At 62.1% G+C, this 68,530-nt stretch overlaps 2 protein-coding genes across 2 annotated transcripts; one reads left to right on the top strand and one right to left on the bottom strand.

The window, feature by feature from the left end:
• Positions 1-18,627: 18,627 nt before the first annotated feature.
• On the top strand, positions 18,628-50,442 carry LOC121161903 (maestro heat-like repeat family member 5). The gene is made up of 31 exons (XM_040988573.1): positions 18,628-18,783; positions 19,462-19,604; positions 26,210-26,379; positions 27,994-28,139; positions 28,660-28,788; positions 29,865-30,024; positions 30,718-30,770; positions 32,871-32,978; positions 33,176-33,292; positions 33,930-34,049; positions 34,399-34,545; positions 34,766-34,888; positions 35,119-35,198; positions 35,702-35,837; positions 36,746-36,841; positions 37,284-37,388; positions 37,785-37,920; positions 38,034-38,209; positions 39,049-39,204; positions 39,957-40,111; positions 44,762-44,915; positions 45,415-45,596; positions 46,692-46,847; positions 47,088-47,202; positions 47,605-47,748; positions 48,544-48,720; positions 49,007-49,162; positions 49,647-49,769; positions 49,846-49,948; positions 50,045-50,119; positions 50,342-50,442. The coding sequence occupies exons 1-31, from the start codon at positions 18,628-18,630 to the stop codon at positions 50,440-50,442; spliced, it is 4,098 nt and encodes a 1,365-aa protein (XP_040844507.1).
• A 1,493-nt stretch (positions 50,443-51,935) lies between these two features.
• PTP4A3 (protein tyrosine phosphatase 4A3) lies at positions 51,936-58,433 on the bottom strand. The gene is made up of 6 exons (XM_040988570.1): positions 58,366-58,433; positions 55,501-56,310; positions 53,994-54,086; positions 52,853-52,983; positions 52,424-52,498; positions 51,936-52,332 (listed from the first exon to the last, which is right to left on the bottom strand). The coding sequence occupies exons 2-6, from the start codon at positions 55,603-55,605 to the stop codon at positions 52,215-52,217; spliced, it is 522 nt and encodes a 173-aa protein (XP_040844504.1). The 5' UTR covers positions 55,606-56,310; positions 58,366-58,433; the 3' UTR covers positions 51,936-52,214.
• Positions 58,434-68,530: the final 10,097 nt, after the last annotated feature.

The following is a 68,530-nucleotide window of genomic DNA, read 5'->3' as shown; positions in this document are numbered from 1 at the left end:
CTTGGGCCTGGATGGAAATGAGCAACTTCTGCCAACCTCCTCGCCTGCCCAGGGGGCGCTGGGCACCCCTCTCCATCTGCATGCCAGGAGAGCGCAAGGTGTCCGGCAGCGCCAGGAGGGAGGCCAGTAACGGGGACTTTCCAGAAGAGAGGCGTGAGGCTGTCGGGGAAGGGGGGAGGGGAGGGCGGCACCAGACCTCAGGCCGGGCTGAACAGGATTGGGCCAGCCTCACGCTGCGGCAGAAGGTGCCAGGAGATGATTGCTTACAAAATGTACCAATTACCTCTGCGCCTTCCCGCCCACCCCCGCCGCCAGGCAAATAAACACATCGGCTGCCAGCCTGCTCCAGCCTGGGCTTGGCAAGCATGCGGCAGCAGCCGGGGGAGGGGGAGCGCAACGGAGGCGCTGGGAGCACCATCCTGTCTCCGCTCCCCGAGCACGGGTCCTCAGCAGCCAAGGGGCTGCTCAGCCAGTGCAGAAAGTGGCTTTTTTCCCCAAGGACATGTCGACTGAGCAAGACAAATGCCAAAGGCCCCAAGAAGGTCGCAGGCAGAGATCAGAACTCAAAGCAGCTCACATGAAACTGTCAAGCTCGGGGCCTTGGGTTGCCTCCCAGGCATTCTCCAGAGGCAGCCAGGCATGTGTGTCTGCTTACACGTGTGTGTCTGTGTATGTACTTGTGTGTGTTCCTATGTGTGCATGTTGCATTGCATGTATCACGATGTAGTTGGGATGTGTGTACCTGCACAGCACATTATCAGGCCACCAGCACAGACCAGCAAGAAGCATCTGGCTGCCTCTGACCCTGCCTGAAGGAAGGTGGTCAGATCAGATTGAGAAGTCATCTGCAGAGAACTGTGTGAGCAGAAAGGATGTCTGGGTCTTTCTAGAGCAGAACACAGCGTGACATGGACAGGCAGCTTGCTGGCTGGCTGGCTGGCTGGCTGGCTGGCTGGCTGGAAGGATGGATGGATGGATGGATGGAAGGATGGAAGGATAGAAGGATGGATGGAAGGATGGATGGATAGAAGGATGGATGGATAGAAGGATGGAAGGATGGAAGGATGGATGGATGGATGGAAGGATGGAAGGATAGAAGGATGGGTGGATGGATGGATGAAAGGATAGATGGATGGATGGATGCATGGATGGATGGATGGATGCATGGATGGATGGATGGAAGGATAGAAGGATGGATGGATGATGGAAGGATGGATGCATGGATGGAAGGAAGGATGGATGGATGGATGGATGCATGGATGGATGGATGATGGAAGAATAGAAGGATGGATGGATGGAAGGATGGATGGAAGGATGGATGGGTGGATGGATGGATAGAAGGATGGATGGATAGAAGGATGGAAGGATGGATGGATGGATGGATGGATAGAAGGATGGATGGATAGAAGGATGGAAGGATGGATGGATGGATGGATGGATAGAAGGATGGATGGATAGAAGGATGGGTGGAAGGATGGATGGGTGGATGGATGGATGGATAGAAGGATGGGTGGAAGGATGGGTGGATGGATGGATGGATAGAAGGATAGAAGGATAGAAGGATGGGTGGAAGGATGGATGGATGGATGGAAGGAAGGATGGATGGATGCATGCATGGATGGATGGATGATGGAAGAATAGAAGGATGGATGGATGGAAGGATGGATGGACGGATAGAAGGATAGAAGGATGGGTGGAAGGATGGGTGGATGGAAGGATGGATGGGTGGATGGATGGATAAAAGGATAGATGGATGGATGCATGGATGGATGGATGATGGAAGGATGGATGGAAGGAAGGATGGATGGAAGGATGGATGGATGGATCGATCAATCGATGCAGAGATGAATGGATGGATGGATGCAGAGACGGATTGATTCGTGAAAAGGTAGATGGATGAACTGCAAGACTGAGCCCCTAGAAGCTGGTCATTTTGACCACAGGGACCTTCAGTGGCAGACACAGGTCAGAACAACAGAAGAAGCTGAGGGAGGAGAGCTGGAGGGATGGGGCAACAATCAGACACATGTCATGCAGCCACCTGCATGCACAGTAGTGCACACACGTGTCTCACTCTGTGAGCCCAGTGTGTCCAGGAGCCAGCACACACCCAGAGCAGCCCTGGCATCCTGCAAGGATAGGGTTCCCCCATCACTGAGGAGGAAATGGCCCCAGCACACACAACTGACCGTGACCCTGAGCTGCCACTCACTGCTATGAGTGTCAGCTTCCTCCCTTGGTAAGAGAGCTGGCAGTGTTTGCCCTGCTAGCTACAAGGACAGCCAGAGAAGGCCTCCCTCTGTGTTCTCTGTCTCCTGTGGAAGATGCTCTCCTTTCTCGCCTCCCAGACCAGGGTAGCTCCTCTCCTCCTCTCCTGACCCTGTCCTGACATGTCCCCAGCCAGGTGGAGACAGGGGCCCAGGTGGCCACAGCAGGGCTCCCTGGCCAGGCAGACAGCCCAGGAGACTCACGCTGGCGCTGACGGACACGGCCCCTGATCTGCCACGTGACAGGGCTACTCTTCACTCTCAGGTGTCAGGTGCATTCAGTGCTTGGCCATGCTGTAAAACACGCCGGCACACATCAGGCTGGTGTGCTGACCCCGCATCCTGCTCCACCACCCAGGAGCCACCAGGAGACGGTGTGCTCCCCGCACTGCCAGTGCTGACCCTGCATCCTGCTCCACCACCCAGGTGCCACCTGGAGACGGTGTGCTCCCCGCACAGCCAGTGCTGACCCTGCATCCGACTCCACCGCCCAGGAGCCACCAGGAGACGGTGTGCTCCCCGCACAGCCAGTGCTGGCTGTTGCTGGTTCTGTTCAGCTCCCACAAACCAACCTGGGCCTCCTGGACTTTCTCTAACTCATGGCTCCAGAAGAGCCTCTTGGGGCACCTGGGGCAGTGTAGCCCCATCTCACTCCCTCAATAATCCCCCACCAAGCTCCTGTATAGGAACTGGGGCCCTGCCCAGCCAACCAGCCACTTGGTGGCTGCCAGGGGGAGTGGCCCCCAGTCCTGCCAAGTGACTGGCCTCCCCCTTCCCCCTCCCCATGTGGACAGGGCAGATGGAGACAGAGCCCTAGGGACCGTCTCAGTGACTCAGGGTCAGGGAGGGAAGACAGTGCCCCTTAGGAAGGGAGCATAGAGCGAGGGGCGAGGCAGCCCCAACACCCTGTGATGACACCCCAGATCAGACCCAGGTGGTAGAGAGGGCTGTGCACAGAGAAGGCAGCCTGGGGTCCAGGCGTGCAGCCGGCAGTAGTGGCAGATCAGCTTCATGGGAATCCAGAAGAAGATCAGGTCCAAGGGTCCTAGCATAGGTGGCAGATGGCCAAGAGGTCAGACCCTGGCCCCACAGGGCCTCCCTGGGCCACAGGGACTCAGCTCTGGTTGCTGAGCTCCGAGCTGTGCCCACACACACTCATCCGTGGCTACCTCAGCCTGCAGCATCTGCAGATGCTCCGGGCCCCGGGGAGTACTCCCCAGCACCACACTCAAATGTTAAGTGAGCCCCAGGCCCCCTCCTTTCAAATGTCACCTTCTGGAGATGAGCAGGGAGCCCGCTGGCGCCCTACTCCCCCAGTGGCAGAGCGACAGCTGCCCCTGGCGGCCCCTCCCAGCCAGAATCCCACCTCTCAATCCTCGCTCTCAAGCCCCTCCCAAGAGCAGTCCCCCCGCCTCCCCCGCCCCCGGGCCTGCACCCACCAACAAACACGCGTGGTTCTCACAATCTTCCCATGGTGCACCCAACTCCAAGAGGCAGCAGGCACCATGGCCACTATGACAAGGACAGCGATGTCCCCAAAAGTGGACAGTAAGGACAGAGGGTCAGCAAGGGGCAAGAGCCGACCATGAGGAGACAGACACTCCAGGCTCTGCAGCTGGGCCGAGGCTGGCTGCTCCATGGGGACCCACCTCCCGTCCTGACCACACAGGCTGCAGGGCTGCAGCACCGGGCTCCCGTGGAAGCTGCAATGCATGTCCCTCGGCCACCCGTGCCAGGCCAGCAGTCCCCAGGGGCCTGTCCCTTGATCAGGGGCCTGGGATCTCAAGTGTGCCCCGAAGTATGGAGAGACAGGGGCTTGGATAAAAACTTGGCTTTAAAAAATGTAGGCACTGTGGCCTCACAAGCAAAGCTGCTGCCTCCAGGTTGGCATCCCACAAGGGCGCCAGTCTCAGTCCTGCTTCACTGCTGATCCAGTTCCCTGCTGGTGTGCTTGGGCCCATGTCGGGGACCCAGATGAAGCTCCAGGCTCCTGGCTTCGGCCAATCATGGCTTCTGCATCCATTTGGGGAGGGGACCTAGCAATTGGAAGACCTCTCTGCTTTTCTTTCTCTGTATCTGTCTTTCAAATAATGAAATCTTTACAAATAAATAAATCGGTGAACTTGCTCTCTCCCAAGGTCTCTGGCTTACCCCCTCCAAGGTGTTCTGAGGCACTCTCAGGCTGACTTTGACCCTGGGCCTCTCTCATCATTTGACCTTGACTTCCTGCTCTGACTGCTCCCAGGACTCAGCCCAGGGTCCGCTGCGGGGGGTGGGGGATGGAGGGGCACAGCCCTCAGGGACCTTCCTGGAGGTGGCTCCTGGCCACTGTTTGCTACTCTTCCGAGGACAGGTCCAGATCAGCCACCTCTAGGGCTCTGGGCAGATACAAGGCACCCAGGGCCGCGTGCAGCCTCAGAGCTGGGCCCTTACTTCTTGGACCCAGACTTGGGCAGAGCTGCTGCTAGGCGAGGACTGCAGAGTCCTGGCCCACGGGGAGGGGGAAGGGTACTTCCTGCCCACCCTCCTCATTTCCCTCCTTTCAAGGCGGTTTCCGCCGCGGTGGCGGTAATTACCCACCACTCAGCCTCCTTCGGGGAGGGCGGGGGACGGGGCTTGCAGACTGAGCAGCTGTTCCAGCATCCGGGAGGGACCGCAGCCCTCTCAGCCAAGCAAGCATCCTTCTGGCCTCCCTCTGCAGCAGGCCAGGCTGGGGTCTTCAGAACACTCCCGGGCACTCTGCCACCAGGTGCACTTTGGAGGGCGCTGGCCAGTGGGAGGGTGGTCACCACGGGGACGTGGGCACAGTGGCCGGTGCCACCTTATCTCACCCTGGGGCACAAAGACAGCCCAGCACTGCCTCCCGCTAACAGCTGGGGCCCAAGAGTCAGAGGTCAGTCCCCCAGGCTGGCCAGGCTCAAGGGATGCACATAGAACAAGGCCGACAAGGCTGTCCCCAGTTGCTCGAGAAGAGAACAGAATCCACAGCTGGGTCACCAGGGAGGCAGCCAGGAGGAGGTGGCGGCGGCCACCATGGTGAGCCGGGGTCTCCAAGGGGGCCTGCGTGGGGCGGCTCAGGACAGGTGCGGGGCAGACAGGGGCTGAATCAGGCCAGGAGCCCCAGCTGGCTGGAGCCCTGGGCATGATGCTGCAGCCTCCTGGGCAGCTGGACTTCCTCTTGGCTCTGGAGGTCAGAGGTGAGACATTAAACACCAAACCCTGTTGTATGCCCCGCCCCCAAGGGAAAGGACCTCCTGGGTCTGTGGTCTCCGTGGTCCAAGGTCACCCCCAGCGCAGACCCCACAGGGAAGCAACCCAGGCCCTCTACCCCACCAAACAGGTTTGACCCTCCCGGAAAACAGCCAATGTGATGGCGTCTGTGGGGACTGTCCACCATCTAGTGCTGAATTCTGTGTCTGTTTAACAGGAGGACTGGAGGGGGATTGAAAGGACTCCACAGGGCATTCCGCCTGAGTACTCGCTCAAGTCCTGGCTGTCCTGCTTCCCATCCAGCTCCCTGCTAATGCATCTGCAAGCATCGTAAAGCGGCCCAGGTGCTTGGACCTCTGCACCCACGTGGGGGACCAGGAGGAAGTTCCAGGCTCCCAGCTTCCACTTGGCCCAACCCTGATCCCTGTGGCCACTTGGGGAGATGGACAATCTTGCTCAACCCCTTCCTCCTCTCTCTGTAACACTGCCTTTCAAATAAATGCACACATCTTAAACTAGTAACAATAAATACTTACCTGAGCAGCAAAAGCACCCAATGCCAGGACCAGCAAGTGGTCCCCAGGGCCGGGGCCTCTACCCACCACGTCCCTCCAGCACCATGAAGCCATGATGGTCTCCATGGGGGCCCAGCAAGTGCCCACCTCATCTAAGGAAAAGCACCAACTGTGAGTTTCAGGGACCTCCACAAGGGACCCCCACAAGCCTGTGTTTAGCACACAAGGGGTGATCACAGTAATTAATTGTGGTGTGTGTGGTGTGTCCACTCAGCTCCCACCAAGCCCCTCAATAACACAAGTGGGCGATAACATTAATTAGCACGGAGACAGTTCCCTCATCCGGCTGCAGACAGTAGGTAGCTGGGAGAGATTAATCCTTGTTTTAATTACAGGCTTGGCCTTCAGAAGCGGGCAGCACCAGTGCCCAGCACAGGGGTCCAGATCTCCCAAGCACAGCTACATCACAAGGAGCTTGGCCGATGGGAAGCTGGGTAATGGGAGGGCAAACGGCCTCGGGGCTGTGGCTCCAGCCTGAGCAGTCCTGCCTGGGTCAGCCTTCCCGCTTTCCAGGGAGGGAGCTGTGCTGACAGCTCGACCCTTGCCCCGTGCCTCTGACGGGGCTGTACCGGCCACAGAGGTAAATGGGATCCTCAGTCGGGGCAGGGGGTGGGCTCTGAGAGGACACAGGTAGGACACCAGCCTTGTCCATCCTCAGCTCTGGGACTCACATCCTGCGCCTTGGGAGATGGGTGAGGCTCCCAGCAGGCTTCCAGCCCAGACAGGAAGTCCCCTCGTAGTCCCCAGTGAGAGGCCAGTCAACAACGTAGTCCATGGGGCAGAGCAAGACTGTCCCCAGGTGCTCGGCACCTCGTGTGTTCATGTGAGTGTCCGAGGGAGCAGGCACACGTGTGACTGTGTGCCAGGACGGGTTCCCGGGGTGCGAGCAGCTTGCTGGAAGAGGCCAAGGCAGGAGACGTGTGCTCTGTGGGTCTGTGTGCCAGGATGGGTTCCCGGGGTGCGAGCAGCTTGCTGCAAGAGGCCAAGGCAGGAGAGGTCCCCTGTTCCCAAGCCGAAATCTCACACACAGCTCCACTCAGCCTGGGGGATAGTCCTGACCCCTTCCACTGCCACTGTCCTACCCCAGGCCTGCTCTCCTGGTCACTCTCCACTGTCTGGTCCCAGGTCTTCCCAGCTTCCCACATCCGACTCCAGCAACCCAGGCCTCGGGCTGCTGGAGGGGACTGGATGGCTTCTCCGAGCCTGGAGTGACCACCACTGCAGCACCCAAGCCAGGGACAGGCCCCAGGGCGGTGGGCAGGAAGGCACAGGCAGCGGTTTGCCGTCGGCCAGAGGAAGTAAGAATTCTCTCTGAGAGCCTTGCCAGGGGCCCCTGTCTGTCACCTGCTCTAGGGGACAGAGCCAGGTATGCAGCATGACACCACCCAGAAGCCCTTCCTGGGGAGCAGAGAGATCCACGGAACAGTTAGGGTCTCGGCCCACAGAGCAGAAGGGCCCAGGGGTTCAGCTGGGGCTCGCAGTGGGCAAGCTTGGGAGAGAAGCCCCCGAGCATTCGCCTTCTCTGTAACCCCCCTCCAGGGCTCCACGGGGCGTCGGGGAGCAGGTGCTTGTGACTGACAGGGACAGGTGGGCCCAGGGTCTCCACCTGGGTCCGGGATGGCTCTCTTCCCAGTCACACCTGTGGCCTCCGTCCTGGAAACAGGATCCAGGAGCTGCAGCCCAGGAGGATTCTGTGAGGCCCCCAGCAGGAAGGCAGGAGCCGCTCCCCCAGGGCTGGCATCCCTGGCTTCCTCGCTCCGAGGAAGGGCCTGAGCAGCCATGAGAAAGGGTACAAAGTTGAGAGGGGGGTCAGGCACAGCAGATACCAAGCGAAGAAGACAGCTAGTATTCCAAGTGCTCCTGGGACACTGGTCCCAGCTCGGGGCATTGGAGAGTGATGAGGGGTGCAGAAGCAAGCCCCAACCTCCTCCCCAACACAGCAGGCAGGAGGACTACCACTGCCGGCTCCATGTTCCCAGCACAGCTCGAGCCTCTGGCGGATGCACAGCTCTCAGGGGGCCTGTAACTAGACCTCGGGGCTCACAGCATCACCGACTAGTCCCCAGTTCAGCCGAGCCCAGGGCTCAGCCTCTGCCTGGGATCTGAGGGCTGGCATGCATGGAGCCACCTGCACCCCAAGGGCTCTCATGGGCACCAGGCGAGCACAGGGAGCGAGGGGGAACTAGGCCCCATGCCTGGGAGGAGCCACAGCAGTGTAATCAGTATTTCCTCCCTCCCCTGTAGGCAGCCAGGTGGCAGGGGAAGCTGTCATTGAAACTCAGGTCTGTTCGTTCAAACACAGCGTCCGTCGACCCACGTGCCGCCAATCACGTGCTCATCGGGCAGGCGCTGGTTTCTGGCAGCGACGCGCTGCTCGGAACGCCAGCCTGTGCTTACCAACTGGTGGTCCAGGGCCCGTGACACCCTTGCCCCCCTGGGCTCTCTGCATCTCTTGGTGCAGCAAGACCAGCAGCCCAGGCACTCAGGCCAGTGTGGGCCGTGGCCTCTCCTGCATGGCCCACCTCTCTTCCCTGTCTCATGACCACAAGGAAGGAGTGGGCAAACAGGGCAAGTTGTCCAGCACAGGGATCCGCCCGCCCCAGAGGGCTGCTTCCCAGGGCTGCCTGACCCCCACTTTCACGTGTTTCTAAAACAGGAAGCACTCCTCCGTTGGTTGCAGCATATGCCAACGAGGTAGTCCCCAGGAACCATTGCAGAAGCCCGGTCCGCACAGAAGTGGCCACTGAGGCCCCATCAGCAAGGGCATGGTCTCTGCTTCCCCCTCCCCCTCCACCCAGGGCTCCATGGACTGAGAAGGAAGCCCACACTCCAGGTGTTAACAGCACCCGGGCAGGCAGTGTGGTCAGCAGACCCAAGACGCAGCAAGGCGAGGGCAAGTGGGCAGGCACTCGGGCCGGCGGCAGGGGGAAAGGGAAGGGTCAGAGACCCCAAAGTCTGCAGCACCAACAGCAGGGCCACCGCGAGCCACCCCAGCGTGAGGGGCTTGGAAGGCTGTGGCAGGGGAGCCTGGCCCCAGCACTGCACCCCATCACCTGTTCGTGAGCCCTGTGCACTGAACAGCTTGCACTCTGTGCCCATGTGTGCACGCGTGTGCAGGATACAAGCCAACACAAGCACACACACTGGATGCACACACATGCATTGTCCAGCACAGACCTGGTGCCCTAACAGAAAATGACAGCAACCCTGCAGCTGCCGGCCAAGTCCGGGCCGCTCTGTTGACAGGAGCGCTTGGAATCTACTGGATGGGGGGAGCAGAGTTCTTGGCCTCGGGCCCCACAGCCGCCCCACTACCACCCATCAACACCCATGATGCCCAAAACAGACAGCAGCCCAGAGCTGGGCCTTGGCAAGCGTGGGCTCCCCAGGTCCCTTCCCCCAGGGAGAAATAGTGGCTTCACAAACTGCAGATCCCATCCTCCCCAGCTGCTGTTGCCAAAAAAAAAAAAAAAAAAAAAAAAAAGGAAGAAAAAGAAGAAGGAAAACAAAAGCCCTGTGGGTTCCGAGGAGGCTGACGCGACGCTGGGAAGGCGTGAGCAAGCAGACGCCTCCTCTCTGTGCCTGCAGCGCAGCCCACGGCCCGGATCTGTCACCCCCGTGGACGTGAGAGCCCAGCTTCCGGGCCTGGCGCTGCTGCCCAGCCTGCCCGCCAACCTCTGGAGGGAAGTCCCCTTCCATGGCGCCGGGAGGCAGTGACACAGAGGTTGCTGCAGGCATGGGGGAGCTGGCAGGAGGGTGGCAACACTCAGGAGCAGAGAAGGGCATGCCACTCACCCCCTCCCCCCGGGGACCCTCAGGGCCCTGGGCAGGGCTGGCCGTGACAGAGGGGCCTGGGACTGAAGCCCACCCTGCAGTAGCCCCTTGCACACTCCTGGCAAACCAAGGGGACTCCAGGGCGCCCAGAGCAGCAGACCGTGCCCAAAGACATCAGGACTCCGGCCAGAGCCGGGTGGCCCTCAGGGGGGATCCTGGGCCTGCTGCCCTGCCTGCTGCCCTGCCCACTTCCTGCCGCCAGTCTGTTGCCTCCGTTCCCCAGCTGGAACACAGCAACATGAGGAGACCCACTCGGCATGGGGCTGGCATGTGCTCACCACCCTGCCAGCCTGGGACCAGCTGACTCACCCCAAGCCAGAGGACAAAGCAACATCACTGCATGTCCTGTCCTGGTGGCACCGTGGACCACCCCGCCAGCCCTTATCTGTCCCCAAGAACCCTGTTCGCTCCCCAAGGCACAGGGCCAGGGTTGGGGGGTGGGGCTTCCAGCCTCTCAATTCTTTTTTTTTTTTTTTTTTTTTAAATTGGAAAGGCGGATATACAGAGAGGAGAGCCAGAGAGGAAGATCTTCCGTCCAATGATTCACTCCCCAAGTGAGCGCAACGGCCGATGCTATGCCGATCCGAAGCCAGGGGACTCTTTCGGGTCTCCCGCATGGGTGCAGGGTCCCAAGGCTTTGGGCCGTCCTCGACTGCTTTCCCGGGCCACAGGCAGGGAGCTGGAAGGGAAGCGGGGCTGCCGGGATTAGAACCGGCGCCCATATGGGATCCTGGGCGTGCAAGGCGAGGACCTTAACCACTTGCGCCACCGCGCCAGGCCCCCAGCCTCTCAATTCTATTGGCACTGAGTCCTCATGCCCATGGCACCCCAACAGCACTCAGCAATGCAAGAGCCAAGAAGGCACGAGGCGGCAGCCCGGTCACTGGAGCCTAGAACAGGCCTTGGAGACTCCTCTCGGGTCAGTGCAGGCCAGCAGGATCTGCAGGACCCCGCTCCAACACACAGCTCCTGGCTTCACCAGCCTGCCATGTGACACCTGGCTCAAGGCACCCCCATCTGGGGCTGCACTCTACCGCCCAGGAGCCCAGCCCAGGGCCAGCAGCACCTACTGTTCCCTCCTCAGGCTATAGGACTCAGCCTGGTTGCCAGGACTATGACCACCGAGGAGCCACTGCTGGCCACAGAGGGCTCTCCAGGTGGCCCCCTCTGGCTACTGCACTTTGGATTGGAAGTGACAGGTGGATCTGAGACTCACCGGCCAGCACTGGACACCTGTTACCCCCTTAGGAAATGCCAAGCAGACAGAGCAGGGACATGGAGTCAAGTGCATCGGTGACCATGCCTGGCCCTTTGCCCAGGGCCTCTGCCATGACACTGAGTCCTCATGCCCATGGCACCCCCACCTCATGGTCCTTCCAGCTAAACTTGGGCATCGGCAGGAGGTCAGGTGCCTGAAGCAGCCCCATTAATCCTCCATCAGAAACTCCAGCAAGATCAATTTGGGGAGTAGGCCGAAAGCATAACACGGTAATTAAAAACAACTTTCAACTCCGGGCCTGCCTTTGAAGGTGGAGATTGCAATTAATTAAACATCCACACTCCCCCCAAGAAATGAGAGCAGAGGCGGCAGGCTGTGGACCTGGGTTGGGGGAGAAGACGCTGCCCCCTGCTCCCTGCGGTCCAGGAACTAAAACGAGGGGCAGCTTTGCTGAAGGGCGTGAAGTTGCCAGGGGTACTCTGAATGGGAGGAGCCAGCTCCACCCCACCCAGGAGCCTCTGGCTGCCCAGGCACAGGGCCTTAGCAGCCGTGGGCTCAGCAGCGGCCATGCCCTCTGGGGCTGCTGCCCCAACACCCACCAACTGCAGTCCCCTGCAGAGCAGTGCACCCTGGGCTCAGGGGCCACAGGCAGCTCAGGAGAAAGTGGGGGGCCCATGCAGCAGCCAAGAGCAGGTGCCAGGACGCTGGGGTGCTTCCGACTTCAGCACCCTCGGCTGCCCAGCCACTCCTTCCCCCAGCATACCCACAGCTTCCGCTGTGGCCCCCTGGGTACCCCAAGGGCTCCAGGGCCTGATGTCACAGCTGCAGAGCCTCCTCCTGCCCCATCAACAGCCATGGCACTTTTGTGCAGGCCGCAGGTCTCTGTCATAGAGCCAGCAGACATTTCGTCGACACAACAGGGCAGGGAGACGTGGCCACTCAGAGCTCCAACCTCCCCAGCTGGGCAGGGCATGGAGGTCCCTGGGCCTTGGGGGCTGACTTGGAAACCAGCTGGGGACCCACAGGTTCCTCCAGGAAGGCTTCCCCACCCTTCCCTACTTGCTCGGCCGGCCCAGGCCTTGCTCAGCCTTGGGGGTCTGCAGTGGCCCGGCTGGGCCTGGAGCCCCTCCCCCATGGCCAGCGTCCACCCTTCCACCCCTGGCTTTGTCCCAGCTTCTCCTCTGAGCCCTGGCCAGCCGCTCCGCTTCCTTCCCTCTGCTCGCTTCAGGGTGCTGGAGCACCCCTTTCCATGTGGGGGTGACGGCCACACCCTCTGCCTCTCATCTCCCACAGGAAGAAAACGAGATACCAAAACCGCCAATGTGTGCCGTGCTTCTCTGCGACCTTAAGATGACTCCGTCCGAGTGTCACAAAGCTGCCCGGAGGTCACCCTCACCGGCCACCGGGTCTGGCATGGTCACGCCTCCTACTCTGCCTGAGAATGCAGCTCCAGGTGGCCCCGCCCCAAGCTCAGGTGGCTAGCCCTGCAGCCTGCCTGGCTGTGCCCAGGGGGCCCTAGCCAGCCGGCCACCTGCTGCCCACAGTGCCAGGCGGGAGGTCACTTTATGCCCTCCCTGATGCTGCCCCACATTCTCAGCCCCTGCCTGAATGACAAGGACCACCCTCCCCCATCCACAGACATTCTGGGGGCTCCAGCAGCGCACCCCCACGGCCTTGTCCCCCATGAGGTCACCGCGGCAACACCCGCAGAACTCAACAAGACAGCCATGGAAGGGACCGGGCAGGGGCCGACCCTCTCAGGAGACCTGGCGGCAACGGATGGCGCAGGGGAGGTTGCCCCCCTCCGTGCCAGCGCCCCTCACACGGCGCGCTCTTCAGCAGAGCCAAGGAGGGTTCGGGAAAACCCTTTCTCCCAGCCTGGGAAGCTATAAATAACTCGCGGATTAAAGGAATAAGAAGCTGCCGCCATCTGTACTTGAGCAAGCTGCAGGCAGCCTCCCAGCCCCCCAGCCCCCTGCACACCTGGAACCCAAATCAGCAAGCAGGAGAGAGCCCACGCCCCCACAGACATCCCGACACGTGTCTGGGGCTGGAGCAGGAAGTCCAGGGTCCCCAGGGTCGCCTGGCCGCCACAGGCCTCTATGGAGAGGCCTGTCAGCAGTGGCCAGCCCGGGCTCAGGCCAGTGGGGAGAGCAGCAGGCACCCCAGGCCCCCTGCTGTCCATCATCCTTGTCCCACCCTCCCCTTCTCGGGCCTCGCCACGCCCCCCTGCAGCCCCCATCCCAGGCCCCTTCGCCTCACAGGAAACAACTGAGCTTGGGCTGGGGGCACTGGTACCCACCATGGGCCTCTGAGGGCACAAGGCCACGCCACCCCGGCCTGGCCAGCCAGACGCTTGCCGTTTCCATCCACTACACACCCAGGGTCCACACGGCCAGGTCACCCCGCGGTCCTTGGCACCGGATTTCCACCGGGGGCACACAGGGAAATAAAACGGGCAGGCAGTAAAAGACACTTTAGTTGCTGGGTCCGCTCTGGCGCTAGCCCAGCCCGGGGGCGCCCGGCGCGCAGGCCTCCGGCCCGGCGGGCCCCGGGAAGGCGGCAGCGCCGGGCCCGGGCGGCAGCAGCACCAGGCCGGGCCGCGGGCCGCCGGCGCCCGCGTAGCTCAGCGCCATCTGCTCCAGGCGCCGCTTGCGCACGGCCGCCTGCGCCGTGGCGTGCAGGGGCCGCAGCAGCGCGGGCGGCGCGGCGCCCGGGCCCCGCAGCAGGAAGTCGAAGCCGGTGCGGTCGTGCGGGTCGTAGAAGAGAGGCCCGCGGGCCGGGTCAGGTCCCGGAGGCCAGGCGAACGGGAAGGGCAGCGTGAAGTCTTCGGTGAGCACGCGGATGGCCAAGTCCTCCTCCTTGCCCAGCACGCGGTAGGCGCGCCCGATGCCGCGGAAGTGCGCCTCCCACAGCCCCGCGTCGCCTCCGTAGATGTCCGGGAAGGGTGGCTCCTGCGGGGCCCCGGCACCTGCGGGATTGCGGAGGAGCGGGTGCTGGGTGAGCCCGCGGGCAGGGCGCGCCGGGGACCGCGGCCAGCCCAAGCAGGCCCCAGAGCAGGGAGGGCGCGGGTAGGAGCCTCGTGCCGGCTCAGGGAGGGCCTGGGCCTGCCTCCCAGCTCTGGGCAGAAAATTCTAGAAGGCACAGGTCCCATGGCAGGTCATATCCTAGTGGCGGTGAGGTCGGGGGAGGGGTGGGGAAGTGGTCCCTGTCTTGTAGCTGGAGGTGGGGAGGGGCGCAGCTAGAGGGGGCCATGGTTTGGCTACCATCAGGACACCCCAGACGTCCATCACTGCCCCTGGAGGCAGAGCCAGCTGCTGCCTGGACGGGAGCCACTGCCTCATCCTTCCTCCCGTTCCTCGCTGGGGGAGCTCACAGACGTGAGCCAGCTGCGTCTGAACGAAGACTTGGCGGCTGGTGGGTGAGCTGCCTGCAGGGCCTGGGGGAGGACGAGGCTTCCACACTGTGACCTTGGACTCTGCCCTCCCACCGGGACCCTGGCTCCAGCTCCCCCTGCTTGTGGCCCTCCGTCCTCCCCACCACCCACCTGTTGCCCTGGCACTTGCTTTCCTGGGTCAGCTCCGCACGCAGCATCCTGCCCCCAGGAGGCCCTGCTGGCCTCAGGAGTGGCTCCAGGCCAAGCCAGCAGCGCTGCTAAGGACCCCTGGTGCTGAACAGCTGCCCTGGCATCTCGCTGAGCCCCTGACCACAAAGGCACGCTACCACCCCGAGTGATGGCTCTAAGGCCGGAGCCACTGGCCTGCTCTCGCACTGTGCCAGCTCATGGAGTGGGTGGGAGGAGGTGGGTGGTGGGAGTCGGGGGACAGTTTGGGAGGACGGTGTGGCGGTTCGAGAAGCCACTGTAACCTTCACTCTCCCACAGCCCCGGGACAGCGGAGCAGCAGCCCTGCCTGGTCAGCCGCGGTCCAGCTCTGGCCATGCGCTTACAGATTGCCAGCAGGGGTGAGGGCAGTGAGGTGGCCAGCTCTGCTAGCCAAGACAGGGTGTGCAGGGAGACCCCGAGGGCTTGGGCCTGGGCAGTGGCAATGGGGGCAGCGGGAGCGGGCAGTTGGCCTGGAAGATGGAAGGTGTAACTATGACGGCTTGATGTCTGTAGGTAGGGGAGGAAGGGCAGTGGCCAGAGGGCCCTGACGCTCTGGGCAGGCGCACGTGGGGAGAAGGCTTCGAGAGCCACCATGGGGATGCTGTCCCCAAGTGAGCGAGGACAGAGGGAGAAGAGGCCAGAGCCCAGGCCCTCCTTCCAGAGTAGAGCAGCAATGTATGGGCAGGTGGAGGAGGCCCAGGACTGTGGGACACGCGGAGGGGTCCTGAGTGGGCAAGGCAGGAAGGTTGTCCAGGACCTTGTCCCGCTCGCCGTGTGGAGTGGTGACCACGGAAGCTTCATCTGTGTGGAGGGGCTGGGGCGGTGAGACAAGGCGGGTGTGTGTGTGCGCAGAATGTTCCGGAAAAGAGAGCAAGAGGTGAGGCAAGGGGACCCAGGAGCAGGCAAGGTCCGATGGAGCCCACCACAGCAGCGGGCAGCTCCTCCCAGATGACTTGCTGCGTCCAGAGGGGCGTGGCTTGCTGTGGAAAGCGCACCGGTGCCCGCAGTGCCCTCTGCCGTGCCCCCTGCCGTGTGACTGCTTCCTGCCCCCATCCCTGACCACGCCTCTCACCTGGCGTGGATGCTGGGGGCGGAGGGGCCAGACCTCCGGGGCTGGGGTCCCCACAGCAGGGGGAAGACATATCACAGCCTTGGGTCAGGCTTCTGTTGACCTGGCTGCCAGGGAGAATGGGGGAGGGGCATCAGACCAGGAAAGAACCCAGCACTTAAAGGGGCCCCTGAATGGAATTGGGGCTGAGGGGGAAGGTGTGAGCAGGGTTAGCAGGCTCTGCCTTTGCCATGAGAAGCCCTGGAACACCCCAGCACCTGCTCCCTGGGGTCACCCCCAGGCCCAGCCCGAACCTGATGCCCTCGTCTGCCCTGCTCTGGGACCATGACCAGTCTCCTCTTCCAGGGTCAAAGCCACTGCAGCTGCTCATGGGCAACCACGGCTCAGGCCCAGCTTCACAGTGTGCCCCAACAGCAGCGTCCAGAGCCCCCGCCCAGTGTCCCCACCTTCAGCAACTCCCGTCGCCCCTAGAACCAAGTCAGATGCCACCACTAGCTGCTACATGAGACCCCAGCCACCTGGCCAGCTCGAGCATTCAGTGGCTTGGGGCTCACTCCCACTCCTCAGCAGCCAGGAAGTGCTGGGGCTGGAACCAGAATCCGGCTTGGGCCGCCAGCTGTGCAGTGGGCATGGGCTTGGGTTCTTCTGGCCAAGAAGATGGCACCGATTCGATGCCCTGTGGTGCTGCCAAGCTGAACAAGCACATGTGGTCAACGCACCCCTGTACCACCTGCTCCCACATCACAGAAACCCCCAAGTACCCCTGTGCAGGCCCTGGCAGCCGCTGCCCTGTGTCGGCTCCTACAAAGGCCAGCGGTGGGTGCCGCCTGTGCAGCCGTGACCGGGTGCTGGATCTTCTGCTCTCTGCCAGCTGTATCCATGCTCGTCCTTGTGGCCACATCTGGGCGGTGGAGGACAGCAACAGCCCGCGCGCGGCCATGGGACTCGGCCTCTGGGAGCCTGGGCTCGCACCCACAGGATGCCAACCTTCCCTGCCCAAGCCCTACCCCGTGCCTGCTCGCTCCTGCTCTCACAGAGGACACCAGCTGCTGGGGCTTTGGTCCCCCACCCGGCGGGCGGTGGTGGGTGCTGCCGGCCGCCCACTGGCCCCGGCTGTTCCCCTCAGGGCACCCCAGGCCCTCTTGGACTCCCCTGGGTTTCTGCTTTAGAGCTGTGGCCAGCTCCCGCATGCTTGGAATGTCAGTGCCTTCTCAGAGGTTTGCGGTCTCCTTGGCCCGCCTGTAGGCCCCTTTTCATTCTGTTGATCTTCTGTGGAGAGCACCTCACTGGAGCCTGTGCTCCGTGGAGTCCCGTGGCTCTAATTTTGCTGCCTTTGCCTGCACTTTCAGTTTCAAATCCAGAAAATTGTTGCAAATTGTTGCCAAACCAGCACAGCCGCTCTTGCCTTCTGTCCCCTCCCGGGAGTCTCGGGGCTCCCTGGGCAGAGAAGGATCCTGAAAGAGGGAGACCCGGGCAGGACCCTGCTGGAGGGTCCTGGTGCGCCTGGCTGGCGCCTCCCTCAGCACCGTAGCCTGCGCCATCCAGTGGCAGACCAGCTATGCGGGGCCACAGCAAGGGAAAAACAGCTCCGGAGCCCCAAGAAATCAGGGGCTGCTTTCTGGAGCCGGCATCCTGGGCTGGAAGTAGCCAGGTCCAAGCATAAGGATAGGGGTGAGAGCAGGTTCCAGGGGCGTCCACAAGAGCCTAGTGGCAGTGACGCAACCTCCACCCCATCCAGCAGCCCCGGCAGGGGAACAGGCCTGAGCTGAGAGGCGGTAGCCAAGTCTGCAGCCCAGAGGGAGCAGGCCTCCCCATCCCTGCGGGCGCGCCCCTTCTGCAGGGAGGTGGGCCTGCAGGAGGCAGGGCCTGGGCCTCAGCCTGCACCAAGTCCCGCCATCTGCAGGTAGTGCCTGGGCGCCACCTGCCGGCCACTCGCAGAAGCGGCAGCTCCCCAGGCTGGGGACCAAGGGGCTGTGGCTGGTCCAGGGGCCTCCCTGGGTTTGAACCCTGGACACCCCCACTGACGGAGCTGGGGGGTCCTGCTCCTCTCTAAGCATGGATGGGCACAGCCTGCTCTCATGCTACCCTGAGAAGGAAGTGACCGCCCGCGTAGGGGACCGGGCTGGGAGAGTAGCCTGTGCCTGGTAGGGGCAGTGCTCTCACAGGGCAAACAGGCACACAGCGTGATCCAGCCTGGAGCCCTGATGCCCCGCTATTTCCAAATGGATGAAGAGTGAGGGCCTGGATCAGACTCCAGGTCTCAGAAGGCATTGCCCTCTCCACCACCTCCAGCCACCCTAGTCCTGCAGAGAGGGACCCCTGTGAGTCCCCCTGCCCGTGGTGATGGGCCGAAGGGAAGCTGGCCCCACAAGGGACCGGGTGGGGGTTAGGGCGGAGGGACCAGAACCTTCGGAGTCCCAGGACACAGTGCCCTGAGCCTCAGCCTTGCTCCGTGCTGTCCAAAGTACCCAGGAAGAGACCAAGCTCCTGTGGGTTTCCCACTTTCAGCCCCAGTTCAAATCCCCGGGGCCAGGCAGCTGGCCCGCCACCCTGTCAGCCTGGAACACCTGCACCTGTGCCTGCTGCTGCCTGGAGCGTGCTGTGCCATGCTGGCTCTGTGAGGCTCCATGTGGGCGCCTGCGGTGGGGGGAGGATGTGTGCAGCAGCCACTGCCACCCGGACAGGTACAGCAAGTGCAGGCAGCACGGGTGACACAGGTAGCCAGCAGGTACACACATGTGCCTGGGAGGAAGCGCCGAGTCCACTGTGCCCACCGCCTTAGTGCCCCGTATGGGCCACTCCTGGCCACTTCACTTGCCAACAGTCCCAGGAACACAGGGCCAGCCCTGATGGCCACGGAGCAGAACAGCCACCAGGGGCTGGCCTGTCGGGGGGAGCTAGGAATGACCTGCTTCCTGGAGCATGACCTGGGCTATACCAGCCACTCCACGCTGAGGGAGGATGGAGGGACCCCAGGCTTGGGGAACCAGTGCCAGCTTGGCCTGGTGAGGGGACTGCGCAGCCGGGTGGCTAGGAGGCCACCCACATTGACATGCGATGCTTGGGGCCAGGGCCCAGGGAGAGCCGCCAGGTGTGGGCAGTGCTCCTGCTGGGGCGGCTCGCTGGACAGTCTCCTGACCCATATTCTGGGCTAAATCCCACTCCAGCTGTGACTGAGGCATGCAGGAGACACATTTGACCTGCTTGACACACGTGTATGTCCATGACCTCCCACAGCACACACGTGACCTGCCCACATGCGCACAAGACTTCCCAGAACACACATGACCTTCTACATGCACATGTGTAACCCCCACATTCACGCGTGATTTCCCCACACGCATACATGTGACTCCCAGAACACACATGACTTTCCACGTGCTCACACATGACCTCCCCACGTGCATACATGTGACTCCCAGAACACACGTGATCCCCCAGAACACACGCATGGCCTCCTAGAACACACACATGCATGGCCTCCCTAGAATCCGTGCACACATGTGACCTCCCTAGACTGTGTTGGCTCCTGGGAGGAGTGCTTGGGCCCTGAGCCATTGTGACCTCAGGGGTGAGGTCAGGGCCAGCTGGGGCGGGGCAGGGCAATGGGCAGAGACAGGACTGGCCCGCTGAGCAAGACAGAGCCTGCGCCTGTGGCCTGTGCACAGCTCCGCCATGGACAGGCAGCGCCCTGCTTGGCCGCACAGCCACACTTCCTCGAGCCGGACATCCTCAGCCATGTCCCACAACCCCAGGTGGGCCCAAGGGCACCCTATGCCCCACAGGGGGGCCGGCCCCTTGCAGAGGGCATCTGGAAGCAGCCCGGGTGAGCTGAGCCCACTGTGAGGAGGGCTGGGACGAGGTTCCAGGCAGCCGGGCTGGACCCTGACTACGCACAAGCCATGCTGGCTGTTGCTGGGGACAGGAGGTGAGGGTGAGGACAAGCAGTGGACAGACGGACAGGCAGGCCGCCTGCTGCCGCCATGCGCCTGGCCTCGGGTGGGCTGTGTGGAGAGGCCCTGCTGCCTGTACATACAGGAGCTGACAGGGACGAGTGGAGGATGGTCCCTCTCCAGGCTGCCCTGGGCTCCGGGGTCCCCCAGAGAACCAGGCCATCACAGGAGGGGGTTGGAAGCTGCCCTGGCTGGTCCCTGCCTCCATCTCCTCTGACCCTTAGCTCAGGCAGGCACCAGGAAGGGGGCGGCTGTGGCCGCGTTGCCATGGCACCTACCAGCTGTGCCTGGCTATGCCGACCCCGAGGAGGTCATGCCAGTCCCAGTGGCTCTGCCGTCATGCGTGTGTGCACTGCCCCCTGTGCCCACCATAAGAGTGTTTGCATCATTCATCTATTTTTAAAATGCTTTTAGCTGTGGCAGCCCGGGGTCTGGCCATTGTGGGCATGGGGGCAGCAGGCTGCACTGGGCTCACGTGTTATGACTCCTGCTGGGCCCCACGAGTGTCCAGCCTGTCATCACACAGCCACCCACTCTGATGTCGTGTTCAGGCAGGGCCCCACCCCGGCAGCTCTTGGCCATGCCTGCCCTCCAGGCCTCCTAGCCACCCAGCGTCCACTCCACTCACCCCCATGCCCTGCTCGGCTCCCACCCACTGTCCAGCTGTACATCGGCCCACAGCGTCTGGTCCCATGTGGGGCTCACTGCAGCCAATGGGCACAGGGCACCAGACAGACATGCTCAGGGCATGGGTGAAGGCAGGAAGAAATGAGAGGAGCCAGGGGCACAGCCCCAGGAAGGGAGGAGACACTGCCACTGGATCCTGGGATCAAGGAAAGCTCCGGAGCCAAGGTGCCACCGGCATTCACTCACACAGGCACCCTGGCCGCTGAAGCTGTAGGCGGGGATTTGGGGTGCCTGTTCTGGGTTCAGCCCCCACCAGATGCCCTCCTCTGTGGAGGCTCGGGGTCAGGTTCCCTGCTGCCCCGTGCCCACACAGCCTGCAAGGCAGCACTGACAGCCCAGGACGTGGTTCCTGCCACCCGAGTGGGAGACCCAGGTTGAGGTGTCCCAGCTCCTAGCTTCGGCCCTGGCCCAGCCCCAGCTATCGCCGGGCGCGATGGGCACGGTGGGATGGGGGCATTTAGGGAATAAAGCTGCAGATAAGAGCTCTCTCCATCTCTCCCCACTTGAAATGTAAGGACACACACACACACACACACTCACACCCACCCACACACACACACACACACACCATGAACCCTTTCCTTTTGCTTTAGCAGGAAGAGAGCCACAGGCGAGAGGTGGACGAGAGGAACAGAGACGGGTATAGTGAGGCAGGGTGCTGTCGCCACGAGGGAGGGAAGAGAGGGGCTCACACCTGGGACCGGGCTCAGGGTCAGACAGCCACGTGGCATAAGCCAAGGCCTGGGGTGGGGGTGCAGGGGCCCCAAGGGGCAGCAGGTGCTGACCATGATGGACAGTGGGCAAAGCAGGTGGAAGAGAGGGTGAGCCCTACACTACCAGTCTCCATTTTTCCATTAGGATTCCTGCACAGTTAGAGTTGCCACCCAAAGTCGGGCCCCACTGTCACACACGCCTTGTGGGGGTAGTCCCCAGTTGCCCATCCCAAACACAGCTGCCCGGCTTGGCCTTCTGCCAAGTGTGAGAGACGGGCTGCTGCACTCTCTCACCTGACACATGTGGGAGCCGTCCATGGTGCCAAGTCTCTGCTGGGCTTCCATTGTGCCAGGTGGTATTTCGTGGCCTAGTGCTGTGTTTCGTGGCCTAGTGGTGTGTCTCGTGGCCTAGTGGTGTGTTTCATAGCTGAGTGGTGTGTCTCGTGGCTGAGTAGTGTGTCTCGTGGCTGAGTAGTGTTTGGGAAGTTAATGGTGTCTGCAGGTGGAGCAGATTTATTTTGGTGTTCTCACAAGCTCGAGGGCACGTGACTTCTTTCCCTCCAACTTCGACAGCATTTCTGTGGATTTTCATACGAGCGCAAATTGCCAGATTCTTAGCAGGAGAACTGAGCCGTGCGGTCAGTGTGCCCCTAACTTTTAAAGACTTTGACAAGCCGCTTCCCAGTGGCTTGTACTACTTGTAGCTTTCCCAATGGGCTGTTCCTTGCATTCCTGCCAACACATGAGTCCCGGCTGCTCCGTGACCTCCTTGCTGCCTTGCTCAGAGCCATAATCTATTTTCAGTTGGCTGCCATAAATGGAGTGGGCAAGGACTGGGGGATACTTTTTGCATATGTGCACACAAACATTGCCGTACCCTATGCCAGACCGTCTCACCTCGTTTTGCACCTGTGCTGACCTGATGTGTGGTTGTCACTTGCTGGGCTGTCTGCTCCACAGACTCATACTCCTGCCTTGTCCCACTCACTTGAACACCAAGCCTTCCCTTAAATCCTAAAATCGGTTGTAGTCTGGATATCAAGCTCCCTGTTTTGTTCTTCAGAATCATTTTGACCTGGCCTAGTTCCTCTTCCTTCCCATTTACATTTTATTTTTCCTAAAGATTCATGTATTTTTGTGTGAAACACTGATTTTTACAGAGAGGAAGAATAAAGATCTTCTGTCCACTGGTTCACTTCCCAAATGGCCACAACAACCAGAGCTAAGTCAGTGCAAAGCCAGGAACCCGGAACTTCTTCCAGGTCTCCCACTTGGGTGCTAGGTCCCAAGGCTTTGGGTCGTCCTCCACTGCCTTCCCAGGCCACAGGCAGAGAGCTGGATGGGAAGTGGAGCTACAGGAACAAGGGCAAGCAGACATAGGATTAACTTGTTATTCTACCACACCAACCCCTGCAAGTACACGTTAGAAAAGCTTGTTGGTTACTATGGAAAATAATATTCTGTAGGAGTTTGATTGGAATTACACTGGATATTCGGATAAATTGGCAATGTGACAATATTGATTTCCCCCAATTCATGAACATGGTATGCCTTTCTACTTACTAAAACCTTCATTATCTCTTTCTCCAACTTTGTGCAGCTTGTAGTGTGTAGATGAAATCATTTGTTAGATGTGTCCCTAAGGAAGCGATGGCACATAGTGCTACTGTACATAATGTATCTGTTATGTCGGTTCCCACTGTACTGTACCTGGTGTTCTGTTATGTCAGTTCCCACTGTACTGTACCTGGTGTGTCTGTTATGTCGGTTCCCACTGTACTGTACCTGGTGTTCTGTTATGTCGGTTCCCACTGTACTGTACCTGGTGTGTCTGTCATGTCCTAAGCTGTGGCAGGTGTAAGGACAAGCTCGTGACCTCATTCCCAGTCATGTGAGGGACACTGCCTTTCACCGCACAGTTCAGCTGTGGGATTCCTCTAGATGATTGTTGCTGGGTTGAGAAGAAGCTCTTCATTCTTTGGGGCTTTTATGAGTACATCGAGGTTGAGTATTGTCCAGTGTTGTCTTCACCTGTCGGAATATTCATGAAAGGATCTTCTGTTCAGATGGAGAATCACGTTGACTGACTTTCACACCACCAGGGCTCGCCTTGCAGAGTGGGGCATGTCGGTGATGTTGAGCTCATTACAGGATGGCTATCTGGTTTGCCATCCTTAGGTTTCCTATGCTATTCTCTCCCTAGCTTCACGGAGGCCAGAACTTTGCTCCTTACTGAGACAGCCATGAAATTCTATGAGTGTCCCCCGAGCATGCCCTCAGCTGTACCTCGGGGGTGCATTCTGTCTTCATTCCACTCATAATTCTTGACCCATGGTTACTGAGTGTCCTGTTGAACTTCTGCACACTGGGAGATTTTTCTCTTCCTGGAACTGAGTTGTGAGTTAGCTTCGTGCTGGCTCGTCTTCAGTCCCTTCCAGCTTCTTGAGGCTCATGAGTGGCGCTGAGCAGTCTGTCTCGCTGTAGGTACCAGGTGCACATGGGAGGAGTGTGTGTCCTCTGTCACTGACACCACATTAACTGTTGTCGAGCTGTCTGCACCCTCCCTGGCTACCTGTCCCCTGTTGAGGAGGGTACTACAATCTCTCATCTGTCTGTCCTTTCGTTCTATTGTTTCGCTTTAAATACCGTGTAGTATTGTTGCTGGTGCATCAGCAAAGTTCACGTCCTCTCGATACACAACTCCATCACCATGACCAACGCCGCCCTGATCCAACGTGCACTTTTTCAGACATTAACGGTCACTATGGTTTCCTCTGGGTTGATGTCAGCACAGTATATCTTCTCCCATCCTTTAAATTATTGGGTGGTCCAAGCACATTTCTTATAGGCAGCATACATTTGGTCTGACTTTTGTGTTCAGTGGCTGTTACTGTGAGTGAATAGAAAGTGGCTTCAGATCGCCATCGTCTTCTGTTTGTGCTGCCTGTCCGTTTCTCCTGGACCGTGAGCAGTTCTGCTCTGTCTGATGTGTTGCCTTTGGGTTTCATGATGTCTTGCCCCAGGCTCTGTGGTGCACAGTGTCCAGTTCTGTCCACTGCAGTGATGCCATGCCCTTAGGGCCGCATGAGAATCTTACCTGTTTTACATCCATCCCCTGCTCCTCTCCTGTTCTGCTATTGTTGGTATGCATTTTACACCTCCATTTGCTATAAATGCTATCATTGATATTTCCATTTTTATTTATTTTCATTAGAGAAGCAGACAGGTCTTCCACCCATGAGTTCTTTCTCAGCCAGACTGAGCTGGGACAAAGCCAGGAACCTGGAACTCAGCCCAGTGCCCTGGTGGGTGGCAGGGACAAAGTACTTGCCAGCAAGCTGGCTCAGAAGTAGCTGGCTGGGACATGAAGCCAGCACTGACCAAGGAGGCAGGTGCACCCAGTGGCACTTTGAGTGGTGCAACAAATGCCCACTCCTTTCAGCTTTACAAGTAAGAGAAGGACCAAACCAAGGGTTAGGTTAGGGATAGGGTTAGAGTTAGGGTTCGGTTAGGTTTAGGGTCTGTTATGATGATTCAGTTTTCTATATGGGCACTGGTTAGTATTTTGGCTGTCCCACTTCCCATCCAGCTCCCTGCTTGTGACCTGGGAAAACAATGGAGGATGGCCCAAAGCCTTGGGACCCTGCAACCATGTGGGAGATCTGGAAGAAGTTCCTGGCTCCTGGCTTCAGATCAGCTCAGCTCTAGCTGTTGCAGCCATTTGGGAAGTGAATAAGTGGGTGGAAGATCTTCCTCTCTATCTCTGCTTCTCTCTATAAATCTGCCTTTCTAACAAAAATAAAATCTTTGAAAAAAAAAGGTTAGATTAGGTTGAGGCTAGGGTTAGGTTTAGGTTAGGTTAGGGTTATAGTTAGGTTAGGTTTAGCATTGGAGTTAGGGCTTGGTTAGGGTTAAGAATTAGAGTTAGGTAAGGGTTATGGGTGGGTCATTATTAGGATTAGGCTTAGGTTAGAATTAGGGTTAGGGTTAGCCTTAGGTTTGGGGTTGAGTTAGGGTTAGATTTAGGTTATGGTTGTGTACATTAGAGTTATGGTAATGTTAGAGTTAGGGTAACAATAGTTTTAGGTTAGCGTTTTAAGGTTAGGTTAATGTAGTGTTACCCTTAGGCTAGGTGTTCGTTAAGTTTTAGGCTTAAGGTTAGGGTAGGGTTAAATTAGGCTTGGGTTAAGGTTAGGGTGAAGTTGGGCTTAGGTGATGTTTGGGTTACAGTCTTGGTCGGCCTGGGTTGGTTTCCTGTCTGCCTTCATTGGCCACTCAGCGCTCTTCCTCCTCTCGCCTGCCGCTTTCCCTCTGCCCAACATGCTTCCTCCAACGTGCTTTGTATGTAATGTGGTTCCTGGTGGGAAATTCTAGGTGTTTATAATTTAACAAGTGTTTATTTCACCTTCACTTTCTAAACATGTTTTCCCTGAGAGTGGAATTCCTCAGTGACAGGTTTGTGTGTGTGTGTGTGTGTGTGTGTGTGTGTGTGTGTGCACGTTTTAAAGATTCATTTATTGAAAGGTAGAATTAGAGAAAAACTTCTTCCATCTGAAACAGTCGCAGTGGCTGGAGCTGGGCAGGTCCAAAGCCAGGAGCCAGGAGCTTCTTCTGGGTCTCCTGTGTGGGCGCGGGGCCCGAGCAGCATCCTCTGCTGCTTCCCCACGTGCACTAGCAGGGAATGGAAGTGGAGCCACCTGTTCCATGGTAGCACAAGTGAGTGGATCTGATGACAGGAGGCATGAGCAATGCTGCACTTGACTCATCAGCTAGGGGTCCACTTCCTCCCCGCAGCTCCCCTCAACCCACCCAGAGACCCTACTGGTGCAGGCAGCCTCCCGTGGCATCCTGGGGAGCTGGCTGCCCCCTAGGCTAGAACTGACACTGAAGGCCTTCCACAGTCCACACGCAGACACATCCTGAAGGTGCCCTGGAGGCCTTGGCTGCCACCTGCCTCCCAGAGTCCAGCCATCACTGAGTAGATGGATACACCCAGCCTGACCTGCACTCCTAGCATCCATGTCCTTGGTTGCTCACAAGGGCACCCCAGGCTGACCCCCAGGCCCTTTGTGTTTCAGAATCCTCCCCCTTATCTCGGCCTCTGAGAGGGTGCCCTCACCCCAGGAGCTTGCCCACAAGCACAGGCAAAAACACCCTGACACCATCCTGCTGCACAAGTCGGAGAGCAGCCAGGCCGCACTGGTGCCCCAGGAGCACGGGATGTTCATGGAAGAGGCCTACAATGCCGGTGAGTCCGGCCCACGTGGATGCAGGAATGGGCAGGTCCCCGGGGACCAGGCCCCTCCACCTAAGCAGTCCCCACACAGGACCTGGGGAGCGAGAGTCAAGGAGGACACCTGGTAGAACCTCCAATGGACAGCCCCACTTACCCCCCCGCCTCTCCACGCCTCCAGCCAGAGTCCAGAAAGCACCTTCTCCCACCAACCCTGCCCTTCACACCATGAAACCTGTAGCCTGCCCTCAGTATGCTTCCCCCCTTAGAGACACTGTAGGATGTTGGAAAGAAAGGTGGAAGATCAGGTGATGACTGGACACAGGAATAGAGGGGCTGGTGCCTGAGTTTATGAATAGATGGGTGGGTGGATGGATGAGTAGCTATAGTTAGATGGATTAAGGGAGGGAGAAAGGGAAGGAGAGAAAAAGGGAAGGATGGACTGTGAATTTATGAATATATGGGTGGGGTAAGTGGGTAGTTGGATAGAGAGATGGGCAGATTATGGATGGGTGAATAAGCAGGTGTATGGGTGGGTGGGTGGGTGGATAGATGGATGGTTGGATGGTTGGTTGGGTGGGTGGGGGTAGATGATGGATGGATGAATGGATGGATGGATGGATGGATGGATGGATGGATGGATGGATGGATGAATAGATAGATGGATGGGTGGACGGACGAATGGACGGGTGGTTGGTTGGGTGGGTAAGTGGGTGGTTTGATGGTTGGGTGGGTGGATGGGTGGGTGGATGGGTGGATGGATGGATGGTGTTTGGGTGGGTGGATGGGTGGGTGGATGGATGGGTGGATAGGTGGGTGGATGGGTGGATGGGTGGGTGGATGGGTGGATGGGTGGATGGTTGGGTGGGTGTTTGGGTGGGTGGATGGGTGGGTGGATGGGTGGATGGGTGGATGGTTGGGTGGGTGTTTGGGTGGGTGGATGGGTGGGTGGATGGATGGGTGGATGGGTGGGTGGATGGGTGGATGGATGGGTGGATGGGTGGATGGGTGGATGGTTGGGTGGGTGTTTGGGTGGGTGTATGGGTGGGTGGATGGATGGGTGGATGGGTGGGTGGATGGGTGGTTTGTGTATGAATTTATGAAGACATGAGTGAGTGAGTAGATAAATGAGCAGAGGGAGGGTGGTAAATGAATGGATGGGTGGCTTGATATATGAAGTTATGAATAGATGAGTGGGTGAGTGAGCAAGTGGGTAGATGGAAAGATGAATACATTCACTAAGAGGTAGATAGTTGGGGGCAGGTGGGTAAACGAATGAAAAATGAGGGACAAACAGGGAAGATGCGTTGATGGATATACACATGGATGGATGTATGCACAGGTGGACAGATGGGTGGACAACTGATGAGCGACTGAATGGACACATGACAAAGGAAGCTAGGTCAGTGATAGTGGGGAATGGAGACAGGTGAGTGAAGAAGTGCAGGCCTGCTCGGGTCCTGCCTGGACACCAGATGAACACTGCACAGCCATGAGATTCTGGGTGTCCCTGGGTGCCCACTTCCTCAATTCTCACTTCCAGCTCACAGCGTCACTCCTCCCAGCCCTGCTGCTTCTGTGTGACCTTCCCTAGCCCAGCCACCCTCTCGCCCTTCTCGCCCGCTGCAGCCATCTGCTTCAAGATGCTGCGGGATGTGAATACCTCAGACTCTGTCCACCTCCACAACATCATCAAGAAGATCACGACCATGGCCCACATGTCTCCCAACTTGGTGGTGGAAACCATCCACAGCTACTTCAGAGACAATCCAGAGGTGAGAGCAGCTCAGAGCAGGCACCCAAGGGGGCTCCATCCTGAGTACTACAGGAGGCAGCAGCACCGCCAGTGACAGAGGAAAGTAGCTCACCATACACAGCCCACCTTTTGCACGCTCTCCTGACGTAGGCTCCAGGACCCTCCCCAGTGAGGACGCTTAAGGCTTGGGGAGGGGAAGGAATTTGCCAGCAGTCACAGAGTCAGTAAGAGGCAAACAGATGGGCAGACAGACAGACGGGTGGGTCGTTGGGTGGGTGGGTGGGTGGATGTGTGGGCAAAGACCTAAGCAGGAATTAATGTTCTGTCAAGTCCTGTGCAGCCCCCTGAGGCCTGGGAAGGTTTTGGTCCTCACAGCAGCGGTAGCACCTGGGCACACAGGACGTGCTCTGCTAGTGAAGACACCCCAGATCCTTTTCCTGCATGGCATCCTTGCGCACCCTACCTTCTGCGCTCCCAAAGACACACCCCCATAGCCTGCCTGGCCCAGCCCTGAGCCCCTGCCCTTGTGCGGCCTGCAGATCTCCGCCCGGCACACATTCCGGCTGTTCCAGGTGCTAGAGGCTGTCATCGCAGCCAGCGACTCCCTAGAGGAGACCTGGGAGAAGACCTTCACGCAGCTGGCCCTGGAGAACATGACCAAGAACACGGTGGGTCCCCTGCCCCTTCAGGGGGTACATGTAGTGGCCACCGGGGACCCATGGAGGCTCTGGATGTGTGCTGAGTTCCGTGGTTTAGCCTGGGACTTGTGTCCACTCCTATGTCCTAACCACCACCCCCCAGGAAAGCAATGCCACGCACTCAGAGGAGGCAGACGAGGCTGCTCAAAGGACCCTGTGGGGGTGGCTTCCCCAGAAGCACCCCCGCTGCACCCCATCCCAGCCCCTGGGAGATCTGCTGTGGGTGTGGCCTGGTCCCCAGGCTGCACCCAGTCTTGGATGCCCATCTATGTGTCCCTGAAAAAGACCAACAGGGTCCCACCCAGCCATCCCCAGCCTGCAATTCCTGGAGCCACCCCAGCCCAGGCCAGAGTCTGGCAGCCCCCAGGCCTTAAACTCACTGTGCCTTGACAGGCTGTGGCCAGAGAACAGGAACCATCTCACCCAGGCTGGGAAGACCTGAGGTCTCCAGCCTCTGGCCAGATAACGGGGTCACAGCAGTGGGAGTGGAGCTCGGCACTTGTCCTCCATTCCCTCTCGGGTCTGGGTCAGTTGTGGGTGATGTGGGTGCCACAGGCCAGGAAGAGCAGGAAGCGACCAGGGTGCCCTCACTCCCCGAGGCCACCAGAGGCTGCACCTGCTTTGCACTGGGTGGAGACACGGAGTCACACCTGGAACGCCAAGAGTGGAAGCAGCAGCAGCTGAGCTCCACACTGGAGCCAGGCTCCCAGCTGCAACACACGTGCGTGTGAGGACGCCCTGGCACACTCGGGGGCTCAGCCAGGGCCCGGGCTGGGGTGCCGGGTCCTCAGACAGAAACATGGCTCCAGCTCTTCCCCCTGAGGATAGGAATGAAAGGCAGGGCACAGTCACTGGGCCAACCCAAGCATGGGCTCCAAGGCAGCCCAGGGCAGGGGCGGACAGGGCAAGGATGTGGCAGGTGCAGAGGGCCAAGGCAGACGTCTCAGAGCTGCAGAAGGACCAGTCTTCCATCTGTGAAATGGGCGGGTGACGGAGGCTGTACTCAGGGGAACATGTTGCGCCTGGACCTGCCGTCTCACCCGCAGGATCTGGAGGACGCGTACCAGGATGCGGCCAGCAATGTGCTGGTGGCCATCTGCAAGCACTCGTGGCAGGCGGTGGTCCAGCTTCTGGAGACACAGCTCCTGACCGGCGTCTTCCCGCACCGCAGCGTCCTCTACGTCATGGGCATGCTGTCCTCCGCCGGTGCGTCCTGCCGCAGCCAGCCTAGGCACAGCTCTGGGAACAGTGGGGCAGTGGGGCACAGGCTGCCGCCCAGGACCACCTCTCTCAACTGCCCCAGCCCAGCTCTGACGGCTGTGTCAAGACAGGGGCAGTATGGGCGGGGAGACAGCTCAGGATGGGCAAGACTGCCATGCCAGCCTGGCCATGTGCCACAGGCAGCCACACTCAGCTGGCTGGGGAGGAGGGGCCAGCAGCTGCCGGCCCTCTCTGTTCCCTCACCCACCTGTGCATGGCTGTATGGGCTACCCTGGGCACCAGGAAAGGGTGTGGCCATCCCAGAGGGCTTCCTGGGGGAGGCAGCCAGCTGCCTCAGAACCTTAGATAGCAGGAGCTTGTAGGAAATGTAGGGTGGACCTCCAGACCCATGTGCCTTGTGGCCCCCCCATCCGGGTTGGCAGTCTGGGTGTGAGGGTCCCCCTGCAGTGAGGGCATCAGGCCACACATCTGCACCCCAGTCCGGGCTATTGCTAAAGTAGCCCCTCTCTCCAAGGTAGGATTTCCACATTTGTAGATAGCTCTCCAGTCTCCCAGGCCTGACTGAGGGACCCGCCCCCACCAGAGGCCACACAGTGCCAGGCCCAGCTCCTGCAGCTTCCCCACAGGCCAGGGTCCCAGTGCAGGAGAGGCCCCTGACACCCACCTCTGTGCCTGCAGAGGGACTGTTCACCCAGGAGGACAAGGCCTGCTGGGAAGAGAAGCTGACCCAGGTATCAGCCTGCAAGGAAGGGGAGGGGAGGGGAGGAACAGGGAGAGGGAGGGAGGGAGGGGAGGGGAGGAGGGAGGATAGAGGGGGAGGGGAGAGGAAGCACAGAGGGGGGAGGCACAGGGAGAGTGAGGGGAGGGGAGGCATAGGGAGGGGATCTCTCCACAGTGCGGCCAGCCCACATGCTAGGAGGGGACAGGATTGGGCCACAGGGCTGGTCAGCAGAGGTCACCAGGCAGCTGGCCACTGCAGTCCATGCCGGCTGAGCTTACTGTCCACCAGGGAGGTGCAAACCAGAACAAGCAAAGACATAGTGGGCCCCTGCACCCGCATGGGGGACTAAGAAGCTCCTGGCTCCTGGTTTCGGACCAGCCTAGCTGTGGCCATTGCAGCCGTTTGGGGAATGAACCAGCAGATGGAAGATCTTTCTCTCTCTCCTTCTCTCTCCGTAACTGTGACTTTCGAGGGGGGCGGGGGGAAGGATCTTTTTTGAAAGCCACGAGTTGCAAACAGAAGGCTGCTAGATACGAAGACGCGATCACAGGAGGAGGCTGTCCACAGACGCGTCGTGGGTGGAATCTGCGGTCCCGAGCAAAGCTGCATAAGCAGAGGGAAACTTGCAGGTTCAAGTTCGAGGTGCAAATTTGGAAATTCCGAGGAACCTAGAATTGCCGGAACAGACACAGCAAAGGACAGAGTTGTGAGAAATGCCAGTGGACACAGCGTCAGCGCGGGTCACGCAGCCGAGGGCCGGGGCAGCCGAGAGCAGAGCAGGAAGCTAGCTGCACATACGCACGCAGGCGGCCTGCAGGTGGCACGGGAGGTTCCAGAAAGGTCAGGGTGCTGACAGACGCCGTGAATCACACACTCAAGACCCTCCCCGAGAGCTTAACGCTTCGTTCTGAAGGGGCAGTGGGTGCCCCCGCCATGAGCACGCCGGGAACTTCCGGGCGGGGCCTGCAAGGTGCGTCTCCACAAGCTGTGCAGAACCTCAAGCTCCGGCCTCTCCCGCTCACATCCAGCAGTGCCCAGGGAGGCTGCGCCAGATGTGTTGTGAGTCTGAGCCATGGAGCTTCAGTGTCATGAGCAACCTCAGGGCACACGTGTGGGGGAGAGGGCAGGCTGTGCACACTCCTACAGCCCGGGGTGCCCACCGGGCCTGCTGCACCGCTCTCCCCCACGGAGCAGGCCGTTTTCATTCTGCCATCGCCCAGTTCACCGCCGTAGGCCTGCAGGCCCGCCCCGCAGCTCATCCGTCTGTCCTGGCCAACGCACTCTGTCACTGGCTCCTGGCCCCTTGCTGTACAACTATTTGCCTCCTCATGGGTCATCCGGAGTTAGGCTCACTCCTCAGAGGAGTGTCCCTAGCCCAGAAGAAGCTTGGAGTTAGAAATCTTGCAACAGAGACTGGTACCGTGGTGTACCGTGTTAAACCTCTCGCTGTAGCAGCAGCAGCATCTCACAGGAGCACCACATCGAATCCCAGTCACCCCACTTCCCATCCAGCTCCCTGCCTGTGGCCTGGGAAAGCAGTGGAGGTTGGCTCAAAGCCTTGGGAATCTGCGCCCATGTGGGAGGCCCAGCTTCAGACAATTCAGCACTGGCTGTTGTGGCCATCTGGGGAAGAAACCAGTGGGTGGAAGATATCTCCGTGTGTGTGTGTGTGTGTGTGTGTGTGTGTGTGTGTGGTGTGTGTGTAACTGCCTTGGTTTAAATAATAATTCTTCAGAGAAAACCTTAGAGCAGGTGAATCCTGAACCCAGAACTGCTGACAGCGAGCCCTCCTGATCAGAGCTCCCAGGTTCTCATGCATTGTTCATCCCGTGCCTTCAAACGCACAAATAAGGAAGGCAGCATCACCACGCAGGGGAGGGGCCATGCCCACCCTCCTGGCCCCCAGCTGTAGGCAGCACCGGGTCTGGGACCCCTCAGCGGTGCTGAGGATGCAAGTCTGCAGCCCAGGACTCCGCAGTGCCCTCCCTGAGGGCCGCCAAACTGGGTCCCGTGGCTCTGAGACAGTGATGCAATTCAGGGGTGGGGCAGGGACACAGCTCCCAAGGCTATTAGCACAGCCTCCAACCCTGCCCGCCCCTACTGCCGACAGATGGCCGTCAAGTCTGTGTCATTCCTGAACTCTGAAGTGTGGTGCAAGGAGCTGCTGTGGGCGCTGACCAAGCCCAGCTGGACCCAGCAGGAGCAGAGCCCAGAGAAGGTGGGCACCCCTCACGCAGGCCCCAGGCCCTGACTATGCAAGGGCCAGGGGCCCAGGGACAGGAGCCCGCGCCTGCAGGTCTGACAGAGCGGAGCACCAGGGCAGCTCCCAGGAGCTCTGGGACCCCCAGGGGGCATAATCAGGGGAGGCTGCCCAGGGGAGGACAGTCGGGACACGCTGCTGCCACCCTCTGCCAGGCCTTCCTGTTCACCTACTACGGGCTGATCCTCCAGGCTGAGGAGAACAGCGTCAAGGTCAGGACACACCTGCAGGCCCTCCTGGAGACCTCGCATCAGTGGCCCAAGCAGAGGGAGGTGAGGATGTGGCCCAGGACTGGCCAGCCCCAAGGAGGCCAGGTACTCACAGACCGACCATGGCCCTGCTCACACCTGACCCTGACCCTGCTCACACCTGACCCTGCTCACACCTGACCCTGCTCACATCTGACCCTGACCATGCTCACACTCTGATCCTGCTCACACCTGACCCTGCTCACACCTGACTCTGCTCACACTCTGACCCTGGCCCTGCTCACACCTGACCCTGACCATGCTCACACTCTGATCCTGCTCACACCTGACCCTGCTCACACCTGACTCTGCTCACACTCTGACCCTGGCCCTGCTCACACCTGACCCTGACCATGCTCACACTCTGATCCTGCTCACACCTGACCCTGCTCACACCTGACTCTGCTCACACTCTGACCCTGGCCCTGCTCACACCTGACCCTGCTCACACCTGACTCTGCTCACACCTGACTCTGCTCACACTCTGACCCTGGCCCTGCTCACACCTGACCCTGCTGACCCTGTTCACACCGTAACTCTGACCCTGAGCAGGGACATCTGAAGCCACATCTGGGCTCAGGATGAGGCCCTCCTTCAGGTGAGGTCTGCCTGTGACCCAGGACCGCATGTTCAGCGGCTCTGCCGTCCCTCTCCCGCACAGGGCATGGCGCTCACTGTGGGGCTGGCCGCTGCCCGGCACCTGGATGACGTCTGGGCCGTCCTGGACCAGTTCGGCCGCAGCAAGCGCGTCAGGTGGTGCCTCCACCTCTTCTCTGTGAAGGTGGGGGGCTCCGGGAGCCCCAGTCCCCCAATGGGCAGGGCCTCTGCGCGGGGACCCCGTATCCCACCCCTTGGACCTGCACTTTCTCCTCCTGGCTGCTGGCATGGCACTTGCCACTGTGCCCCGGGCCAGTGCCACCTTCTCAGCAGCCCTGTGGGGAGGGGGCTCTGTGTGCCCGAAGCCACTCCCGCATGGAGCACTTGGGGAGTGGGCGCCAGCACTGCCCCCAGGAGTGGGGGGGAGGCACTGCCAACAGGTGCCCAGCTCTCAAAGAGCCCATCCCACTGCCCACTGAGGAGCACCTACTGGTCTGGGCTGCCTCTCTGCCCCTCTCCTACCACAGGGCCAGACCCCGGGCGACCTGCGCTGGAAGTGGGCCGGCAGCACGATCCTGCTTGCGTACGGGCAGGTGGCCGCCAAGGCCAAGGCCTACATCCTGCCCTGGGTGGACAACATCCTCTCCCGGATGATCTTCTACTTCCAGCACAGCTCCTGGGTACGGGGTCACACACCCACAGAGCGGTCCTGACAATTCTAGAACCTCCCATGCCCACCCAGCTCATCCCAGCCTCACTTGGGGGTGCCAGGGGACGGAGCCAGGGGACGGAGCCAGGCCTGACCACACCTTCCCACCCTGCACTGCCCTGCCGTGGCAGCACGGCCTTCCCCCTCGCAGTGACGGCCGCGTGCTCTGGCTCCCTCCCCGCCCCGTGCAGGACGAGACCCTGAGGCAGAGCTTCCTCACAGCCACCCTGACACTAGTGGGGGCCATCAGCCGGACCGAGGGCGCCCACAGCTACGAGTTCTCACAGACCTCGGAGCTCATCGAGTGTCTCAAGGTGCCAGCCGGGGCCACCCAGGGCCGGGGCAGCTCTGGGACTCTCGCACCCCGACAACACAGGGCCTCACAGGATGGCACGGGGTGTCACGGGCACGCTGCCCTGGCCATCTCTAAGGCCAGCCCCGTCCAGTGTGTCTCCCCTGTCCTGGCCTGGCTCAGCCGCTCCCCACCATGGTCCAGGCTTCCCGGGCCTACCTGAGTGACAGGCAGGCGGGCCTGGTCCCGCAGGTGCTGATGGAGAAGGAGCCTCCGGATGTGTTGAGCACGCCAAGCCGCTGGCAGACCCTGCACCTCCTTGCCAGCCTCTGGTGGGTACCCCGCCCCTCGCAAGGGGGGCCGGAAGCAGGTCCAGCAGGTGCAGCCAGTTGCCAGGGCCGGCAGCCTCCCTCCACCCCATCGTGCCTGCACTCAGGACTAACCCCCACGACAAGAGAGGAAGGCCAGGGGCTCAGGGATGCTGGGACCCAGGTCAGCTGTTCCCTGGGCACACGCAGGGCCACATGTGGCACCTAGAAAGAGGAGGCTGGGGTACTATAGGTGCCTGCTGCCTGCCTGCATCAGGGCCGGTGTGGCAAGCAGGTGTACTGGGGTCAAGCAGCCTCACTCAGGCACTGGTGTCGGTGGGTCCGCCCAGCGTTGGGGTCAGGGAGGTGGGCGCAGGCAGGCGTGGGGACAGGTCAGGAAGGCCACTCAAAGCCAGGGACTGAGTGGATGGAGCTGGACGGAAAGCCGCACGGTCAGCCGGGTGGAGGCAGAACCCAGAACCAGGTACCACTGTTTGGTCTCCTGGCCAAGCCCACCTGCCCCACAGCAAGCTGAGGCCATCCATGGGCCTGGACAGGAAGTCGCAGCTCCTCACCACCTGCCTCCAGGGCGTGTTCGCGTTGCCGCCCCTTGACACCCTGCAGAAGCATTCCTGCCTGTTCCTGGACCCGCCCGACATTCAGGTGTGGTAGGCCCAGCTCAGCTCGGGATGGGGACCAGGAGGCCTCTGCTGGGAGTGGGGGAGGAGCAGGCCAGATGGACGAGGGCCCTGACCACCCCCTGCCCCACATACACGCTCCTGGCCCAGTCCCTCCCTAACTTCTGCATGCCCACCTGTAAAACGTGTGTTGTGCCAGAGCCAGGGACATAAACCTAGAGTGGTGGAAGGCAGATCCAGGGTGTGTGCGGCTGTGGCGTGCAGGGCCCTTGGCAAGGACAGCCCTTCCCCCCAGCAGGCAAGGCTGCCAGCCTTGAGTGGGGTCCTGCACGTTCTTCCCAAATTCCAGGGCAGCCCAAAGAAATGCCATGCCTGCTTCTGTGAGTTCCCACTCCACAGAAAGGTCCCTCAGGCGGGCGCAGTGTGTCCAGCTCATTCACACTGTCACCCCAGAGGAGCTGAGGAAGGCGCTCCAGAACTGTTCTGGGACCCCTGAGACACACACACACACACACACTGTTCTGGGACCCCCAGGACACACACACACACACACACACACACACACACACACACACACACACACACACACTCTTTCCCCATCCCGAAAAGCCGGCCAATGCTTGCAGCCACCACCAGAGGGCATGGCGGCCCCACACATCTGCTACCTGCCAAGCGCCAGCCGGGCGGGTCCCACCTTCCCAGGGGGCGCCCGTACTTGGCACCCCACTGCATCCCCGGCCCTACTGGTGTCCAGAGAGCCTTGGCAGGTTGCTAAGAGCAGGGAGTTCTGGGCCAGGGCTCCTGCGCTGCACCTACATGGGACCCCTGGGAGCCTGGGTCCTCCCCCATCCCCCATGCCAGCCCAGCTGGGGTCTAGAAGCGCCCTCCCAGGCTAGGCTGCCCACAGTGCCCTGACCTCTGTCCTGTACTCAGACCCTGTACAGCCGCACCACCGAAGCGCTGGACACCATGCTGCAGAGCTTTCTGCTGCAGAGCCCCTCGGCCAACGAGCTGTACTTCCTGCTGTCGGTGAGAGCCGGAGGCACCTTCCCCCTGGTCCACAGTGGGACCTCCCCAGGAGAGAGAGGGGCAGCCGGGGCGGGGGGCTGGCCGTGGACTCCACTCCAGGGGCCCCACAGCCACTGTCCCCACCCTTCCCGCCTCAAAGGACAGGGCAGGGTCTGCCAGTCCCAGCAGGGAGGTCTGAGGGAGCACTATGGCCAACTCTGGGGGGCCAACTGGGTCACGTCGGACAGTGCAGGTCAGGACACTGAGCCTCAGGCATCCCGAGGGGCCCTGCGCTGCAGGGGCCGAGCCCCACACCAGAACAAGAAGGAGCTCTCCGGGACGACGTGGTGTGACCGAGTGTGGTGGTTGGGGCCTGTTGACGGACTGGAAGGACCTTACAAGGGTGGGTGCGGGGCTAGCTAGTGGCCTCAGGGCTGTCCCAGCTCCTGCCCCCTGCCCACAGCACCTGTACGTGTGGCTGATGTCAGAGAAAGCCCATGAGCGGCAGCGGGCAGTGCACAGCTGCGTGGTCCTCCTGCAGTTCTTGAACCACAAGCTTGCCCTGGATGTAAGTGCGGGCCCTGGTCTGTGCCCCACACTCCCTCTCCTGTCCCAGTTTCCCTGCGCCCAGCCACAGCTGTCTCCTCCTAGGGGCCTGGAGGACCAAAGGGATTTCAGCCTGAAGCCTGGCACGGCGCCCAAGCTGCTGGCGGCAGGCAGTGAGGGTGTGGGGCAGCAGAGACCCCTGTCCGGAGGCTGCTGGGAAAGCAGCTCCCAAGGGACCAGGCTGGCCAGGTGTACACCAAGTCCAGTTCCACCCCAAGGGCAAGGAGCAGGCCAAGGATCTTGGTGAATGCTGTGTCTGACCCTCCCAGGAGTCCCCACAGGCATACCCTGGAGCAGGCAGAGGGCCCACTGGGTGCACCCTACCAACACTGTTACATCCGACACCCTCTCACCACAGCCCAAGGAGGACTTGAAGCGTGTCGGGCAGCTGGTGGGCATGCTGGGCATTCTGTGCCAGGACCCCGATGAGGCCACTCGGGCCTGCAGCCTGCAAGGCCTGGGCTACCTCTACCAACTTCTGATGCGCCACAAAAGTGAGCCTGTCCCTGACCTCCACCTTGCCTAGCCCTCCTCCAAGGGTCCCACCCCGAACCCTAAACCAACAGACTAGAACAGCAGACCTGACCCCTGCTCTGTACCCTCCTAGAGGCTGAGCCCACCCCAGCCCTGCCCTGGTTCCCGGCCAGAGAAGCCTCGCAGGTCGCAGCCCAGACCCCCAAGGCGCTCTCCCAGCGTGATGTGCATGGGGCCACCCTCTGGAGCAGCGGAGACCAGAGGACCACCTCGCCAGTGCCCCCGGAGTTCATCCCCCAGGGCATCAAGGTCAGCCCCTAGAATCGGGGCAAGTCCAGTCAACGTGCCCGCCTCCCATGGGGCCAACACCCCTGACACCTGCTGGATGAGTGATGTTGTAAATCCACTAGGACAGTTGGCATCCCCACCCACTCCCACTGCATCCTGCCCCAATCCTGTCGGTCCCTGAGGATGACAGAGATGGGTTAGTGAGACTCTGGCCCTGTGGCGGGGCGCTGGTTACCCCTGTGAGCTGGGGCTGTCACCAGGGCCCAGTCCGGCCTTCCTTGACCATCCCCGAAGTCAGAGCAGAGATAGAACCAGATGACAGTGACGAGGTGTGGGTCCACAGCTACCATGCTGCCCAGCGAGTGTGTGCCAGCCCCAGGTCTCGGCAGCAACTGCTGAGGCCCACAGCAGTTTAGTGCCAAAAACTCACACATCACTTGTTGGAGTCAAGAAGCTGGCATGGCTGCAGCTCGGGGAGGGGAGGGTCGGAGGGAGGCTACAGTGAAGGAGCCTCGATGAGGAGTGAGGTACCAATAGCCTTCTCCCTCTGTGTGGGTAGGAGGCTCTGGCTTACCCTGGACAGAGGGGAGATGAAGGGCGGGTCTGCCAGTCACTGGTAGCAGGGCTAGCCAGCTGCCACTGGGGCACAACGCTTGACTCTCGGGCCTGGGGCCTGGCCCCAACTTTGTCCCTAACTCCTCAAGTTGTCCCTAGGCTAGCCCACCCTTCCCATCCCAGGGTATGCTGATCATCGACTGTGGAACACGGGGCCAGCCAGGGGCCCCGGGAAAGTGAGCACAGGAGACTCAGGAGACAGGTGCCAGGCACGGGAACCTCAGTAAACGGCCTTTCCGCCCCAGCCACAGGACATGATGCAACACCTCACAGTGGGGGAGCTGACGGACCTCGCCTGGACAGCCATTGACAACCTGGGCGCACCCAGACCTGCCCATGCGCAGGCTGCTGCCGAGATCCTGCGCACACTCATGAAGGAGCATGGTGCCAAGCTGAAGCAGGTGAGGGGCCAGATGCACTACGGTGGTGATGGTGGTTGTGGTGAAAGTGGTGGTGATGGTGATGGTGATGGTGGTGATGGTGGTGGTGGTTGTGGTGATAGTGGTGGTGATGGTGATGGTGGTAATGGTGGTGGTGGTTGTGGTGATAGTGGTGGTGATGGTGATGGTGGTGATGGTGGTGGTGGTTGTGGTGATAGTGGTGGTGATAGTGATGGTGGTGATAGTGGTGGTGATGGTGATGGTGGTGATGGTGGTGATGGTGAGAGTGGTGGTGATAGTGATGGTGGTGATGGTGGTGGTGGTGATGGTGGTTGTGGTGATAGTGGTGGTGATAGTGATGGTGGTGATAGTGGTGGTGATGGTGATGGTGGTGATGGTGGTGATGGTGAGAGTGGTGGTGATAGTGATGGTGGTGATGGTGGTGGTGGTGATGGTGGTTGTGGTGATAGTGGTGGTGATGGTGATGGTGGTGATAGTGATGGTGGTGATGGTGATGGTGGTTGTGGTGAGAGTGGTGGTGATAGTGATGGTGGTGATAGTGATGGTGGTGGTGGTTGTGGTGATAGTGGTGGTGATGGTGATGACGGTGGTTGTGATGGGGATAAAGGTAAAGTTTGTGCCGGCCATGCCTCCCCATCAGACTCCTGGGAACAGGACCATCTCGGAAGGGGCTCCACGTCCCTCAGGCCCTCCCTCTACCTCTGGGCTCCCTGGGCAGGCCTCCCCACTCAGACCTCTCCCTCCCCGTGCAGGTGGCCAACATGGGCCGGGCCATCTACCTGCGCCTTTACTCTGTCCATGCCTCCCGAGCCAAGGAGACAGCACTGCAGGCAGTCACCCTGCTGGCCAGGAGCCACACACCCGACCTGGTGGATGCCTTCCTGGACTTCTCCCGGCCACTGGACAGGTACCCTGCAGCCCCTACCCCTGTGGGTGCCCCCGTCCCTGTCATGGGGCCGGGAGCAGGAGCGGCTGCACACCTGTGACATGCCGCACATTTCCTGGGCCGGATGCTGGAAGCTGTCTGGCAGAAAGGGCCCGGATAGTGGAGGCCTTGGCATAACCCTTGCTCTTCCTGCTCTTGCAAGGAACCTCCCGAAGCATGCGGGTCAGGTTCTCATACCTTCTCCTGGTCACCCGTCTCTCAAATCCCAGCTGGGAGTCCAAGTCCGGTCCCAGGCCTGGGTCCTTCCTCTTCTACAGTCCTGTTCCTGCTCCCAGACACCCCCTTCTGTGTGTGTGCAGGCAGGCTCAGCCCTGCTCCGCAGCTGCAAGGCTCTGGCCTGTGTGTGTGTGCAGGCAGCGTTTGTCTCTTGAGGAGTTTCCAACCTCATTGCTTTGCCATCGGTGAATGTCACCAGTAATAACTGTTGGAAGTTGTGTCTATATTTATTTTATTAGAGGCAGAAAGACAGAGATGTTGCATCTGTTGCTCCAGGCCCCAAATGCCCGTCACAGCTGGGGCTGGGTCAGACCCCGGCCAGGGGCCAGGAGTCCCAACCTGGTCTCCCAGGTGCACGGCAGGGACCCAGCCGCTTGATGCCTGCGGCCGCCCAGTAGCCAACACCAGGCACAGGACCAGGGCTCCAGCCGGCTCTGGGATGCGGGGTGAGGGTGCTCCCGGCAGTGTCTCGGGCATGACACCGAGCGCTGGCACCCGAGTGTCCTCTGCAATTACGTTGTCAGGGTGCAGCATGTGCACACCGGGCACCTTGGGGTGTGTGTGTGGGTTCGCTGTATGCTTCCATTCTCCCCATGTGGAGAGGCACCCCCACACACACGCCGCCCGACAGGAGTGTCCTGTTTCTGATCTTCACGTGTCCCCTGCGTGCCGTAGCGTGCAGCCGGCGCCTGCACATCGTGACACTCCCGGCCTGTTGGGTCGCAGCCAGTGCCCGTTGCTGCATCGCTGCTACAGCTGACTTCCCATTAGTGTGGTGTGAAGTGGTCCATTCTCTTATGTATTTATTTTAAAGATGCATTTATTTGTTTGAAGAGCAGAATAAGAGAGGGAGATTTTTCATCCCCTGATCAAAGTCAGGAGCCTCCTCCAGGTCTCCCATGCAGGTGCAGGGTCCCAAGGCTTGGGCCGTCCTCGACTGCTTTCCCAGGCTACAAGCAGGGAGCTGGATGGGAAGTGGAGCTGCTGGAACTCAAATCGGTGCCCAAAAGGATGCTGGGGCCACAGGCAGAGGCTTACACCTTGGTGCAGACATGAAACAGGGTTCGAAGGGGAGGCATGTTCCGCACGAACCCCCTTACTTACTTGTCACCCCAACCAGCCATGTCAGTGTCTTCAATCCCCTATTTCACTTTCAAATGTTCATCCTCAGTCTTGCTAAGCCCAGCGGTGTGGGAGATGAGCGGCTGCCCTCCGCCTCCCCGAGCTCCTGTTGGTCAGTGGTGCGGCTGTGCTGTGACCTCACACTCCGTAGCAGGCTTGAGAACGGGCTCTGGCGGGCTGGAGTCGGCTTGCTTGAAAGTATGGCTGCCTGCCCGGCCGTTCACCTGTGCTTAGCAGGGTCTCCCTAGACGGCCAGCCATGGTTTCAGGGTCAAGAACAGCTGCCACCTGGCTCTCCGCTCATATAGACTGGGCACTTTGTCTTTCTCTGAAACCCAAACGCCTCCGGGTCCGTCCTCCTGCATGTGTCCCAGCACCTGGCACGTGCTTTGCTCACAGAGCCGAGGGCTCCTGCTGTCCTGGCCGTGGCTCCCTTGGGCTTCTGTCCACAAGGACTTGGTACTGCAGCAGGTGCTGCTTGCTGGCCCGCCTGCCAGTCCCACCACTGACTCTGCAGCCTCCCACATCCTCTCTCCTCCTGTCCTTCCCAGATGTCACCTGGTTAAATATTCATTTAAGAGCCAACACTGGAGTGCAGCATGTGAAGCCCCCACTTGCAACATCCCATGTGGGCGCTGGGTCAAGTCCCGGCTGTTCTGCTTCCAATCCAGCTCCCTGTTTATGCACCTGGAGAAACAGCAGAGCGTGTTTCTTGTCCCTGGGTCCCCGCATTACACGGAAGATCCAGGATGAAGCTCCTGGCTCCTGGCCAGTCCAGCTCTGCCATGGTGACCATCGGGGCAACGAACTAGCAATAGAACATCTTTGTCTCTCCTTCTCTCTCTGAAAATATGCCTTTCCAATAAATAAATCAATCTTAATTTTTTATTTGAATCTCAGCTCTCATGACCACTTGGTCATCTCCCTTCTTTCTGAGTTGATTTGTGGGCACTGTCTTGTCAGACACCTGTCTCTTCAGCCCCAGTTGGAGCTGACAGCCCCGGGTTGGGGACGTCTTCCTGAGCTGCAGTGCTGCCTGCGGCATGCGTCACTGCACTCAGAGCTGGCCCTGTCACCTTGTCTGCCTCCTGGCTCAGCTGGGACGTGGGTTCACACTCGTGTTGGTGCTGTGATATGTCTGTAAGACGCAAAGTCGCCGTCGGCCTCTGCCGTTGCGTGCAGCCAAGTCCAGGTGGTTGGGCTAGTAGGCTGTTCAGCAAAGGGTCTGATCGATTTTCCAGCTCTTGTGAGGAAGACTATGTGTTTCAGAGCCTGCCCTTTCCACTGGGTGTGCTGGGTGGGTGTTTGGCTGACACAGGTGGGACCTGGACTGCGTTACGGCCCTAGCCAAAGTCTGGTCTTAGAAGGCGTCTGGGGGGTGGACCAGCACGAGGGAGGTGAGGTGCGGGTGAGGACATCTTTGGGCTGCCCCTGTCGACTGGGGTGTCCATGGGCTTTGGGCCTGGGAGGGCGTGTGTGTGCTGGGAGGCAGCAGACCGAGTTGGAGTCCTTTCTCCAGTCCTTTGGGGCATAGGTGGACCTGTGGCCACATTGGCAGATGCATGGTGACACGAGGAGGCTCTGGTGCTGAATGACAGGAGCTGGGCATCTTTTCTGGGTCTGCTGCCCACGGTTGTGTCTCGCTGGAGACCTGCCCAGCCAAGCCCTCTGTCCACTTCTCAGCTGGCTGGCTGGCCTCGCCGGGCTCCACCTCCTGTAGCTTCTAAATGTCACTGGCCTCGGACTGTCACTGCTCCCACAAGGTCACCACGCCTCGGGCTGCTGGGTCTGACGGATCTCATCTCCGGCCTCTGGGACAGGACAGCTCAGTCAGACTCAGGCTGGTTCCTCTCTCCCGGAGACACACGACCCTAACTGTTCACTCAGAATCCCCATGTCCTGGGCCACAGCCCCACCCTCTGCTGTCCCCACTTCCTGGCAGCCCCCTCATCCCAGGGTTCACCTTGGCCCTGGGTCCTCCCCGGCCCACCTGCTGCCCTGGATGTCCAAGGCATCTGTCCACTCCCTGTCCATGCTGACCTTCCTGGGGCAACCACCGCCCCCTGTAGGCCGTGCCGGGTACTGCTGTGTGTTTCGGCTGTGCCAGAGATGCCCAGTGCCTCCTGACTCACCACTCAAGTCCTACCCACTAGGTAATGCTGCCCCATCCCCCAACTCCTCTGACCCCTCTCATCACGACCCTCACCCAGAGATGCTGGCCTGCTTCCAGCTTCCCCCAACACCCAGCAGCCCGGGGAACCTGGGACTCGAAGCCTTCCAAGGGCCCCACCTTCCAGTGACCTCCAGGGTCAGGACATGCCCCCCCACTACCATGTGCTCCACTGGCATTTGTGTCTGCTCCCCAACACACACACACACACACACACACACACACACACACAGAGCACACCAGGAATGCCACACCCAGCTCAGTGCACCACCAGGTCTTTCTCAGGGATGGCTGCCTCTGTGCCCTCCTCCTCCTCCTCCCTCCCTCTCTCCCCTTTCCCCTTTTACCTTCTTCCTCCTGTCAAGCACAGACAGGCCGTGTGTGTTGTTTGGTTCTCTGGGAACGTGGCCTGCAGGGACAGTGTCCAGCACCTGCAGTGAGGGACAGCCCACCTGCCTCCATGGAGAAGCCCTTCACAGTGGCACTGTCCCCACCCTGCAGTCAGAATTGAAGACCCAGGGTGGGAGCGGGGCAGCGGGTCAGTGTCTCAAGGTCCTGCCACACAGAGAGGGAGGACTTGAGCCCAAGCCTGGAGTGGTGGGGCCTGTCACTAAGACAGCAAGGACAGTGGGGGCAGGAGCAGAGGGGCCTCACAGGGTTGGGAAGGCCAGAGACCTGGACCTGGCTTCTGCTCCCGGCTCCCCAGCTGCGTGGCAGGGTCCCGTCCAGGACTGGCCCCTGACTTTGGTCCTCCCAGTGTGCACCTGTGCTCCAGGTCCACTCCAGGTGCTCCACTGCCACCTGAAAGTTGTGCCTGTGCTGCCAGAACCCCAACTCCACCAGGGTGCCCTGGGGAACAGACCCCAGAGCTTGGCGACTTCACCAAAAGCCCAGGAGGGGAGGGTTCCCAGAACCGGAGCAAGTGGTGGGGAACGCCCAGGGGGCCCTGGAGGTTGGAGGGGAGGAGATGGGGCAAGAGCAGGGAACAGACCACCAGGCCCCACACACCCAGGATGCTCTCTTCTGGGGGGGGCGAGGGCAGAGCTGCAGTGCCTGGCTGGCCCCAGGCCCAGTGTGACCCTCACAGCCCCCCTCTGCCCGCAGCCACGCCATCCGTCTGTGGAGGGCCCTGGGGGCTGAGCAGCCTGTGAGCCGTGCTGTGCTGGAAGTGCTGCTGGCCTGGCTGCAGAAGCGGCCCCTGCCTAGGGGGGCTGGCGGCCCCCGGCGCTCCAAGAAGACCTACTTGCGCTCGCTGGCCGTGAGTGTCCTTTATGTGGGAGACCCCCGTCCAGGCTGCACAGGCCCAGCTCAGCCCCATGCCCTGCCCCTTATCATTGCTGCTCAGAGCTGTCCCCTGTACACCACACAACATTCTGGCCTGAATGTCACCTCGGGCCTGGAGCCACTGTCGTGGGCTCTGCCTAAGGGGCAGTTGGTGCCCCCAGCATTGTGGCTTTGGGCCACTGCTGGTGTATAAGACAGGCAGCCGGGGGTGCAGCTGGGTTGGAAACAGGGCAGAGTCAGAGGCAGGGTGGAGCTGGGCAGAGCTGGGGATGAGGCCAGAGAGGAGGGATGGAGCTGGGGGCGGAACCAAGCAGGTGCCCAGGTCACAGTGGGAGCTGTCCAGCAGTGCCGGAGAGCAGCAAAAGCCGGGGTCACCAGCCTGGAGCCACGCTAGACCCAGCCACACCCAGATGCAGCCCCGAGGCTATGGAGTAGCTGGGATGAGAGCCTGACCACCGCCCGCCTCTACCCAGGCCATGAACACACTGCATGAACTCCAGTTTGCCCGCGAGTTCAAGCAAGCGGTGCGGGACACCTACCCCAAGCTGTTCCTGGCTCTGCTCACCCAGATGCACTACGTCCTGGAGCTGAACCTGCCGGCTGAGGCCCTACCCCAGCAGCAGGCCCCGGAAATGGCAGCACCCAGTCCCCAGAAGTAAGCCCGGGCTGTCTGCCCAGCTGTGCACAGCGGCTCTGAAGCGGGTGCCCGGCCATTCTCCCGCACCTGTGGGCAGGGGCACCCTGCCGCTCCCTCCTTACTCCCTGTTGTTTCCTGGCTTGGAGCTGCTTCACTGGAGCTACGTCACCAACGCCACCAGTGTCTCCCTGAGGGCCTGTGTGTGAGCTTCATACTCGTCCCACTTCCCCGCCCTCTGCAAGAACCCTGCATTCAAACAGGGCCACACTCACGGGTGCTGGGGCAGGGAGAGCCCCACGGAGCTGTGACCCCAGACACACCCACAGCTTGGAGCAGCCGGCAGGGGGAGCCCCATCCACTCATTGGGGTGACTGCTACCAGACAGGGGTGTACCCCACACTGCACCCACCTTCCTCCGCATGCCACCCATACAAGGTGGCCTTCCCAGATGGAAAGCCAGGATCGCACGCTGCCCAGAACCTGGGAGGCAGACACCCATCGGGGTCCCTGGACCATGCCCAGCTGGCCGGAGGGCACAGCGTGCAGGAGGCCCTGTTGGGACATTTGGGCTGTACCTACAGCCGCCCTGCCCCAGGCCCTGTTCCAGAAGCTCAGCCAGCACATCTTCCCACTTGCTGGGACTGGTTCTTTTCCCTGTGTGGGTCCCTGTGCACACAGTGTATCGGCCTGCCCAGTGCTCCCTGGGTGGCACCCAGGAGGCGGCAGCTCCTTTGCAATTCCCATCAGCTGTGTAGAACACACAATTCCTCCGTAACAAGCTGACAAAGCAGTCTCCCACCAGACATGGGGGGTACACGCTGGAATGTCTTTCCCAGGTGCCAGCCCCATACAGGGTTATAACCTGGAGAAGGCTCCACCGCCTAGCCTGGCCGCCCCCAAGCACCACCATCAGCTGCCGGCCACTGCCCCCACTTCCCACGTGGCCCCGCCTAGCCTGGTGTGCAAGCTGCTATACAGCAGTGCCACCTGTCTGCATCCCAGGGAACTCCCCATCTCCTGGGAGCATGCCCCTCACAGCAGGAGTGCCCATGTACATCCCCTGGGGGGACCTATGGAACAGGGGCAGCCAAAGCCCACGGACAGGCCGCTGAGTGCTCCGCTTTGCCACAGCACATCCGTGGAGGCCCTGAAGAGCCTGCTGTCCACCACGGGCCACTGGAACGACTTCGCACACCTGCAGCTGCGGGGGGCCTGGGAGAACTTCACCTGCATGCACACCTACCCTAAGGGCGTCGGCCTCCTTGCCAGGTGCGGGCAGGGGCAGGCTGTGTGCCCCGCAGCGAGGGCACCCAGACCTTCTTAAGTCCCCGGTGCCCCTCGGGCATGCTCAGGGTACAGTTGCCTGGGTGTGGACATGACCCCCCACACCCAGCCACAGGCACCCTGAGAGCATGCAGGGAGCAGGGTACACAGAGGGATGCATGCCCAGCCTCGGCTGGTCCCCAAAGGGATGGGACAGAGAGGGTGACAGAGGGTGCCCCTCCCCAGGGCCATGGTAGAGAATCAGTGCCAGCAGCTCCAGGCGGTGCTGAGCCAGCTGCTGCCCAGCCTGCAAAGCCAAGAGGAGCGGGAGAGGAAAGCGGCCATCCTCATCCTCACTGAGGTAGGGGTGCACTTCCGCCCCTGCACCAGCGCAGCCCCCCGTGGGAACTGTCTCCCTAATTCTCCCTCTAGGCACACCCAACCCGTGCAGAGGCAAAAGGCTGGGTGAAGGAGGAGGCATCCCAGGGGCAACCGGGCTGCTGGGCTGCACCCTGGGGTTGGGAAGGGTGAAAGCGCTGGGCCAGCCCACCCTACCAACACCTTCCGTAAGGCTATGACGCCCCGGCATCCCAGGAACCAGGCTGTCGCCCCTTGCTGGGCCTGGGCTTCCCGCACTACACAGGGAGCATTGGACCCATTGAGCCCCAAGTGCTCCCAACCCAAGACAGCCAAGGGGTGCTGGTCTCCCGCCCCCACCCCAGGGTGCCAGGCCTGAGCGGCCCACCCCCCGGGGGTGCCCCAGTTCCTCTATAGCCCCCTGCTGCCGGAGGTGCTGCCCTGGCAGGCCGCCCTGAGCGTGCTGGCACACGGCCTCAGAGACTCCAGCCCAGATGTGCGCGTGTCCAGCCTGCAGGGCCTCAGCAACATCCTCTTCCACCCGGAGAAGGTGAGGGCACTACGTGGGTGGGGCCCCAGCTCGTGCCAGCCCCTCACCCCTCCACCCTCCCACCACCTGCTCCTTGTATTTATTCACTCATCCAGTGATCCAGACATCTACTCCGTCATGGCCACTTCCGTGGCCAGCCGTCCATGCCCCCTTCTCCCGCTCTTCTCCCAGACACCTAATCGGATAGGGACTCCTGTTCCCGGCTCCCCTCTGGGTTCCCCTGAGGAGTCGGGCAGGGCCAGCACACTGGAAGGCATGTGTGGCCATTGGGCAACTCAGTTGCTCAAAGGGAGCCAGTGAGAGCTTAGGAAGGCGGCAGGGGCCCTCTGCACCACCCTGGCTATTGTCCAGGGCCCTCAGAAGGGGCCGGATGCCAGCACACAAGCACACAGCTGCTCACTCGTGTGGCCCCCAGGCAGTTCCTAGGGACTGCAGGTGCATGCGGCAAGGACTAGCTCCGGAAGTGAGGCCATAGAAAAGCGTGCTGGGGAGGAGGTGGCCACCTCACCCACTGGCAGGGCGTGACTTCAGTATGTCCCAATCCTGTCACTTGTTGTCAGCTGCAGCCCCTAGCCTGTCTGTCCCAGGGTGAGGCTGGGTCGGAGGGTATGCCATACTAGGGTTGGGGTGCAGGTGGCTCCCAGGAACTGTCTGCCTCCTGCTTGTCCCGCAGCCGCACCAGCCCCCAGGTGGCAGGGTGAGGCGCGGCTTGCAGTGGGCAGGGATGCAGGGTGCAGTGATGGGGCAGGGAATATGGTGCCGGCACCTTCCACCCACCCTGCCCGCCGCCCCCAGGGAGCCCTGCTCCGCGGGCAGCTGCCGCCCTTCCTGAACGGATTCTTCCAGAACAGCGAGCCGGTGGTGGTGCGCCTCATGGACACCGTGTCGGAAGTGCTGCACCGCCTGGGCCCGCAAGGCGCCGGCGCCCAGAGCCTCCGCGTCGCTGTCAAAGCCCGCTCTTTCTTCGACGACGTGAGCACGCGGGCGAGACCCCCGGGGGTGGAAGGCCAGGGTGCGCGTCCCCAGCGCAGGTGGGTTGGGTCGGCCGCCAAGTGGCCGCACAGCAGCAGGTGGAGTCCCCCTCTCACAGGCAGATGTTCCCCCTTCCCTGGGGACCAAGCAGGCCGAGCCCGCCCCCAACTGTATTCCTGACGCCCTGGGGTGTCGGAAAGGGACACTAGGAGTCCCCAGCCGCGGCAAGCGGCCGGCGGGCGGGGTTCTCAGGGCAGGCGTGCCTGGCTGCTGCTCCCCCCTACAGGAGCGGGACACGATTCGGGCAGCGGCCATGGCACTATTTGGGGACCTGGTGGCAATGATAACAGGCAGGGAGACCAGCGACCTGCGCAACCAGGTGCACCAGAGTATGGTGCCCCTGCTCTTGCACCTGAAGGACCAGTGCCCAGCCGTCACGAAGGTCAGTGCCCACCTTAGCCAGGGCGCCTACAGCAAGGGGCCCTCCCTGGGACAGGCAGAGGCTCCAGCCACTGAGAGTGGCTGCCCTGACCTTAGTGGGCCTGTCCCATCCCCACAGGCATGCACTGCTTTGCCCACACTGGCAAACACCTGAGCCCAAGTCTGTACCCACACCTGCACACCACCTCACGCCCCAGCACGTCCACGCTGTCCATGCAGTCAGGACCCTGGTGCCTGACACGTGGCAGGGACACCTGCCGAGCAACAAGTGCCCAGGCACAGCGGTCACAGTGGCTCCCTGCCACGGGGGCGTCACACAGCCAGTCCCAATCCAGCAGGGACTGGGGTGGCTTCCCCGAGGAGCGGGGGGGGGGGGGGGAGAGACTATGGACCCCCCCCCACCAGAATCTTTCTGATCCCTGGGCCGAGGACTTGGGCTCAGACGCACAGGGCTGGCGGTGACCCCTCCCCTAACTGCACCACAGCAGGCCAAGTTCACCTTCTACCGCTGCGCCGTGCTGCTCCACTGGCGGTTACAGCACACCCTCTTCTGCACGCTGGCCTGGGAGAGGGGCCTCAGTGCCCGCCACTTCCTCTGGACCTGCTTGGTGAGGACCTGGGGGCAAGGGCAGGCTCTCCCCGGGCACGGTGGCAGTGATGACCGCGGGCCTCCCCCCTCACCAGATGAGCGGCAGCCAGGAGGAGTTCAGGATCCACCTGACGCAGGCCCTCGGCTACCTGCACAGCTGCCACCGCCACATGAAGACCTGGGCCGCCCTCTTCATAGGTACACGAAGGGCTGGCGGGGCCACCCGGGCAAGGGAGACAGGAGCAGGCCTGGCCAGCCCCACCCACGGCCTCTGCCCCTACTCTTCTCACGCAGGCTACACCGTCTGCTACCACCCCCAGGCCGTGTCCCACTTGGTGAGCCACGTGGACCTCAACCTGCTGCTTCGCAGTAAGTAAGCAGAGCCCCCTCCCCACCCCCACCCACAGGGTCAGGGTCAGCACAGGATGTGACCTCTGGAGCCCAGCCCCTACCTCCGCCCCTGCATCCTAACAACCTAAGGGACCCCCGTGTGGGTGAAGGGGGCCTCTGAAGCCCCAGAGCATGCAGGCACTGCCCCCCGGCCAGAAGGGACCCTGGGGTCGCCGCTAACTCGTGTCTTCTCCCCTGGAGCTTTTGAAGACCTCAAGAAAGACCCGGAGCCGGGCACCCGTGAGTTCGCCAGCAGACAGCTCTCCTTCCTCCCCAAGGTGTGGGCGCGAGCCCAGCCCTGACTGCAGCTCCGCCCCCAGCCCCACCCGCCCCTGGTGGCACAGACTTTTTTCCATTTGAAAGAAAAATCTAGATTCACAAAGAAGCGTCACACCTGTCAGCTCCCTGCCCAAACCCCACAGGCCTCTCTCCTCCCAGACCAAACCCAGTCCCTCCATTCCTGGAGTAGGGGTCCGGCCTGTGGCGGCCTGGATATGGGAAAGGAGCCCACGGTGGCCACCCTCTGGTTCTGTTTGTAGCTCGTGGGGTCCCTGAGGTCCCCTCCTCATCTCACCACCCTCCTCCTGGCAGGCAGGGCTGGCCCAGCCTGATACACCGTCACCCTGACCTCGAGGTCGCGGGTGGCCCAGGATGTCCATCAGCAAAGGGGGTGCATGGAGAGCCCTGGGGTCCTGCCCCTCCCCAACTCCAGAATTCTAGCCTGTGCATAGCAAGCAAAGACTCCACTCTAAATTGGGCCCAGAGTGCATGGAAGGTACTTCCCAGCCACAGCCCTCCTGGGGCCTCACCCCAGGCTGCCCACAGAAGCAGCTTGGACCAGCCAGCACACCTGCCCTACTGCACCTGGGCCCCTCCCCACTCAATGTGCCCTCCACGACGCACATTCCCAGCCTGTCTCCACCAGACTGAGAGCCTCTGGGGCCAGGAATACACCTGCCCAGGCTGGCACAACAGAACCATGGGTTGAGAAAGTACAGCCATGTTCAGCAACACAGGGACACGTCTAGCTGAGGGCCGGCAGCCAGGGCCTGTAGCCACCACCAAGAGGAGCTGCCCACCTGACTCACTCCAGCCTCCAGCAGGGGACCAGGGGCGCGGCATGGCCTCCCAGCTTCCATCTGGGCAGCCCAGACCAGGGGAGTGTGAGCTCCCTGAGTTCCTGGGTAGCTTTGGGGCTCACCTGGAAACAGAGAGGCCCTGATTCCAACGAGCAGGGAGCTGCCTGGGAGAGGGGAGGTCCAAAGCCCGACACACAGGTGCTCCCCGTGGCTTCAGTGGCAACACCCCAAGGCCCAGGCGGTGGGTGCCTGTGTCTTGGGGGCAGCGCCTCTGGTGGGAACTGGGATTGGCATGGAGAAGAGCTAGGTGGGCCTCTCGGGCTCCTGGGGAGGCAAGGGCCAAGCCAGCAGGTGCAGATGGGGTCAGCCAAGGCCCAGCAGGGACTAAGAGGCACATCCGAGGGCAAGTGTTCAGTGGGGGAGATGGTGGGGGGCAGAGGACACCCAGCGTGAGCACCAGAGCCTGAGACAGACCTGCTTTCCTGCCCACGGAGGACGGGTCCCTCGAAGGCCACTGGGCATTCCCTGCCCTGCTCCCCCAGACCCCATAAGTGCCAGAAGACCCCCACCCTGTCCTGCACATGGGAATGGCAATTCCAACAACCAAGCCAGGTAGTCCTGTCCAGACACCCCAGTTGCAGGATCTACCCCCAGGCAACGGCCTCCTGGATCCCCAGCCCCAGAGGCCCCCCAGCCCTGCTCTCTGCACTCATGGCCACGGTTTCCATTTTATTGCCTTCTAGGGACATCAGCAGCAGCTGGCTGCCAGGAGCCAATAATTTAAGGTGCTGAGGATGGGGAAGGACCCGAGGCTGTGGAGGGGGAGCTGGGCCTAGTGGTTAGGAAGCCGTTCCCCGCAACAGCCAGGCTGGACAGCAGGCACTGGTGAGATGGCCGGGCCGGGCACAGGCTCAGGCGGGCCGCGGGACTCCTTGGCTCTGCCGCGCCTGCCTGCCTGCCAAAGAGAAGGCGGGAGGGAGGCGCTGGGGCCTGTGCTACATCACGCAGCACTTGGCCTTGTGCGCGTGTGGGTCCTTGAAGCGCAGCCTCTGCTTGGGCCGGTACTTCTCCAGGTAGGTGAGCTGTTTGCTGTTGATGGCTCCACGGCGCTTCCTGGGCAGGGGAGTGGGACAGAGGAGAGGTGAGCCAGCCAGCAGCTGCCCCTCCCACGCCGTCCTGCCCGCTGGCTGCCTACGGCACTTACTGTCGGATAAAGTGGATGGCGTCTTCATACTTCATCCCGCTCTCCAGGAGGGCCAGCGCCACCAGCACCGGGGCCCTGGGAGGATTGGGGGGGGGGGGGTGACAGACACAGGGCTGGGGTTTCTGGGCCTCGGCACTCCCATCCTCCCGTCAGGCCCTCTGCTGGGTGACCTCTGGGCTCAGCACCCAGCTGGTGTGGCCCTGGGTCCCAGGGGGATGGCTACGTGGGCAGGAGTGAAGTGACACAGATGCAGGGAGCTCTGAGTCCATCAGAATGGACTTGAATCAGACACAAGGAGGGACAGACTTCCTCCCTGCAGGGCTGTGAGGAAGGGGTTTGTCCTCAGAGGAGTGACACGCAGTGGAACAGGCGAGCAGGCCAACCCCAGGCCCCAAGCCCCGGCCAAGTGCCAGCAGTGTGGTCACTTACCGTCCCAGGCCAGCCACACAGTGTACAGCCACGCAGCTGCCCGGGTCATCGCAGAACTTGGCCTTCAGCAGGCTCAGCCAGTCCTCCACCACCTTGCCAGGCGGGGGCGCCCCATCGTCAAATGGCCAGTCCTTCAGCGGGGGGGGGGGGGGGGGGCGGGGGAGGGGAGAGGGGTGTTGGAAGCCCTGTGAAGACCCTAGCCCCGAGGTCCTGGGCAAGGGGCTGGGTCAAGTCAGGGGACCAGCAGGCCCCAGAGGCCACGGGGAAGGGCAGGCTCACCCACTGCAAGCAAACGGTCATCTGCTGACCTCAGCAGCCCCTTCTCCAGGCAGCCTTCCTGGGCCCATCTAGCACTTTCTCAGGAGAGCCCAGCATCCTGGCCCATGGTGCAGAGGTCATGCCCCTGCCCACCTGCATGCCCCATGAGCCCATGTCCATGGTGACACACAAGCCTGCAGCACCCGCCATGGCCACAGCCCGGGTCCAGGCAGGAAGGAGAAAGGGCTTTGGGCTCCTGTGCCTTGGAGTCCACGGGGGCCACCTGGTGCAGGAGGCTGCTGCTCGTCTCGTTGCTCCCACCAGAGACCAGTCTCACCCCAGCAGACAGGCTCTTCCTCCCCCAACCCTGTCCAAATGGCCGGACAGGGTTTGTCAACGGGCCCATCAGAAAGCGGGTTCCTGTGCAGCCATCAGGTCCCAGGAATTGGAGCTGAGGGACATCCCAGCTCCACCCACATGCATTAGGACAAAGCAGAATTGCTGGCTCCACCCCCACCTGTCCTGGAGGTTCCTCTGGGGAAACAGTCCAAGGGCTCCTCCCAGGGACCTGCCACCTGGCGACGGCAGACCGCAAGAGGCTGGGAGAAGGACCCAGGATGGACCCAGGCGCCTGGGAGCCTGGCAACACACAGGGCAGGTACCCCACTGGGCCTGGTCTCCGCCTGGCGCTGTGTCAGAAACATGAACGGCTCCCACTTGCACAGCAGCACGGGGCTGTATCCTGGGCACGCTCATCCTGGAAGCTGCCCGGCTGAGGCTGACGCCAGGGTGGCCCTGCCCACAGGGTGCGGGGGGTGCGCAAGAGGTGCGGGGGGTGACTCCCCGGATCTGGGCACCCCGACTCTCTGGCCTCCACCCTTACCACCACAGTGATGCCATCTTTTTCCAGCGGGGCCTTGTCATAGGTCACTTCACACACGCGCACCACAGTGGTGGCCCCGTACTTCTTCAGGTCCTGCGGAGTAGAAGACAGCTCAGACCCCAGTCCCAGGGACTTGCAATACCTCTGCATGAGTCCTGTCCCAGCTTGGAAAGAACTGGGGACCCCAAGGTCCTCCAGCCCCCCATTTCCCCCTACAAGGGTTACAGTCTTTCCAACTCCCTCAACACAGGGGCTCAACACAGTGCAAGCAGCTGGGCACCAGCTCTCAGCTGTGTGGGCCTCGGTCCCTCCGCCGTGTGCCCTGGAACCAACTGTCCCCTGAGACCCCACCACCCAAGTCCAGTCCCTGGGACTCAGCCAAAGCCGAGACTCCAGACACAGCTACTGGAGACAGTGCTGGGGGGCCGCAGGGGGCCCTCGGTACGCAGTAGGGTAGCTGGAAGCAGGGCAGGTGGCCATGACTGTATGGTGGCCAGGAAGGGCAGGCACCAGCCCAGCAGAGCGAGGTCGGGCCCCCACCTGCTGCCAGCAGCTATTCTGGGAGTTGTGTACCACTGGCCACTGGGCCTTGCTGGACACACAAGGGACAGCCGACAGAGCGAGGCCGGGGCCAAGCTATTCTGAGAACATGGGGAGTCCCTCTGTGTTCTCAGCAGGGGAGCCGCCATCCTGGTGGGAACGGAGCCCCGACCCTGTTCACACTTGACCTGGGCCTGCTCACACTCTGACCCTGACCACACGCTGAGCCTTGAGCCTGACCACAAGCTGGGCACCCACCATGTTGACCTAGAGTCTAGAGTTACCTTCACGGTCTTGACTGTGAAGCAGCACAGCCATGAGGGTCCTTGCTTGCTGTGGGTCCTGGATCCCAGGCCGCCTGCTCTGCCCTCACCAGCTCTACACTGTTTAAATGTGAGGGGCTCCATCCTCCCCCAGCACCCACCTCATGGGAGAGAAGTGCCCATGCTCTGCCACTGCAGCCAGCTCCATCCACAGCCCTGAGTCTGCAGGAGACCACACAGCCAGCTCTGGGCTCTGCATGCACACAGGATGGGAGCTCGCCCTCCAGGACCAACGACCATCCTGCCCAGTCTGACCCCACACAGAGGGCTGGGGCTCCAGGGCTGGATCCACCTGCAGGCCCCACCCTCAGTGCACAGGCTCACAGTCACTCCTGCCTACAGTGACACCTGCCTGGCACCCGCCTGGGCTGGTGCATTTCTCAACCTGGGACTACCCCTCCCCACTTTGCCTCTGCTCAGAGGTCAAGGGTCAGCGCAGGGCACAGGACCCCTGGCCACCTCTGCAGTAGCCCACCAGCACACGCCAGGAGTTCAGCAGCCCTCGGCCTGACCCCCAGAGAGCCTGAGGGTTCCCCCAAGGCAACAGGGTTATGCCCCTTGAGGAGGAGTCAGTGTCGACCATGACTCATCCCATGCTGCAGGCGGGCATGCAGGGCACCCTGCCCTCCCTCTGCCCCACTCACCTCGATGAAGGTGCTGAGGGTGGCATTGGTGGGGTTGTGGGTGATAAGGAAACGCATGTTCTTATAGCTGACCTCCACGGGGGCGGGGCGGTTCATCCGAGCCATGGCCAGAACAGGGCTGGCGACACGGACCAGAGAAGCCCCCCGAAACTGAAGAGGTCCCGGCGCTTGTCCCCGACTCCACCTTGGGCACAAATATTGTGCAAATGCTTGTGAGGGCACGGGATCAGCCCCCAGCTTCAATGATTGTAAAAAAATAATGGACAGAAGAACCCCAGAGTACAGCAGACAGCGCCACACGCCTGCCACTCAGAGTCTGACCACCACGACGATGGCGCCAACAAGTCCACTCAGCAACAGGCAACTTCAAAAACCCCAAGTGGGTCCGGCCACTGGGACACCGGTCAGGGCTGCGGCCCCCACTGGGGATGCCCCCTGACTCCGCATCTGTGCACAGAGGGTCGCCTTTCGCTCAGAAGGTGGCTCCAAGCCCCAGGTCCAAAGGAGAGAGGAACTGAGTGTATTCCTGCAGCCCCAGGGGCCGGGCCAGCTGGGGTCTCAGACGGCGCTGGGGGCACAGGATCCCTGTTCACGTTACCCCATCAGGGTACAGCGAGTCCCGGAGCAGAGCAGAGGGCTCAGGCGTCAGGACCGGCCCCAGGCCGGGCAGCGAGGACCATAGATGGGCCGGGCCGATGGTGACGGGCAGAGGCACGGCAGGTGCAGCGGCAATGTTGGGCACGGCAGTGTTCAGGGCTGCCCCCCGGCAGGCTCTCCACGGACCCCACAGCAGTCGGCAACAGGCAGCGTCTGGGAAAGCAAGGGCGAGGGGAGTGAGGGACCCTGAGCAGGATGGGCAGGGTCCATGCACACCCCAGGAGGAGCCAAACCCCAGAACCCCAGTAAGCCTTCAGTAGGCCGACCTGCCTTTTGTATTCTTTGCCACTGTGGGGACCCCGCGGTGTGTCTGAGCCTTGGGACGCGCCAGGAGCCACTCCGATCCCCTCCCACAGGGCTGCCCCCATGGTCTCCTCGTAGGCCTCCGTCCCCTCCACCGGCCCGTCCCCTCCACCAGCCCAGCCCCTCCACCAGCCCAGCCCCTCCACCGGCCCAGCCCCTCCACCAGCCCGTCCCCTCCACCAGCCCGTACCCGCCACCAGCCCGTACCCGCCACCAGCCCAGCCCCTCAACCAGCCCGTACCCGCCACCAGCCCAGCCCCTCCACCAGCCCGTACCCGCCACCAGCCCGTCCCCTCCACCAGCCCGTACCCGCCACCAGCCCGTCCCCTCCACCAGCCCGTACCCGCCACCAGCCCGTCCCCTCCACCAGCCCGTACCCGCCACCAGCCCAGCCACCTGAGCTGTCTCCCAAGGTTGGTGAGGACAAGAAACACATAGGTCTGCGTGCCCTGCGGGATGTTCCCGAGCCAAGCAGACCACGAGGGCCAACGGCCAGTCGCCAGCATGTGTGGGGATGGCAGGGCAGTCCGTCACCTCCGTACCTGCTTCCGTCCCTCTGGGATGGCGGCAGGAATGCCCTCCCGCCCCCACTGGCCCACCCAAGTCCCAGCAGACTTGCACATTCTCCCTGGGTTCCCACAGGGTACTCCAGCTGGGGCCTGCCCGGTCTTACCTGCCCACAGTCCCTACCTCCCTCAGCCGGGGTCAAGGGTGCCTCTGGACCCACCCTGGCAGTCTTCCATGCCCCCAACTGCCACCTCTTCTTACCCCTCTCCCCACCCAGGATCCCGTGTCCCATGCCCCTAGGCAGGCTGGGCCAGCAGCCTCAGCTTGAGTACACCAAGGCCCTTGGACAGGGGAGGCGGGAAGTGGGGGTCCACTGTTGCCAGCCTGCAGCTGCCTGCACACCGCACGGCCTCACAGTGAGATGTCTCAGTCCACGCTGGACCAGCCGTGGCCGTGGTCTTGGCCAGCAGCACCAGGTAGAGAAGGAATCCTGTCCCAGGTGCAGCCCTGCTCACCCTTCCTGAACGCCTGTGCGTGTGGGTGCACAGTATGTATACGTATATACACTGTGTGCATGTGAACGTGCGTGAGAGGGGGACAGCCAGGGCAACCCTGGGCACACAGAGACCTACCCGGGGAACGCGCCGGTCACCCCCAGCCGGGTGAGGGTCCCGAGGAAGGAGGCGGGTCCTCGGCCACCTCACACTACAGCCCACCTGAGGCCTGATGTGCTCACGTGCCCACAGCGATCAGGAGCTAGACCTGGCTGGGCTCGGAGCTCAGGCTGGAAGGGGCTCAGGGTGAGGCATGGCAGCTGCAGCGGCCGAGCTGGGGTTGTCTCCGCAGCCTGGACCCCACCATGGTCCTCTACAGCTCAGCCTTGCCCAGGGTCCCCACACAGCCCAGAGAGCCAAGCACACGGGGCCACAAGCATGGTGCCCCTCAGAGCCCTGCCCTGCTCCCAGGCAGGACTGACCAAGGCCTGTGGCCACACTACCAACAGCCATGCCCGCCTGGTCAGCTCCGAGTCCGAGCACACCCAAACCTCAAGCTCCAGGGCTGTGAAATGGAGGGGAGGGCCGTTGATCAACTGCTCAGCCTGCTGTCCGTTCCCATTCCACAAGGGCCTCTTGGGGCCTGCAGCCCCTCACTCCCTATAGACCCGCATGCAACAGCCTGGCCCCTCCGTGCATTGCCAGTGCCCGGGGACCCAGGGGGTCCTGGAGCACCCCACTGCACAACGTAGGGGGGGTCACAGCTGGCAGAAGGAGCTTAGAGGGCAGTCTCGGCTGGGGTCATGGGCAGCACGGCTTCCCTGCTCGACCCTCCCAGGGTGCTGCCACCTGGGGCTGGGGTCCCAGGGCCCTCCCGCTCTCGGTGCCCGGCCACCCCGCTCACCCGTGCCCTCACGTCTGCCGCTGCTGCTGCCGCCGCCTCCATGTGCTCCAGGGCCTGGCGCGCGGGCCTCGCAGGCGGTGCCCGGGCGGGCCCGGCTATTAATAGCGCCCGGGCGTCACGTGGGGCAGTGACCGGCGGGCGCTGGGCCGGCCACGGGGGGCTCCCACACCTGCTGCCTAAATATAGCTGCGGGCCGCTGCCCGGAGGCTCGCACACAAAGGAGCCCGCCACCGGAGGGTCCCGCCTCGGAGGAAAAGGAAGCAGCCGGGCCGGGCGCAGGAAGGGGAAGCCGCGGCCCTTCCTCCGCCCGGTGCTGCGGGCCGGCTCCTGTGCACCGCCCCTGGGGCTGCAGCACGAGGCCCAACTGCAGGGGCTCTGCCACGAGGTGCTGCCGGTGCCCCCCCCCCCGTGCTTGCTAGCCCCTCTGAGGACAGCTGCCCACCCCCAGTATTCGGGAGAGGAGACTGAGGCACTGCTAGTGACTCAGCAGTGGGGCCAGGGACCCCACCTGTCCGTCAGCAGCCCCTGCATGAGGGCGCAGGTACTTCCAGTTTCCCGAGAGAAGTCTTCCCAAGGCCCTCAGCCCTCAGCCTGGGAGACAGCGTGCACACTGTGAGGCACACAGGCTCCCCGGGGACCTGGCCTCTGGCTGGGAATCCGACTCTCAGTCCAACTCCCAGACAGCCTGGGCCCTGCAATCAGCAGTTAGCACCGGGGCCAGGGGGCAGAGGAGGGCTGGCCAGGGGCCCAGTCCAGAGCAGGGAGCCCCTCCCCTCAGGCTCTCCCGCCCCCACCTTACCCCAACACAACCCTAGGGAGCCAGAGCTGGCCACTGGCTGGACACGGACAGAGGCATGTGCAGGCTGCAGCAGAGGCCACTGGAGTCCCACATCCCCTCCAGAACCAGGCAGGCCTGCCCATGCATTCAGGGGCCCCCCAACACCCATAGTCCCTGGCAGGGACCCCTCCTGGTACTCACATGTCACCCCTTTCACTCTGGAGGCCCAAGCAGCTCTGGCTGTCGCCTGCACCCCTGCCACAAGGCACCAACATCACCCCACTGCATGGATAGGACCCCAGTGGCTCAGAGGGCCTCATAGTCACCAAGCCAGCTGGAGGTCGCTCAGCTTTGCAAGCCCCGGGATCGGCTTGCCCCAGCGCGGTGCCTCTGCTCCAGGCAGTCCTTCAGCAAAGGCAGTCCTTCCCACAGCTCTGCAACCCCACACCAGGCCACGGGACCCACCTGTGGCTGTGCCATCCAGCCCTCTGCACTGCCCCCTCCTGCTAGGGGCCTCTGCCTAGGCCTGGGAGGGGGCACCTGCTGGGACTGGCACAGCCCCAGGCCTTTCGGAGAAGTCTATTTATATCAGGGCAGGAGCCTTTCCTGGAATCTCTGCCAGGGCCAACCCAAAAATGCCCATGGCTAGGGGGCCGGGAGTGGGGACACCAGCAGGCCCATCCCAGCCCTCAGCTCCCTGCAGGCAGCTCGGCTCCCTTGTCCCCTAACACACTGCTGCCCCCAGCTGACCCATCTCCCCAGCTGCGTGCCCACAAGAGTAGCATGCCTGGCTGCGGCGGGAGGCCCTGGCACCGAGAGGGCTCCGCGCTTATTTGTGGACAGTCAGCGACCCAGGAGTTCTGGGAAGACACCCACAAGCCCTCACAGGCTCTCAGTACCAGAGGTCTGAAGGTCCTCCAAAGCCACCATCAGCCCAGTGCCCAGCCCAGGCGGCTCCTGGAGTTGTGGGCCCCTCCCTGCCTCTCAGCCGCCCCAGCCCCCTCCAATACCACACCCAGGTCCTGGACCTAGGACCAGCAGGAGGACAGGTCATGGAAGGCTTCCCGGACGTGACCAGAGGGCAAAGCGTGCATGACCCTAAGGCCCCAGTCCCACTCCCTAAGTGACTCCAAGCCAGCACTGGCGCCAACTGGGGCCAGTCACCTCCCTTAAGATGGAGACATGGCCCAGAGGGTCACCTTCCAGGGCTGGGTCAGCCCCAAGCAGGTCACCTGCACTGTGGCCGGGAGGCAGACCCCTGTCCCCCTGCCACCCCAGGGAGCTCAGGGCTACATCCAGGCTACCCTGCTGCCTAGCAACCCAGGCTGCCTGCCCCCCTCTACCAAGAACACCCACACGTGCCACCAGGCAGTCCCCCCAAACCCAGGCCCCTACCAGGACAGGAACATGCCAAGGCTGCAGGTCCACCCAAGCTGACCCCCAGTTGGACAGAGTGCTGGGGCAGGTGGTTGGGCAAGGCCGGCCAGACACCCTCAGGCTCCTGAAGCTGCAGCCGCTCCAGGCCCTGATGTACCAGAACAGCCAGGGTGTCTGTCTCCCCACTCTGAGCCTGTTGCTTGCCTGTGAGGGGCAGGACAAGCCCTGCCTCTTGGGGATGCCAAGGAAACAAAGGGCCAGTGAGCACCAGCAGGTGGGGCACAGAGGCACAAGTCCTACACGTCTCCCTGGCTGCCCCCACATGCCCTTCCTGCCAGGTGCTTATGGCTGGGCAGGCATCGCATGGTACACAGTGGCCTGGCACCTGTAGCTGTCCCAGGCCCCCTGCCCGTAGCTTGGAACTCACCTCACCCCACGCAAGGCGGGCAGCAGGATCGGGCATTTTTCATTCCCTTGCTCTCTCATTCACCCAAGCTGCCAAGTACCCGTTCAGCACCGTCTGGTGCCAGGTGCACAGCAGGTGGAATTATGGAGTTGGCTCCCAAGGCGCCGTGTTCTCCACTCACTTCTCACTGACCCCTTTTCCTCCAGGAGCCCGCTGGGGGCCCAGTGCCCAGGTCTCCAGGCAGGGCATGGGGTAGGAAGGGGTGGCAGCACTCGGCCACATGGGCATGGGTTGTAGCAAAGACGGAAGACGTGGGGGTTGGTCTTGATTTCCTTTAGCCACCTTTGGGGAGAGAACACCCCCTAAAAGTGGCAGGGTCCCCAAAGTGGGGAACAGCCTCTGTGGAGCCCCCAACCAGAGACCAAACCCTCACAAGCCCCACTTCACTGAGGGCTCAAGGTGGGCGGGAGCCGGACCAGGGCCGGACCAGGGCCAGACCGCCTGACCCCAGCAGCCTGGTGCTGAGCCCTGACGGCCCTTCTCCGACCGACTCTCCCCAGGCAATCACACACAGAATCTAGCCCGGGGAAGGGTTAGCACCCACACAGCATGGATACAAGAGGCCCCAGCTCCCAGCCCCAGGGGACACAGCCAGGCCCTCCCCGCCCCGCCTCAGCTCTGGGGACTCTGCTGCCAGCACTCCACGGAGCCCCACAGGGAGCTATTAAAACACAAACCAACGGCAAGAGCCCAGCTGCCATGTGACGGCGATAAACAGTGCTCACGCTGCCACCGGCCCCTGGGTGTGGGCAGGACCCTAAGACGATGGAGCCAAGCGGACCCCAAAGGCTCCCATGTATTGGGGGTAGTTCGCCCACCCAGCCAATTGAACCCACAGAGAACTGGCTGCTGCTAGGGGGTGCAAGGCCAGAGGCAAGGTGCAGAGGGCGAGGCCAACATTTGTCTCATAGCAATCCCAACCGATGCCAACCACATAGCCACATGGGACTGGCTGCCTCCACACTTGTGTGGGCAGGGGAACCGGGGACACCCCGAGTTTTCGCCAGCTGCCCTGCGAAGACCTTCACAGTGCAAGGTGTGGCAACACCTGTGTGCAACACACTGGTCATACTCCCTCAGCTGCACAAGGAGACTGAGGGGGCCAGGAGAGTCAGGCTGGACCCCATCCTCTGGCCAGACCCCAAGGCTCCAGTCCCAGCAGGGACAGGTCGCTGCAGGGAGTGTCCACGCACAGGACCAGGCCTGCAGAGTGTAGGGCCCCACAGTGCCCAGCCCGGGCTCCACCAGCAGGGCGGCGCCCTCGGCCCACCTACCCTGGGGGGCACACCCACGCGGGCTGGGGAGTAGGCCTGGACCCCTCCCTCAAAGCCTCCCCCTCCCAGGCCCGTCGGGCAGGGGCGCGCACACACTCACCAGCACTGGGCGCTCCGAGCTCCCTTTGCACCGCGGCCGGCTTTATCCCGCCGCCCTCTGCCCTCCCCCGCGCGTCAAAGGCGGAGGCAGGCGGGGGTGGGGCAGGCTGGAGCGCCGCGGAGCCCGAGCGCCCAGTGGGGGCTGGGGACTAGGGGTCCCGGGCGGGGCGAGCCGCAGGCCCCAGGCCCCTGAGGGCGGAGCTCCGGAGGGCCCCTCCCGCGCTGCGCTGGGTCCCCAGGGTGCAAGGGCTGCGGGAGCGAGGGGAGGGGCCGCAGGGCCGTCCAGGGGCAAGCATGCTACAGGTGGAGGGTGGGTGGCGCTCACGGCACCCTCAGCCACCTGCCCGCCCCCACCCTGGGCAGCCGGCCCTCTAGCACCCCGTTTCCTCCTCTAGGAAGCCGGTGCCCCACCCCCTACACAGCTTCATCCGCAGGAAGCGGAGCCCACCGGGCGGGGGGTGCTGTTCCTGCTTCCCAGGGCAGGGACCACTTGCCCGCCCTCCTCCCTCAAGATGCGCCCCAGCCTTGCTGACAGCAGGAAGGGGCGGAGCTTCAGCCCCACCCAGCCAGTCCAGGCTGCACCCGGTAAGGGAGAGGTCCTGGTATCCTTGCTCCCTTCAGTGGCCATTCCTAGCTGCCCATGACCCGAGTCCAAGGGTGCCAGTTCACCAGCAGACCAGACTGCTGCCACCCAGGGAACCCTCAGCCACATGACCAACCCCAGGGTGGGCTCCATGACCCACATGGCTCTTCAGCCCACCTTGCCGATCAGGAGGAGGCGTCTATTCAAAGTTCTCTCTCCAGGAGCAGAGGGAGGCCCAGAGGTGACTGCCACGGCAATGGAACAAAGCAGCCCTGGGGAGCACCACTGGGCTGGGTTAGGCCCTGGCCCGATGCCCCCCAGCCCCGATGCTCTCAGACCTGGGATGGCCTGGAAGGACCCCTGGACCATGGACACTCACTCAGCAGTGAGGGTGTGCACTGCGCACTTTCCACAGGGGGACCCAGAATTTGACCAGCTTGCCCAGACCTGCGTGTGCTGAACAGGACATAGCCCCACATGTTCCTCAGAACAGAGGCCGGGCCCTGGACCGTCCTCCACCTTCAGCGAGCACCAGGCCGGCCACACCACTCCCAGTCTGCACAACCCCAACCCCAGGAGAGGGTCTGCTCCCACCCCCAGCACCTCCACAGCAGCTGGAGTCCTGCGTCGGACCGGGAGCCAATCCGCCATGCCCACCCTGACCCACCTGGACCCCTTGCTTCCTTGGTGGGAGAGCTAGGCTAGCCTGTCCCTCTGTGGCAGCGCCCCCGTCCACCATGGGAAGGAAGCTGGCGGTGCTTGAGGTGGCTGGGCCTCGGGGCAGCGTGGTGTGGAGGACACTTGCATTCCCAGCAGCCAGCCAGAAGTCCCCCCAGGGAGGCATGTCGCGGCACAGCTGGAGCCCAAGGCCGTGGGGTGCCCAGAGCCTGGGTCCCTGCGCACCCCAACATCCCCTCCCCAAGCCTAGGAGCCCTGCCTGCCCCTACAGGAATCCGCAGAGCAGGCCAGCACCACCACCCCATTTTATGGATGGGGAAGCCAAGGCTAGGGCCAGACAGGGGTGACAGCCTGGAGGGACTGAGTCAGGGTTCACGGCCAGCCCCCTGGTACCCGCCTCCGTCCCCAGGGGCCCGGAACCTTCAGGGTCAGGCAGCAGGAAGAGGGCTTGAGATCACGGGGGTAGCCAGGGCCTCTGGCCACGCGTCACAGGGCCCTGTGGGGGCCACGGGAAAGCACACTGACCTGCCCCGTTGGCCACATCCAAAATAACCGGCCCGGTAAAAGGACACAGTGGTGCACGTAGGCCCAGGCCTGGTGCTGCCAAGCAGGCCACACGGGGCCCCGGCTATTTCTGGGCCGGCCTGCTGTTGCGAGGCAAGCCCAGCACGCTCAGGGGACAGCCTTCAAGGGGCAACAGCCTCACCTCCACCACAGTGATGAAGGGGTCCCCGGGCACAAGCCCCAGGCTTCATGTCCAAGCAGCTGAAGTCACAGCCAGGCCCCTTCCCCACAGACAGCTGGAGTTCAGGGAGGGCCTGAGATGCACCTCCGGGGACCCCGTCCGTCATGCTGGCACTGAGGTGTCCCGGCCACCACACCCAGTCTGGGCTGCGGCACCCTCCACCTAGTGGGCTCCATGGGGATGCAGGGCCAGCCAGCTGGACAGAGCCTCTCTCCCTGGGGACTTACAAGGATGTTCTTGACATGGGGAGGGGACCACTCCATGCCCCCGGCCTCCTGCTCTGTGACCAAAGTGGGCAGCAGAGGGGCTCAGGCACACAACACGACACACATCAGCACGTCCTTCCTGCTGCTAAGGTCCCCTTTGGGCTGTGCCATGCTTGGCTGAGGGGTGTCCAGGCCTGTCCCCACAGAGGCCGAAATGGACCTACCAAAACCCCATGGGGCAGTGGGAGCCACACCAGGGTGCCTCCGCGGGTGCCATGCAAGGCTCAGGAGACTCCCTGAGGACCTGGCCCCTGGAGGCTACCTTCATCCCTCAGAGGCTGGCAAAGCTGCAGGGGTCATCCAGGGAGGGATGGATAGGACAGAGAGAGTGTGTGGCCTCATGGTGGCCCTGTGGGCTCTCACGCAGCCAGCACACACGTCCCCAGGGAACCGGGTGACACTGCGCTGGAACAGAGGGGTCAAGCCATGTCCGCTGCTGAGAGGGGGGAGGCCAGCCAGAGGCTTATGTGCAAACCCAGGACGGCTGCAGGGCATACCTCGTTTTACTGTCCCCAACCCCCGCGCGGCCCCAAGGGCAGGGCATGGCAAGGCCCAGGAACCTCAGGAAGTAATGACAGCAGCAGTGGGCAGCTTTCAGGTACCAGGGGTACTGCCCCAGAGTGGGGCACCGAGGCTGACCAGCAGCTGCAGAGCATCAGCATCTGGGGTCCCCTCACCCTGGGGACATCAAGCACTGGCTATGTCCTGCACTCTGAGCCGCATGACTGGATCTTGGGGTCAGGGGGCAAGAGGGTGCCTCCTGCCTACCCTCCACCTGCCTCCCACCTGCCTCCCGGCCTGTCGCCCCGCTGGACAGAGCCAGTCCTGCCTGCTGCCATCCTTGTCTGCCCAGCTCCCTGCAGGCACGGCACCCACAACAGGGGTCAGGTGCACGCTGCTGCCCTGTGAGAGAGAAGTGGGCAAGGACATGCAGTGCCCAGCAGCCAGCCCTGCAGGAGTGCCAGGAGGACCTGGGGGAAGTGGCATCGCCCAGGAACCCAAGTCCCATCCCGCCAAGGTTCTGGGTACATGGAGAGACCAGTGGACAACCCTGATCCTCTGGGTACGATCCACTAGGGGAGATGGGTGACTGGAATGGGGGTACCCCTGAATCCTCAGGGCACCCAGCATCAGCCCAGTTTTGACAAGGAGGGTTCCGGGCTGTGTCTGTCATGGGTGGTGAGGGCAGCTGCCATGGGATGCTTTTCTGTGGCCTCCCCCAGGAAGCCCTCATGGCCCTGAGGGTTGGAAGACCCCTGCCAAGCTGCTCTGAGCCATGGTGCTGGTCTACTCACTGGGCATCCAGGCACCCAACCTGCGGGCAACATGGGCACTGTCCATCCCTGTCAAGGTACAGGGTTGGTCCTACACTTTGGGGACTAGCATGCTGCCTCAGGGTGCCCCCACATGAGACTTTGCATCTGACCACCATGCCTTTCCCAGCACAGCAAGCTGCGATACTCTCCTGGCTCCCCTCCAAACCCCGTCTTCCTGGAAGGGCCCCCGTCTGGGTCTAATGGAGAGAATTCTCGGTTCCTGGTGGCCCAGCTGGCGGGGTCTGTGGGAAGCACCTAGGGCAATCAGTGGACACTGGGCTGCCCTGATGCCAGGACCACTGGCCATATCCCTCAGGGAAAAGGCAGCCGGGGCCACAGCCCGCCAGAGGCACCAGACCTCTGTCGGTTCTGACCCAGGGGCAGGGGGAGGGCCTGGAGAAACCAGGAGCCAGAAGGGCTGCAGGAGCAGGGGTACCCCTGCTGAAATGTCCCTACAGCCTCGCCAGCTGGGCCTGGCACACCTACACTGTCCCTTCCCCCACGCCCACCATGCCTCAGCTGCTCGTAGCCACACTCCCCAACTCCTCATCCACCCTCCACTGGCACCCAAGGACCCCACACAGACCCCCAGCAGCTTGCCCCATGTCTCAGGATGGTATGTCATGCTAAGCCGGGCCTTGTCTGGGGTCCCTTAGCAGGGAGAGGTGCATGCCCACAGGGACGCTGCCCAAGTGGCCCAGCCCCCGTCCGCCCCGGCGTGTCCCACCGCCACCGGGGACTCCACAGCACAGACCCCCAGGCTGCCGGCTGTCCTCACAGGCTGGGGGGCCCCTGGGGACGGCCCTTCCGGTGACTTCCTGCCAGCAAGGCTGGGGGAGGGTGGGCAGGGCCTCCAGATGCCTGGGCAGCGTGGGAACAGCCCAGCACAGCCAGGCCACCGAGGGACGGGGGTGAGGGTGCGAGAGGGGAAGCTTGCCCCACCCCCCGCACACAGCAGCCACTGCCTACAGGCCCACTGCCCCCTCTGCCACAGTGGCGGACTGAGGCCCAACACCCCACAGCAGCGTGTGCTACTGGGGTGGGGAAGTTCTCTGATTGGGGCCACAGGAGACCCCCGGGGCACTGCAAGGCCAGCCATGCAGGTCTTGGAGACGTGCCTAGCACATGCCCTAAGCCAGGGCCACGGCAGTGACGTCCTTGTGGCCTGTTTTCAGACAGGGCTGGGGGGAACCAGAGGGGGAACTGCCCCGTCGGGGCCCCGCCAGGCCAGGTCGTCCCTCCTGCAGGCCCCCCAGCACGTCCTACTTCACAGACGGGAAGCAGGCAGCTGGGGACAGCCCAGAGGGAGGCAGGCCTGGCTCCACCCCTTCTGTCCTGGAGCCGAGTACCACCGTGGGCCTAAGGGGGCCAAGCTGGGCCCCACGAGGCCTGGCCAGGGCGGGGGAGGGGATGCTGTCTCCTGGCTCCCCAGGGCCCCAGGCGGGGCACAGGGGCAGAGGCAGCTGGGAGCCCCGGGGACCCTTGAGCAGCCCCTGACCTTCCCAGGCGATTCCCAGCAGCTGTGCTCCTGGCAGCCGGCCAGAGAGGCGCCACCCGAGCCGAGGGGCCCTCGCCACTGACCCCAGAGGGGACTTCGGAGGAGACTCCATGTTTGCCTTGGCAGGGCCCTGGACCTGGACACGGGAGAGCGGAGGGTGCTGGCATCCAGGGTGGGGGTGCCAGGGGCAGAGCAGGCAGCAGGTGAAACAGCCCCGGGGGCAGTGGTAGGGACGCGAGGAGGGCAGCAGGGAATCCTGGGAACCCTCACGAGCCCCTTCCAGGAAGCCTGAATCACAGGAGAACCCCAGGAGTGGGGCGTGGGGAGGTCCGGGGAGCAGCTGGGAGGGCTGGTCCCGTGGGAAGGGGCCGGGCAGGGCTGCTCTCTCCGTCCGCCCCTCCAGCTGGCCCAGCCTGGCTTTGGGGTCTCTGCTGCGGGTGAGGCCGAGGCCGTGGGAAAGGACTGCTCCGGGGCGGGGGCGGGGTGGGGCGGTGGAGAGGCTGGGGAGGAGCAGGGACTGGAGACCGCCCCTAGCTGCGGGAAGGGGCACCGAGGCCCCGGATCAAAGCCCCTCAGCCGCGGCCTGCCGAAGGCTAGTGTCCCCCGCACGCTGGGGAAACTGAGGCGCGAAACCTGGGCTCTGCACCTTCACTCTGCAGAAGCCCCCGCCCCGGGAGCCCAGATGGGATTCCCATAGGCTCAGGTCAGTCCATCGCACCAGGTCTGCTCACCCACAAGGCCAGCACACAGAGCCAGGACGGAGAGGGACTGGGAACCCGGGCTGCCAGAGGGCCCCTAGTTCAGCTCCGAGCCCTGGACCACCCAGAGCACGACAGCGCCCCACACTGGCCACCCTAGAAGATCTCGACTGGACGCCCCCTGAGGCCCCAGACCCCAAGGCACGGGGTCCTTGTGTCTGAAGGCCTACCTACCCCTTCCTGCCTTGCCAAGGCTCACAGGGAACGCATACCCCAGGCCAGGCCCCTCTCAGCAGGGAGCAGCTGGGCAGCCCAGGGCCCCGGGAAGCACCTGCAAGGCTGGGTTAGAGGCCCGAGCCGGGTGTGCGCTCTGCCTGCTCCCAGTGA

This window comes from Ochotona curzoniae, unplaced genomic scaffold, assembly GCF_017591425.1.
Source record: "Ochotona curzoniae isolate NIBS_2020 unplaced genomic scaffold, NIBS_Ocur_1.0 contig_4917, whole genome shotgun sequence".
Taxonomy (NCBI): Eukaryota; Metazoa; Chordata; class Mammalia; order Lagomorpha; family Ochotonidae; genus Ochotona; species Ochotona curzoniae.
The sequence above is the reverse complement of the archived record's forward strand: the minus strand, read 5'-3'. Positions and strand labels throughout refer to the sequence as shown.

What these genes read in the sequence shown, in the direction of transcription:
- LOC121161903 (XM_040988573.1), top strand. Translation starts at nt 18,628, where the DNA reads ATGGCCACGGAGCAGAACAGCCACCAGGGGCTGGCCTGTCGGGGGGAG. An exon ending in AGAACATGACCAAGAACACG is followed by an intron (nt 28,789 to 29,864) that starts GTGGGTCCCCTG and finishes TCTCACCCGCAG; the next exon opens with GATCTGGAGGACGCGTACCA. An exon ending in CCTCAACCTGCTGCTTCGCA is followed by an intron (nt 50,120 to 50,341) that starts GTAAGTAAGCAG and finishes TCTCCCCTGGAG; the next exon opens with CTTTTGAAGACCTCAAGAAA.
- PTP4A3 (XM_040988570.1), bottom strand. Translation starts at nt 55,605, where the DNA reads ATGGCTCGGATGAACCGCCCCGCCCCCGTGGAGGTCAGCTATAAGAAC. An exon ending in CCCTCAGCACCTTCATCGAG is followed by an intron (nt 54,087 to 55,500) that starts GTGAGTGGGGCA and finishes TCTACTCCGCAG; the next exon opens with GACCTGAAGAAGTACGGGGC. An exon ending in AAGATGGCATCACTGTGGTG is followed by an intron (nt 52,984 to 53,993) that starts GTAAGGGTGGAG and finishes CCCCCGCTGAAG; the next exon opens with GACTGGCCATTTGACGATGG.